We start from the raw sequence: 72,089 nt of genomic DNA, 5'->3' as shown, positions 1-72,089 counted from the left end.
CAAAAGTGGTTGAGTCACTCAAGGCTGCCCTATAAGAATGGTCAAGGCCCTAAAGGCCCAAACCTAACAAAGTGTGGTGTCCAGCTGTGATATGTTAACATTTTGACATGGAATTACAGCGGTCACACCCATTTTTTGAATGGCCATAAATTACTATTTGGTTACAAGATATTCATACTGCAAGAAACTTGACTGTGCCAATATATACTAGTGGATGGGTGTACTCTGTAGCAGGAATTTAAGACTAAGAGCGCCGAGGGGCGGCCTAAGGGAGGGTTGGTTACTGGTATTAGTAATGAGTTCTGGCAAAGAAATTGCTGATAAAAGATAACGATTCCAACATTTTGGCTGTGGAAGTACGTTTTAGGGAAAGTAGAATGTTACTAATATATGTATATGTGCCCCCTGGAGGTATGCTATGCTCTGAAATCTGTGACACCATTGGCATAATTATTGCAGAATGGAAAACAGCAACTGGCGGGTCCCTTCTGCAATGGCAGAAACTTGCTCAATAATGGGGTATTGCTTTGATCAATGGTGATCATGGGTTTAAGGGGAATACTAAACAAGCCTATAGATGGAAGGGACCTGATGGGGTCTGGCTATTCTGGACTATGGGCCTCATTACAAGTGTGCTGGTCCGGGAAGCCTACCAGCACCGTGGTTTCTGGACCGGCACACTACAACTCTGTGGTGCTCCCGTGTCCCCATTCCCATGGCGTCCTATAGGACGCCATGGAAATGGGGACTAACAAAATTTCTGGCACCTGACTCCCTGTCAGCCCGGACTTGGAATAGCCTGGTGGCACCAGGAAGTCAGGCGCTGGTAATTATTTACGGGTCTGGCGGCAACCCGCCGGTAGCCCCGGCAGGGTTATCGCGGAACCTGTAAAGAGGCCTTATGTCTTTATTAGTGATGAGGATACCGATCATATTAGAGACTGATTTTGAGTTCACTAGGTAAAGCGATCACGCCATGTTAACGCTTAGAATGAACACTGAAATGTCTTCTCCTACATACATAAAAATCGGGGATGTACAATTAAACGCAGGTGAAAAACGGATAAACTGGTTAGATAAAAATATTGAAAAAGTTAAGAGCTATATTAACACTAATGCGAGTGTCTTTTTTGTATTTTTATTTATATTTATTTATATAGCGCTTTACACCAAAGCGCTGCACATTATAACAACAGGATACATGAGAAATAACATTATAACAGTAACAGTAGAAGCAATTAACAAATTGAGAATCAGGCCAAGAAAGAAAAAAGTAGAGCAATTAGCTGGAGGAGAGAAGAAGAGGAGTGCATTAGAAATGAGAGGTAGAGGGTGGAGTGGAAGAGGGGGAAGGGAAAGGAAGGGGAGAGGGGAGAGATTGGGGGAGGGTGGAGGGTAGGGAGAAGATCAAGGAGATAAGGCAAGGAGGGAGGGGACTATGAAGGGGGAGGGGTTTCAAGGCGGGGGATGGAGGAGGAGAGATTTGAGGGAAATTCGGATTGAGGAAAAGGTGGAAATAGAGCGGAGTGAGAGAGGTAAGGAGTTCCAGTGAAGGGGGCTAGGAGATGGAAGGAGCGGAATCGGAATGAGGCGCAAGGGGAAGGAGGAACAGTGAGAAGGAAGTGGCCAGCTGAGCGAAGGGAGTGGGAGGGAGTGTAGAACGAGAGGAGGGAGGCGAGATAAGGGGGGGCAAGACGGTGGAGAGATTTAAAGATTAGGCAGAGAAATTGAAATTTGAGATGGGAGTGAAAGGGAAGCCAGCCTAGGGAAGAAAGGGAAGCAGAGATGGAGTCATGGGGGGAGAGGAGACAGAGGGTGCGAATGGCAGAGTGGTAGATAGATTTAAGGGGGGCAAGGTGAGTAGTAGGAAGTCCAAAGAGTAAGGAGGAGCAGTATAAGAAGCGAGAGAAGATAAGGGAGGAGATTTAGTAGCATGGAAAGTGAGAGAGGGGCGGACTTTGTGAATATTGAAGAGGTGGAAGCGACAGGCACGAGACGTGAGAGAGATGTGATGGGAAAAGGTGAGAGAGGAGTCAAAGTGGATGCCTAGGTTACGAGCGTGGTCAGAGATGGGGAGATTAGAAGGGGGAAAATGAATGAAAGGAGGAGGAGAGGGAGGGGGGAGAGAGTTGGAGGGGAAGAAAATAACTTCAGTTTTATCAGTGTTAAGGGAAAGGAAGCGAGAAGACATCCAATTTGTTATAGCAGTGAGACAGGAGGAGAGTTTAAGATGGAGGTCAGTAGAGAAGGAAGAGAAAGAGAGGAAGAGTTGCGTATCATGGGCATAGAAGTGGTGAGAAATGCCAAATGAGGAGATAACTGGGGCGAGGGAGGAGGTATAGAGTGAGAAAAGGAAAGAGCCAAGTACAGAGCCTTGGGGTACACCATAAACCAGAGTCTGGGAAGAAGAGGAGCGACCACCCCAGGAAACAGAAAATGAGCGGGAGGAGAGGTAAGAGGAAAGCCAGTTAAGAACAGAGCCTTTGAATCCAAAGGAAGAGAGAGTATTGAGAAGAAGGGGGTGATCGACAGTGTCAAAGGCAGCAGAGAGGTCTAGAAGAATAAGGACAGAGGATTGCTTGGAGTGTCGAGCAGAGAGGAGGGAGCTAAGGATGTAAATGAGGGCAGTTTCAGGGGAGTGTTTAGGATGGAAGCCGGATTGAGAGGGAGGAAGGAGAGAGAGATTAGTGACAAAGGTGGAGAGTTGTGAGTAGGCAAGGTGCTCGAGAAGTTTAGAGAGGAATGGAAGAAGTGAGTTAGGGCGGTAGTTGGGGGTGAGTAGGGGGTCAGCAGAGGGTTTCTTTAGAATAGGAATGATAGTGGCATGTTTAAAAGCAGAGGGGAAGATAGCGGAGGAAAGGGAGGAGTTGAAGAATGAAGTTAAGTAGGGAATAAGAGGAGGGTAGATTTTAGGTATAAGGAGGGAAGGGAAAGGGTCAGTAGGAGCAGAAGAGGGGTGGGCTTTGGAGAGGAGGGTGGAAACGTCAGAGGGGGAGACAGGAGATAAGTCAGTCATGCAGGTAGAGGGGGAAAACGGGGAGGGGGGAGTTAGAGGAGCAACACATTTATTGCCGAAGGGCAAGAATCTTGGAGGAGAAGAAGTTTTCAAAGTCAGAGGGAGAGAGGTTGGAAGAGGCAGATGGATCGGGGGTGGGAGGAGAGAGAAGACGAGAGAGAGTTTGGAAGATCCGGCGGGGGTGGGAGGCTTGAGATTGGAGAAGGTAGGAGCGTTTTGCAGAGGAGAGGCAAGAGTCATTAAGAGAGTGGTAAGAGAAATAAGAGGTTTGGTTGGAAAGTGAAGGGGATTTGAGCCATAGTCTCTCAAGACGTCAGGGAAGACGCCGCATGGAGAGAAGTTGCAGAGAGAGCCAAGGTTGAGAGGGCTTCTGGGTTGGTCGGAAGAAGGAGAGGGGGTGAAGTAGATCAAGAGAGGAGGAGATAGAAGAGGAGAGGGTAGATAGTGCATCATTGGGAGATAGTGAGGAGAAATCATGGAGAGAGGGGGGAGAAGAATAGCAAGTGTCAAGAAAAAGGGAGGTATCAAAGTTGCAAAGGTCACATTGTGAAAAAATGGAGGGGGACAGCTTGTGAGAAGAAGGGTTGGGAAGGGAGTAAGAGAGAAGGAGAGTAAAGCTTGATCGGAGAGGTAGATAGGAAGTGTGGAGACAGCGGAAGAGGGGTAGGAAGAGTTGAAGATAAGGTCAAGAGTGGAGCCAGAGGAGTGAGTAGGAGAGGAAGGAAGAGGGGAGAGAAGGTAGAAGTCAAGAATGGCTGAAAGGGGAGAGGAGTGAGGGGAGAAGGGAGGTGAAGATTAAAGTCGCCAAGTACAGTGAGAGGAGAGGGAGAGGGAGAGATGAGAGAAAGGAGATGATCAAGGTCAGCGTAGAAGGAAGAGAGAGGACCAGGGGGGCTATAAATTATTAGAAAGGAGATGGGGTGGGGAGATAAAAAGGATTTGTAAATAATTTCGAAGGAAGGGAAAGAAGGAAGAGATGGAGGGGAGGAAGAGGCAAGATATTTAGGATGGAAGAGGAGGCCAATTCCTCCAATACAACCAGAAGGGTGCCAGATGTGAGAAAAGGAGGAGGAAGAAGTGGAGAGGGAAGCAGGGACAGTAGTGTTGTGAGGAGGGATCCAGGTTTCAGTTAGACATAGAAAATGAAGGTTAAGACGAAAGAACATGTCTAAAACAGCTGCGGTCTTATTGCAGAGAGATCTGGCGTTCCGAAGAGCAATGTTGATGAGACTGGAGGGTTGGACAGAGGGGGGGTAGAGAAGATTAGGGTGGGGAGAGAGGGTATGTGGAGAACTGGTTGGGTGGAGGAGGGGATTAGGGAAAGGAATGGACATGAGGAGGAAGGAGAGGGAGAGAAGGAGATGAAGGGGAAGGCGGGGGAGGGAAAGAGGTGAGGGAAGGGGTGATGAGGGCAGAGAGAAAGGGAAATGGGAGAGCGCATAACAGAGGGAAAAAGAGAGGAGAGGTGAAAGAGAAAATTGAAAGGGGAGGCTGAGTATGGGATCTGGATGGAGAAGCTGGAGGATGGATCTCGGACTCTGGAGGAGGGGGGGGGGGAGAGACTAGAGGACCAGTGGGCCAGCTAAAGAATAGGCCTGGTAGCAACAGGGATCAGGGAACCAGAAGGGGATGGGTCAATGGAAGTCCCAGTCAGAGGAAGAGGGCGGGAGGAGATACAGTGGACTAGAGAACCTGTTGAAGAGAGGGACTGGGAGGAACAGAGGGGAGAGTATCAGAAGAGAAGAGGGGGGCAATGATTTTGAAACTGATGGCGATTGAAGAGGAGAACTGGAGGAAGTAGGGGCCTGGGGTCCTGGGGTCCTGGAGGAGGATTTGCCCGAACAGCGGACGGGGCCCAAATAGGAATGGATGTCCTGGTCCGTGATGAAAAGGAGGTCAGGTGAAGTGCAGGAGGGATTAGTGAAGGAGTCCAGGGTGAAAGCTGGGCTCGGATGAAGAGGAGCCTTCTGGGCTACAGGTAGTCGGCGGAGGAGTAGCAAATGCCAGGCATGGTGTAGGAAGTGCAGGAGGGCCAAGGGAGGAGTCCAGGGGGTCTAGCTGAGCTCAGATGTCGTAGAGCCCTCAGGGGCAACAGGAAGTCAGCGAAGTAGCTGCAGAGGCAAGGCAGGATGGGGGAGGAAGTAGCAATCCTTCCCAATGCAAAAAGACAAAGTCTAGGTCCGTGGTGGTGGGTGGGCAGAAAATGCCGTGGATATAGAGGTCTCAAGTAGGAGGCAGTTCAGCTGTAGGGCCCGGACAAGGAAGGAAGGGAGAGGCGAGACCTCTCACAGCAGAGAGCTAGCACACCAGCAGCAGATCGCAGCAGAACGCAGACACGGCGGAGGCCAGGCGACTCCTGGATGACTCAAGTAGGAGGCAGTTAGGAGGCAAGTAGGCAAGTAGGAGGCAGTTCAGCTGTAGGGCCAGGACAAGGAAGGAAGGGAGAGGCGAGACCTCTCACAGCAGAGAGCCAGCACACCAGCAGCGGATCCGCAGCAGAACGCAGGCACGGCAGAAGGCAGGCAACCCTAGGATGACTCAGGGGATAAAGATCCCCGCCGTGGCAGGCTGGAAGCCCCAGGCAGCAAGGAACAGTGAAAGGTAGGGGCTCAGCCGCAGGGACCAGGCGGCACGGGGAGCAAGATGGAGCAGCTCACCCCAATGCTCGCAGGCAGCCTCCTGCTGAGGAGGGAGGGCCGTTATAGCAGCAGACTCCGGGAGCTGCGGAACAACAGGGCTACACAGGAGGGGTGATCCGTGAACAGGAGAAGTGGGGCCAGCAATAGAGAGTAGGCTGGCAATGGGCGCCAGACTGGATCGATCAGGTCAGGGAGGGGGCCCCAAAGGCATCCGTAACAGTACACTAGTAGCCAGGCACAATGAGGAGGGCGGGCTGGGTAAGACAGATAGTCAGAGTCTATACGCACAGTAGAGCAGGAGACTCCCGCTGCAGAGGCGCCCAGAGCAGAGACCAGTCCCGCAGTGGAACACTGAAATCCAAGGGCCGTTGAAGAGGGAGGGCTAGACCGCACCAGCAACAGAGCAGGAAGATTGCGCAGGAGACATACACGCCCGCACTGGAGGGTCGATCCGGATCAGCTGAAATCCCAGGGCCGATGAGGAGGGCGGGCTGGCAGGACCAGTCGTCCAGAGACCGCGGCAGCAACAGAGCTGGAAGTTTCTGTAGGAGACACACACGCCCGCACTGAAGGGGCAATCTGGAACCGCAGAGGGGGCCCAGAGCAATCAGAAAGCGTGGGCCCAATGAGGATGTGGGGAGGCCAGCGGGCATAGAAGGCTGAGGCCCCCCCTCAGGCAGCAGAGCAGAAAGGCTTAGGAAGAGAGAAGGAGACAGGCCGTTCCGGTGGGCCAGTCAGGAGCCACCGAAGAGGAGACCGCAGAAGGGCACAGGCGGGCAACAGAGATCAGAAGGTACAGAATAGCAGGCCGACTGCAGAGCGGGAGGAGGCCGCAACAAGGAGCTGAGCCAGAAGTTAATGAAGGAGGTCTGACTTTGGAAGAAGATGGTTTCGGAGGAGTCCCCAGGCTCTTGGATCTGGAAACGGAGGTGAGTTTAAGAAGAAATTGCCATAGTTATTGATTTATTTAGTTAGATTCTGCCTGAAGTGAGGAGATGCTGGTTCAGGCGACCAAGCTTCTGCGCCCCCTGCTGGAATTTATTTTACTCCTTAAATGCTGATGCCAAAGGCGAGGACATAGTGGCGTGGTATTAAAGTATGACATATGAAGCTATTCCTGTGGGTAATAGATATGTACATAAGTGTAAGCTGGGAAAAATTCAGATGCTATGACCCAACAGTTAGGGCAGCCAAATGCAAGCTTCGACATAGCATTAGACAGGTAATAACACAGACTCCTGTCTTGCAAATGGCTGCCCAATTATAAAGAAACTGAAAAATACCCACAGGAATTGGCTGAAAAGATGTGATTCTAACATCAGGAATGCAAGAGAGCAGAACATGCTGCAAACACTGACCACTATGGATTCTAACTGAATGTGGAAAGCTTTTAACAAGGTCAGGGGTAACACAACTGAACATCTAATCAACCCTACAGATGAACAGACCCGGATTAGGTACATTTGCCAAGTTTTTGGAGCGCAAGAAGTTAGTAGTATTGAGGGGGCCCAAAATAGAAATGGTCGATTTAATGTGCCCTTTGATAAATTGTCCATTGTAATGAAAATAAAAGCTCTAAAAGATTCTCAGCCCCTGGGCCCGATGGGCTACCCAATATATATATTTTTCTAAAAACATTTTTATTATTTTATAACAACACATCAAACATTACAAAACTCGGGACGTCCACAAATAATTCATCATCATAATGTTACAAGCTGAGTTCTTGAGTCCCTTTTCCCCCCATGGCCCCAACTTGAGCCAATTTGTCCCTGTCATCAGTCTGTGATTCTTCAGGCGGGTTTACCGTCTCGTTATCTGTCTCAACATCACTGTGATCGGACTGAGGTGGGCCTTTCTTGGTGGCCACTAGCTGTCTCCATTCAATTAGGGGTCCTACCTCCTCCTCCCCTCCTCTACATACCATTTCAAACCAGACTGTCATTTCTGCCTCTGCCCATTTCAGGAGGTCAGCCCACCACAGCTCTATCCTTGGTCTCTAGGCCGCTTTCCAGCCCATTGCTATCCTTCGTTTGGCCAGGATATATGCTAGGTCTTTCATTTTGCTTATATGCCTTGAGTTACGTGGCCTGGAGAAACCCCCCAACATACACGCCCAGGTTGACTCAACCTCCATAGCGATGCTGCATCCTGCTAGGCGTGTCTTTAATTCTGACCAGAACCTTCTCACCTCCGGCAGGCCCAGAACATGTGTAGCAGTCCGGCTTCCATCTCCCCGCATCTAGGGCATTTCTGAGCCGCCTGACCACCAAACCTGGCGATCTTACTGGGGGTGAGGTATGCTCTATGCGTGACATACAGTTGAATTTGTTGGAGCCTAGCGTTCCGGGACACTTTTTTGTGATATCTCTGGGCCCTTTCCCAGAGCCCGTCTGACATGGGCTCCCCCACCTCTTCTTCCCACATTTGTCTCAGTTGAGTCAATTCCTTCCCCACCTTGGTCCCCAACAGCTCATATATACGAGAAACCTCATGCCAGCCCTCCGAGACATCATGTATCGTCTCGATAGTGGCATCCGGTTGCGCTGTGAGCACCACCGGTGGCCACCTTGCTCGCACCTTTTTCAACATTCTAATGTTAGTTATATACTGCCCCTCATGCAACCCCGTATCCTCTATCAGTTTCAGGAACTCCAACGCCTCCCCCTCTTGCCATATGTCTGGCAGGGTGGCCAGGCCTACTGGTTCCCAGTACCTGCGGACCCCCTGCATCAGCTGAGAGTCTTCCATGCATAGTGCCACCAGCGGCACCTGCATGGAGAACGGAACTGGGTGTCCTGACGTCTTCCAAGCTCTGCCATCTCCCGGACCCTTGGTTTGGACAGCCACACCACCTCTCTGAGGAAGAAGGGGGCCGGTTCCCCGCCCAGCAGTCTAGATTCAGCCGTCTCATCATCAGACAGCCACCTCGCTACATACTGCAGCTGCCCTGCCAGGTAATACAGTTCAAAGTTCGGCAAGTTTATCCACCCCCTGTCACACGAGTTTTGCAATTTCCAAAGGGCCACCCTGTTCCTGGAGTTGTTCCAAATGAAGCCTCGGCACAAACCGTGGAGACCAGCAAAAAAGCGCCTCGGGATTACGTGCGGGATGTCAACAAAAAAATGCAGCAATCTGGGTTAGACTACCATTTTGAGCAAAGCGGCTCTCCCCACCATAGCCAGGGGTAGCCTGGACCAAAATCCCATGCTATTCCTGATTCCCGCCACTGCCTTTACCGTGTTGTGTACATGTTCTTCTCCCACTGTTTGATATATGTCTATTCCGAGATATCGGAACGACTTAGTGCACCAGGGTATTGGCAATATTGGCAGGCTCTCAGGCCGGACATGCCTGTACCTCCCCAGGGGGAACACACTGGACTTTTTGGGGTTCACCGCTATGCCGGAGAGGGCAGAAAATTGCTCCATCACCTCCAGTATATACTGCATGTTCTTCTTCGGGTAGCGCAGATACAACAATATATCATCTGCATATAGGGAAACAAGATGCATGCCCCCCGCAGTACAGATGCCTATCTCCTCGTATTGTTGTCTCAGGCAGATGGCCAGTGGCTCCAGCGCCAGTATGTATAACATAAGTGACCACAGGCAACCTTGTCTGGTCCCCCTACTGAGCTGCCATTTATCCAAGATAATAGCCCCTGTTTTAACCCTAGCAATCGGGGAGCTGTATAACATTTTCACCCATCTGCGGTACCGCGGACCCACTCTATAGCCCTCTAGATCCACGGTCAGCCAGGGCCATCTAACTGTGTCAAAGGCCTTGACCGCTTCCAATGAGGCTATTGCTATTTCTCCTGGGTCTTCTCTTGTTTGGTCAATGATATGGTGCAACCTCCTGAGGTTCTCAGTTATGTTCCTGCCCGGACATAGCCTGTTTGGTCTGTGTGTATCAGTTTACCAATAATGGCCTTCAGCCTGTTCGCTAGCACAGCATTAAGGATTTTACTGTCCTGGTTAAGCATTGAGAGGGGTCTGTACGACCCGCAGTTCGTGCTAGGCTTGCCCGGCTTCAGGAGCAGAATGATCACCGACTCCCTCAGGGACTCTGGTAGTCTGCCTTGCTCGTACGACTCATTAAGCATGGCCAGCAGCGGGGGAAGCAGCTCCTGTTTGTAGGCTTTATAGAATTCGCTCGGCAGCCCGTCCGACCCAGGGGCTTTACAGGTGGGCAATTGCTGGACTACCATCTCAAATTCTTCTATTGTAATGGCGTCTAGGTCAGCGCATTCCACATCATCTAGAGTGGGAAGGTCTACGTCCTCCAGTGCCTCCTAGATTGCATGGTCTCCCGGGCCACCTGGGTCTTCATAGAGGTGTTTATAATATTTCAAGAACTCTACGTTCACCTCCTCCTGGGTGTTCCGGGTCTGCCCTCTGTCCCCTTCTATTTCCCTGATCACCGGTCGCGGCTTCTCGCTCTTGTATAGCCAGGCCAGCAGCCTGCCCGGCTTATCTACTCCCGCCTGCTGTCTTTCCACGTATTTCTTGTAGCTTATATTACATAGCCTTTCCCAGCATTCCCCGCTAGCTCGTTGTAGCTGCCTTATCTCATCTCTGTCCTCGTTAGAGGTGCCCCCTCTGCGTGCCTTCTCCTCCAGCTCTTCTTCAATTCTCCTCAACTCTTACATAGCCTGTCCCAGCATTCCCGCTAGCTCGTTGTAGCTGCCTTATCTCATCTCTGTCCTCGTTAGAGGTGCCCCCTCTGCGTGCCTTCTCCTCCAGCTCTTCTTCAATTCTCCTCAACTCTTGTTCTAAGCCTCCCTGAAGTCCCTAGGATTTCGATATGGCGAAACCCCCCCATAACCACCTTAAATGCCTCCCACACGGTCCCCATGGAGCTAACGCTGCCAGTATTGATCTCGAAGTATTCAGTGATCGCCTCTCTTAAGTCCTCCCGGAATCCCGGGTCCTGCAGGGCCTCGCCCTGAGTCTCCATGTGGGATCCGCGCCCTTGGGGGCTGGTGTCGCCACTCCAGGACCAGGGCAGAGTGGTCTGAGAGCACCCTGGCTTTGTATTCTGCGCCTTCCATCTCTTCTGCCAGCCCTGCGGAGGTGAACACGTAGTCCAACCTCGTGTGAAGGTTGTGCGGTGCCGTATAGTGCGAGTATTGCCTGTCTACGGGATGCAGCAGCCTCCAGACGTCGGTTAAGTCGAAGTCTCTCAGGAGGGCCTGTAGCACCCGCACTGCTGGGGTGGGTTTGTCTGTTTTGCCACCCGATCTATCCACCCTAGGGTTAAGTACACAGTTGAAGTCTCCGCCCCACAGGATCCCGCCCCCGAGAAGGGGGCTAATTTTGCTATACAGCGTCCTATAATAGGCTGCTGTGTCATGGTTAGGGGTGTACAGGTTTTCACAATACACACTTCCCGGTTTTCTAACATCCCTTTAACAACAAGCAGGCTGCCGTCCGGGTCCGCCACAACCTGGAGTAGCTGAAACGGTACTTGTGGTGCCACCCAAGTGATAACCCCTCTAGCATATGCTGAATATGTGGCTCCCCCCATGCACCCCTTCCATTTCTTCCTGACCAGCTCTAGTTTCGCCTTAGTGAGGTGGGTCTCCTGTAACAACGCTATATCAATCCTCATCCTTTTCAGGTACATCATCACCTTATTTAGTTTCAGGTAGCTGTTTAGGCCCCTGACGTTCCAGGTGACCACTCGTAGGCACCCTGGCGCCATAACTGCAGTGTCCCACCTTCCTCCTCCACCTATTATCCCGCTTTGAAGATTCACATTTTGGCTTGTTACCCTTTCCCTCCCATCCAACGCCCCTCCCACCCACTTCCCAACTCCCAGTTCCCCAACTTCAAACCACTGCACACCCCCACAGCCCTCCTCCCCCCCCAACCTCGGCCCCAACCCCAACAAATTCCCAGCTCCATCCCTGGATCTCAGGCCCCCCCCGTGTTTGGCTCTGCTCTAGAGCCCAGCAGGGTGTCACCGGACTACCAGTGACCTAAATAAACTACTAGGTGGGGGTTATGAGGTCAGGCTCTGTGTAGCTCCCCTATTGATATCAAGAACTTCCCAGTGCCCCCGGATCATATTTATTACTGCGGCCCCAGGCTTGTACACCCGCCAGTTATATGCAATGCTATATTCAAGTCCCAATGTCACTCGCTACAGCGCCTAGGAAGCTCCAAACACTCGCTACTTATCTTCCCCATCGTTTTCCAGGATCTCTGATTCCTGGGGGCAGCTCTGCGCATTCAGCCATCCCATAGCATCCTCAGGAGTGTGCTCTGGCTACCCAATATTGTGCTCAAGAGTGACCCGGGGATATGGGGGGATATCTTGGTTTCCATATTTAGAAGGATTTTTGAAGAGGGGAGAATTTCGTGGATTTGGCGTAAAGCCATACTAGTCCAGATTTACAAAAACGTTTTGACGCAAAGACCCATCTAACTACCGATTACTGTCCATGTTGGACTCGACATGGACATTGTTTGGGTCTTCGGTGGTAGATTGGTTAAACAAAGGGACTGAGGAAAAGCATATAACTGGCCTATTCCAGATAGGGTTTAGACCCAGATTCTGCACTGCACATGGATTGTTATTGATTAACTCTCTCATTACGAAGGCTTTCAACAAGGGCAACACTCTTTACAGTACACAAGTGCAGGTGAGATTGGATAGTATGGGCACCTGCACTGAAGAAATAACCACCACCATAGGCTTAAAGCAAGGCTGCGTGCTGGCACCCATGCTATTTAATTTACATACGGTGCACTTGCTGTCAAATCTGGCTGGTGTAAAGAACTTCCCACCTAGGATGGGTGGCACCCGGGTGGCCTGCATAATGTACTCAGATGATGCGGTCCTTTTGGACCACTCCAAAGTGGGCCTGACTCATACAGCAGAGCAGCTTTTGCGATTTGCTGTGTCAAGGACTTGGTGATAAACTATGCCAAGTCAAAGTATATGGCGATTGGGTTAAAGGCTGGAAAGAAAGTGAGTCTATATATGGTTAATACACCCATAGAAAGAGGGATGGAATATACATATCTGGGAATCTGCCTAAGTGATTAGGTAAATGCTGAAGTCCTGCTACAAGCTAAGTGCAACAAGGCCTTGGCTCTGGCAGCAATGTCAAAAAAGAAATGCAGACAACACGACAGGATCCAGCTTAAAAATGTTATGACTCTCTATGGGCAGTGTATTTTACCCACTATCACCTGTGGCCTGGAGGCATCTTATCATATAGGGTTTGATAGCCTTGATAGACTCAAGGGCATCATATGGAGGTGTATTCTGGGAATCGCACAATGTGTCCCTATACAGGTGCTATGCCTGGAGCTAGGACTAACTTCCATATTGGGTCTGGTATGTTTGAAATGTGGCCTATTATCCTATTATACATAAAGGCCATTAAGGTGCCAAAGTGTCTCCTATTAACTATCTTGGGGAACACTCTTACGGCATGATGGATATGGAGAAATGTAGTCATGCATGGGGCGCTTTCAGAATGTAAAATAGACACCGGAGTGGCATAAAGATGAGTTTACTTTGAAAAAGGAGTTTATGGACAAACTGAAGGTTTGGGACTACGGCCGGAACCATATACACCTTTCTGGTCTACAGACCTATAGGAATTATGTTGAATGTCAGACCACCTATTTAAGGCCCCAACCCTTTCTGCTAGTTTCTCCTGCCCCTGCTTTGAGAAGATGTGTCATGCTTCTTCGCTTCAACTAATTACCCACCCCTGGTGCCATAGGACCTCGGATTGATAAGAGCATAGAAGAACAGGGTTGCAGACTGTGCAAACACCAAAGCCAACTTGGGTTCCTTCGACATGTGTTAAATAGCTGCTGTCTGCTGGGTCATTTGTATGTGTCCTATTTGGGGGCTTTTGTTAGTAACGCGGACACAATTAAGAGTACATCTTTTTGGACTAAATGTATTATAGGTAGTAATAGCCATTTTAACATGGCACTGTTTAAACTCTGGTACAGATTCAAGGTGCTATTAGAAAATTAGCAAAACTCTTGTTAGACCAGAAAAGCAACCCTATTGTCGAATGATATGTATAATATGTTGGCCAGAAGCCAATCGCATCATGTGACAAACATTGCAATCCTAGAATCGTCAATTTAACCAAAGGATGTCCATTTTGTGAAATGTCAGCCATTTGCTTTTTCTTTTCTGTCAAAACGCTTTGCAAATGTATTCTATGCTTTAGTTAGAAATACTAACACAGACAGGAATGTCAAACTGCAGAAATACATTGTTTTTCTCTCTCACTAAGTCCTTGGAGTCGAGCAGAAGTAGCATCTAATCAGTAGTCCAGGTGCCGTTTGCCTTGAAAGCGCTGTTGTAAAAGGCAGTTTAACATGAATTATATTCTCCTAACGGTGCTCCTTCGCGGAGAGTGGTATTTTCTGCTTCAGAACTATCTGACTCTTAGCTCATGAGCCGAAACACACAGAAAACATAGTAAGGAATGTCTCCCTGCTAAGAACACGATATCCTTGCCGAGCCAGTGCTCCATGTTCCTTATAACAGAAAGCTGTCTCTGCTGCCTTTGCTACAAGAACTATGTTTAGGCTGAATGAAGACTTGTCATAACGTGTCATAATTGTCATAATTGTCAATCACTGAACCCTAGCCTGTATGGCATGTATGAGGGCGGGTCAAATTGCCTTAACAAAGGATATGTCTAATGTATATATATTGCTGCTTGAGCGCTATTAACTCTCACTCGCATCTCAGGGTGTTTGGGAACACACGTTGTGAGGAGTTGAGACCCAGTCGGCCGACTGAGAATACTTTGAAATAAACCAGACATGTTTGGAAAACGAACCTCACGTCTGACGTGTCATTTTAGAATATGGTTATTGTGCCTTAGTTTCTATATGCAGTCTTTATGACCTAGCAAATATGGCACCCGAATAGGGACCCTCCCACTAATGCTCCATCGTATATATTGAAGTTGAAGGAAGGCAAAAACGAGTCGAGGACAAAGCCGTTGAACCGGGATCAGAAGGTGTTCGGGCGCCCCTGTAGAAGTGATGAGAGATTCCTCCACAGATCTGTACAAAGCCAATCCCTGATCGACGAGCAGCCCCCAGCCAGAGAGCATCAAGGCGAGGGTCCTGGAACGAGGCAGATTGAGCCAGACACGCAGTCACAACGATTCTTGGTTGCGCCTGTATACGGGTGAATTGCGTCCTGAGTGATGAATTGGTTGATCAGGTGAGTCATGCCCCGATTCTTAAACGTCCTGATATTGGTAGAGAGTTGCACTTGCAAGTTCAAACGCCCAGGGTAAGAGAAGGGTAAGAATTAACCATGCCTGGGAAATTGTCTTCCTGTTTAGTGAGTTTTTTTCACTGCAGTACACAATCTTTGGAAACTGGCCAGGTCGCACCACCCCAAGGGTCACCGGCACATGAAATGTATAATATCAAGTATGGTATAGGGGCAATAGTGTTTAATGTGATTTAGCATAGGCAGACCAAACGTGTATCAGACCTTCAGTGGCCTAATAATGGGAGCTTTGAATTAGCACGTATAGAACACCTAGAATCAGTATTGCTACGCAAAAAGGCCCGACCTGCAGCGTTCAACGTTGTAAGAGACTGGAGGAAGGAAGCTAATCTCCGTTTGAGAAGTAGGGAAAAACACACGCGGAGACATAAAACAAATGTAGAGAAAGCGTTAGAGCATGATCAGCATCAGCAGACAGAAGCCATTAGGAACATGGACAGGGTTTTCCAATTAGATGTACAGAAAATATATCCCCAGCAAGATTTGCATGCATCAGATTAACTAATAAACAAAATATTAAATGAGCAAAGAAATGAACATCAAAATACTGACCCAGTTGCACCTCCTCCTTATGTACCTCCCGTTCCCGTTATTCCATCTGCACCTGTAGGAGCAGTTCCTCTCATCCTGGGCCTGTGACATCATTTCCTCCACCGCCTCCAGAGCATGAGTTAGCCGCTTTAGAGGAAGTTCTACAGAGATGGGGCCTGTGCAAGGAAGTATTACACAGACTCTGAGTATGATTAACAAAGGAAGGAAAGAAGAACTGAAAGAAAGGACTGAAACGTATATTGATGATGACAATGAAGTGGCTGTGCAAAGTTCCATATCTGATCATATAGGCCTTGGTGAACAGCAGGTATTGTTAGAATGTATGGGGAATTATCTTGTGAAAATATGGAGTGATTTGACCGATACAGTGGTATCGCAAGAGTTGCGAGATTTGGTTGTTCTTTCAAATCTGTGAGATAATGCAACAAAAGTACGAGAACACGTAGGCCGAATATTTGTGTTTAAGCGAGAACTTGATCGACTGCATAAAGAATTATTGAGAAAAGATAAACTGCATGTCATATGTCCAGCAATGGTTTTTACCACCGTTGAAACCTGTTAGTGAAGAGATGCAAATTTGTACGCGAGATGCGCTTAGATGGATTACGGATGCCGCCATCTCCCCGATTGAAGTGCATGATAAGTTTAGTCAGTATAAACCAGGAATGCAGAGAAAGGTATTACAGGTTATGGTGGAGTACCTACAGGATGAATGTATGAAGTATAAGATATGTTGCCCCGCTGATCTAATGACAATTTATGAAAGAGCATTTTTGCCTGTAACTGGAACGACTGCTTTTTCACTGGATTTAGCTTTGTTGCTTAATAGACAAACAAATGTAGAATCACCTAGTTTGCAATTACCCATGAAGGAGGTGCCTCCACGTTTGTCCCGAAAGTAGAGGTTGCTGCCGCTGGAGGAGCTACAGCGCGAACGATAGAACCTCATTGTATCGCACAGTTTGTACATGTCCATTTTTCTAGGCAAGAGGTAAATACTATAAAGCAGATGATCCCTGATATTAGGAAAAATCCGGCAGGATTCAATAAGGAAATTGAATCTGTTTTAAATTCATCTGTTTTTACATTGAGTGACATTGATTTACTTTTTCCCGTGATTCTTCCTGTAGACATATGGAAATAGGTTAGAAATATAAATGACGCGCCAATGTTAGGCGATACATGGGAGAATTGGATCAGAACTGATATTGAGAGAATGGTTGGAGAAAAGCCACTGCAAGTAATGTTGGCTTTGCCATCTCGAATAGTAGAGAAATTGAAAACTTTAGTGCCCGAAAAAAGAATAGTTTGGGATAAATTGACTGCTTGTTCATAGGGCAAAGAGGAAGGAGCGATGGATTATTTGAATTGATTTGAAGAATTATTTGCAGATTTTAGTGGTCAAGATCTAAGTACTGAACCCGGGAAGAGATTGTTGATAAGTTTGTGCGAGGGTTGTTACCGAAAATCCAAAGTTTAATAATGACATATGAAAGTGCATGGCAAGCAAAAACACAAAGTGAAGTATTACATATGGCCCAAAATTATCAGAACAAAGTAAATTCAGAAAAGGATAAGGAACTAAGGGACAAAGGGAATTTGAAAACAAGAGTATTGTTACAGCAAGTAGCTAACAATAATAGAGGTGGTGGGAACACACCGTCCAGAGTCCAATTTGCATTAACGTCCAATATGCAAGGGGGTCCAATAGGGATTCATCAATGTGCCTATTGTAGACAAGAAGGCCATTGGTGAGCACAGTGCCCGAATATACAGAATAGAAATGGGGCTTTTCCGAGAAGACAGAATAGAGGTCATCCGGGAATACAAGGACAGAATAGAAACCAAAAGGTGCCACAATTTCAGGAAAATCTGGGTAATCAGAATCAACAACGAAAGAATACAAATGGTGGGAATGTTTTTGACAATCAGTTCAATGTATATTACTCTGGAGACTTTACATCTGACGATGTACTGTTCTACTAGGACAGCCCGAGACAGGGGTTGGAACCAGTAGCTATTCCCATTGACCAGAAAGGGCCCTACATAGAAATGAAGATAGGGAATAGGGAGCACATTTTTTTAGTGGACACAGGTGCACAAAAATGTTCAATTAACCATCAGCGGGTTCCAGAAATACCACTGTCAGGGCATAAAAATGTCTCAGTAGGGTTTTCATGTTCGCCAGTAATTAGTCCAGTGTCACAACTAGTACCTACAACACTAGGTCCATTCACAGAGTCTTGTGCATTTATTTTGATGAAAAATAGCAGTGAAAATTTGTTGGGATTAAATTTGTTGAAGAAATTGAATGCGGTCATTTATTGATTTCCTGATGGAGTGTATTTGACAATTTCGCCACAAAAGACTCCTGTATCACAATATGTATCTATGCCACTACCAACCAACTTGAGTAAAGTACCGGCTTTTATATGGGCAGTGAACAACAATGATGCTGGTTGTTCGAAAGTAGAGCCAGTAAAGATTGTTCTGAAAGAAGGAATTACATTGCCGCGTATTCCGCAATATAAAATTTCGACTGAGGGATAAAAAGCATTGAAATGCATTGTATCAGATTTAATTAAAAGAAACGTAATTGAAGAAACTTCTTGTAGTATTTGTAAAAGTCTGATTCTTCCGGTTTACAAGAAAGGAGGTAATGATATACCTTACCATTTTATAATTGATTTACGCAGAGTGAATAAAGTGGTTGATCTGCAATTTTAATTAGCCCCGGATGTGACTACAATTTTGACTATGATTCCAGCCTCTGCATCATATTTTAGTGTAATTGATTTGAAAAATTCATTTTTTAGTATCCCAGTTCATCCAGATAGTAGATATTTGTTTGCTTTTACACTAGTAGGACGTTCATTTACATTCACACGAATTCCACAGGGCTACACTGAGAGTCCAAGTATTTACAGTAGAACATTGAAGGAACAGCTAGATATGCTTGAACTACCAGCAGGTTGCGTGTTACTACAGTACATAGATGACTTGATAATAGCAGCAGACACAGAAGAAATATGTAAGGAAAGCACAGTTGCATTATTGACACATTTAGCAGCGCATGAACATAAAGCTTTGCTAAATAAATTTCAGTATTGTCGAAAGAAAGTGGCCTACTAGGGCTACCTCCTTTCGGAGGAGGGAAGAAGATTGACACCAGAAAGAATAGAAAGCATGTCTGATATGCATATTCCAAATACACAGAAAGAAGTCAGGGCTTTAATTCTCATGGCTTCATATTGTAGGCCGTGGATCGCTAACTTTTCAATGATCGTGAAACCGATAGTGGCATTGACAAGGAAGGATGTTACCTTACCTTTGCAATGGAACATGCAATGTCAAGAAGCATTTGACCTGCTCAAAGCTGCATTGTGTTCATCTCCAGTTTTGGGCATGCCAAATTACGACAAGAGTTTTAAGTTATTTGTGCATGAAAACAATGTATGTGCTTTGGCTGTTTTGACTCAGGAGCATGGGAGGAGAAATAGTCCATGCAGCTACTTCTCTTCCACGTTGGATCCTGTTGCATGTGCTTTGCTGCTTTGTTTGTGAGCTGTTGCTGCAGCTGCTGCATCAGTAAAACAAACCGAAGGAATGGTTTTAGGTCACGCTTTAAATGTAATGGTACCGCATTCAGTGGACGTTCTTTTAAATAGAACGCAGAGGCAACATCTTACATCAGCCAGATTAACAAGGTATGACATTTTTCTATTTGCACCGCATATCCAAATTAAGAGATGTTGTGCTTTAAATCCGGCCGAGTTAATGCCTCCTCCAAATGAGAAAGGGGGTGGAAAATAATTCCCCCATGATTGCTTAATGGTTACTGAGCAAGAGACAAAAGGAAGAATTGACCTAACTGACACCCCACAGAAAGAGCCAGATGGAGAACTGTTTTGTGACGGTTCTTGTGTTAAATTACCAGATGGCACATCAACTGCTGCTTATGCGATCACTACACTGAAAACTATTATAGAAAGCAAACGAATCCCATATAATTTAGCACAAGCTGCAGAAATAATAGCGTTGACAAGAGCATGTGAAATTTCTGCAAACCTCAATGTAAACATATATACTGACAGTCAGAATGCCTTTGGGGTGGTACACAATTTTGGCCGATTATGGGCTGAAAGGGGTTTCCTGACATCACATGGAACCAACAACCAACATGACACTTTGATAGTGAAACTGTTGTCAGCTCTTGCGCTTCCCAAGCGCTTAGTGATAATGAAATGTGAAGCACATAAAAAAGTTACATGTAATGTAGGAAAGGGAAACGCATTTGCAGACAAAATTGCAAAACAAACTGCACTGATTTACACACAAAAATGTATGTCGAAAGAAAAGAAGAAGTACCCTGCGTGATAGAAAACGGAAACAGTTAAGGAGATCCAAGCAGAAGCTACTGTAGATGAAATAAAAAACTGGTCTGAGGGTCCAGCAGAATTAGATTCTCAGGGTTGTTGGGTGGACAAGCAAAATAACCAATGGATGTTGCCAAATGCCTACGTGATGGCCATGGCCACTATGGCTCACAGTCCGACACACATATGTGCTAGAAAAATGATTCAACACCTGGATTCTGTATGGCAGAATCCACACATTAGAAAAACTGCTGAAAGATTGGTTCAGAATTGCATGACTTGTTTACAACATAAAATTGGAAAGGGAACAGTGACACCAGTAGGTAGTTTTGGCTCATCGTCTATGCCATTTGAAGTCATCCATTTTGATTTCATAGAAATGGAGAGGTGCCAAAACTATAAGTAGGTCTTCGTAGTTGTCTGCGCATTCAGCAAATGGGTAGAGGCCTATGCCCTGAAAGATTGTACAGCTATGTCCACAGCTAAAGCCATGCTAAAAGAATATTTTCCCCGATTCTGGCTACCCCGTGTCATATGGTCAGACAAAGGCCCGCACTTTATTGCGGCCGTGATATTGCAAATTTGCGCAGGTCTCCAAACTGATAAACGATTCCATTCAGCCAGACACCTGATGAGTGCCGGTTTGGTAGAATGCCAAAACGGTGTCTTGAAAAACAAGCTGAGTAAAATGTGCGCAGGGAGCAATTTGAAATGACCCAATGCACTATCCCTAGCTTTACTTTGCATGCGAACAGCTGTGCAGGCGAGGACTGGTCTCTCCCCTTACGAGATCGTGATGGGAGACCAGCGAATGTCTGGAACGTGCCCTGACAAAAACAGTTGAGGGATATTGAATACCCATTACTTATTGATTACTGCCAACAGTTGACTCATAACTTGCATTTGATTCATCAGCAGGTGCAGGAGGCTCTTTTCTATCAGATATATAACGGCCCAGGACATTGTCTGTAGCCTGGTGACTGGACTCTGGTCAAATATTTTGAAAGAAAATCTTCCCTTGCACCGTGCTGGACGGGACCCTTCCAGGTGCTACTGGCCACGCAGACTGCAGTCCGAGTGAATGGCCACAAGCATTGGATCCACGCAACACACACAAAAAGAGTTCTGTTTCCTTTGCCACATGAGAAAGAGATTGATGATCCTGAAGTCGAAAGAAAGACAGCTGTACTTGATCATAAAGATATCATCATCAGTTCCCTGTCAGAAGTACTTCCTAAACCCGAAAAAGGGCCTGGGGAGATTGCAACGAAGATCGAAAGGCCAAAGTTGCCTCAACTTTGTCCGACTGCTGCCCTGCTGCCTTATCATCACGCAGTGCATCACAAGTTGGCACTGATCCTGCAACTGGAAATGAGAATGCATTCTTCATCGATCATACTGTACCTGGAGCTGTAAGGTACAAACTATGTTCACAAAATCGGAAGTGATCAGCTTTTGTTTCGCCTTTGTTCTTAGCTCATGGATGAAGCTGGGAACGGAGGCCTAGGGAAAAGGAGTGAATGAGCTGTATCAAGTTGAAAGCTCTGACAGGCGATTTCACGGTGCTACCATTGAAAGTGAAGGTCTTTGCAACCTGGCGTGGACAAGCGGGGGCAAATGGTAGCTACACTATAAAATTGATACTTGCTCCTGCCTTTTTGGAGCTCTGTGCAGATTAACATCAGCTTGCTATCATCTATAAGCAGGCAAGCCTGGACTGACGTGAACATTTGTTGCTAACGTGTGCTGCTGTGGAGAACTTTCCCCGACGGACACTGAAAAACTTTTCCTGAGATAAACATTACAGACAATGCCTATATTCGCTCCTGCTCCCTCCTGTACCAATGCTGTTGATGATATAGAGATAGAGATTATGCCTACTCCAAGAAAGACTTGGTTCAGAAAGAATAATATGTTAATGATTATGATACCGCTTTGCATTTTGATTACACTGATCCAAATATTTTGGTATCTAGAAACTGTGCATCCCTTAAACTCTCTCCTGACTGCTACCAATGCTGCTACCATGAGCAGTCTAGTACATGTGCTCTTTTATACTCTCCCTTCACAAAAAGTGAAAAATAGAAAAGGATATGATAATAATACATTGCTACTGATTATGAATATGACCCATGCTATCTTGAATAGGTCCAATTGTTGGGTTTGTTCCCATTTACCCCAGCACGGGGAAAGAGGAATGGGTTGGTATGTACATCCTTTGCCACTTTATACCGCCTGTTATGCATCATGAAGAGCGCTATTTTTTGGAAAATGTAATGATAGTGTCACTGCTCAGTTATATGGAACAAACATAAATGAATTTGAAAGATTGGTATTGGAACCGTTGGGTTGTTCCGTATTTACAAGCTGAAGCAAAATAAAACCGGTAACAACAAGTCCAGTTGATAGATTCTCTAGGCCTCATCCGTCCCTAATCACCTTTAAAATGGCTACGGTAGGAAATAACGATGATGTGCCTCCCTCCTATACTGTTAATCATAGTCCACGTTCTGTCCCATTTTGCTTATGGAAAAAGGGTTCCTACCCAGTGGGAACATTCGCTAGATGCATGAATATTGCTGTACTTGAACAAGAAGAAAAAACATTCTATATAGGATATTCTGTCTATTTTATATGTGGAGATCAGGCCTATCCATGGTTACCTAGAACTTGGGAAGGGACCTGTAATTTAGGTATACTTTTACCTGGTGTATTTCTTTCCAAAACTTCTGAAATAGCAAAATTATCTAGATCTCGGCCGCAATGAGATGATACATAACCAGAGTAAGGCAAAAAAGAGAGAAGAAAATACAAATATAAAGAAGGAAAATAGGTAAAGGCAAATAAACAAAAAATCATATATATGTATATGACGGGCACCATCCCATACAGGTCAAGACAATCAATGTTTCCTGTATGATAAATAGGTTGTCCCCAAACAACAAATCAATTGTATTATAGAAAGACAAACAGAATTGCATCAGTATATACCAAAGAAATGCAAAACTATGGTCAGATTGGAGACAAGTTTTGCATTTTTTTGGAAACATTGATTGTCTTGACCTGTATGGGATGGTGCCCGTCATATACATATATATGATTTTTTGTTTATTTGCCTTTACCTATTTTCCTTCTTTATATTTTTATTTTGTTCTCTCTTTTTTGCCTTACTCTGGTTATGTAATTTTGGAATTGTAATTTTGATTTTGAATATAGATTGGGCATTAATTAGAGATTCAAGCTGTCCTCTGATGCAATATGTTTTTGAATCATCTTATGCACAGTGTGTCCATTTTACACTTTAAGACGTCTACTAAACCTATATGCACTTTAATTGGATATGCGTAATATTGATTGTGTGTTTTTATGCTGCTTTTATCGTGATTTTTGTACTATGTGTAATAGAATTGAATATGTGTCTATTAAAGATTAATTGATAAATAATTTTATTCGTCTTGACCTGGTCTATCTACCCATCCAGCGCCTACTCAATGAGCATTTCATTCGGTTGATTGATTCAATGGTTTGATTCACGTGAACCACCCTCCCTTTCTTGTGTTTATAATTGTCATAATTGTCAATCACTGAACCCTAGCCTGTATGACATGTATGAGAGCGGGTCGAATTGCCTTAACAAAGGATATGTCTAATGTATATATATTGCTGCTTGAGCGCTGTTGGCTCTCTCTCGCATCTCACAGAGTTTGGGAACACACGTCGTGAGGCTTTGAGACCCAGTCGACCGACTGAGAATACTTTGAAATAAACCAGACTTGTTTGGAAAACGAACCTCGGATCTGACGTGTCATTTTAGTATATGGTTATTGTGCCTTAGTTTCCATATGAAGTCTTTATGGTTTTGCACTCTGGGGTTAAGGTCAATGTGACATGGTCTCCGGAAAGGATTGTCAGATTAAAAGGAGTTTGAATTTTATTTTTCTATCAATTATGATTAAAGATTTTATATTAATTTGAAATGAAAAAGTATTTTTTGTTGTATTTCTTTTACTAATTTTGTGAAAAGGTCTTTGAACTGAAACACACACAAACAATACAAATAAACTAAGTGTAAAGGCTCAGTCCTTGGACACAGGAGAACATAATGAAGCAGAGAGAGAGACTTTGTTTGTATCCACTGAATGTGTAAAGGAATATGAAGAGAGAGCAAAACTACTAACCACCTGGCCAATTTAGCAATGAACTTCAAATAATGTACTTCTAAGCTTCTTTTGCAACTCTTTTATTTCACTTTATAAATTATTGTTCAGGTCACCTAACTGTTTGTTCGTAAGGGGAACCTCTGATGAGTCTTTTGGTGGTCAGAATATGACCTATGCCAATCAAATTGAAACATGTGTGTTTCTTTAATACCTGGAGAAGTTATACTTAATATTCAGTGCAATAGATTAGTGTTGATGCTGAGCTAGCTGGCTGTGACTTGTGGGGCAAAGGTAGTTGGTGTTCTTCCACAGGGAGCTGATTTGCTGGCCTGCCTATAGAATGGCCTCCACAGAAAACCACCATTCCAGGAACAGCCTGTTCACCAAGTCCACATCCTCTGTGATGCTGACTGCTGCCAAGCCTAATTCCAACCAACATCCCCAAAAGCTGCTTCTCTTGTATTTCCTACAGCCCCTTTGGGCAACTAATCACCACAACAGTTTTTGTCCCCCTTAATACTGATTCATGATGTTTCTGACAATTTGAATAATAATGATATTCTGTTAGCATCCTTCTGTCATTAAAGCCCAGGCAAGCAAAGTTGCATTGCCTCTAATGATATGATATGATTGGTTATTTATAACGCGCTTCATACCCAGAGGTTTCTAAACGCGGTCGTCTTGCTCCCAAGGCGAGCACGTTGCCCCTGAGCTATCCTCCCGAGATGTTTCATTGTCTGTTGTATTTTTATCTGTCACCATTTGTTGAATCGTTTCCTGCCACACAAAAATGCTTTTATTTCAGAGATGTTCTCTGCCAAAGAGTTAACCCTGCACGTGCACAGTTGTGTTAGAACATAATATCAGAAATGCATCTGGAGGGAAGTGACATTTCCATTATTTAAAACATGGCTCCTGTCTCCACAATTATACAAATCACTTCTTTAGGTAACTACCTGCCTTTTTGGGAGCACCCGCCTTCCTGAGCGGTATGCAAATTTGTGGTGCAGTTTTTTGATTCTCCATCACTGGATGTCATAGGCATGAATTACACATCTCCAGCTGTGCAGAGGTGCATACACTCCTGTTGGAATGCACACGTTTCAGAGGAATTAATTGGCACTGGCAATCAAGGGCCTGATCCGTCCACAGCAAGTAGTCTACAGGCACGCGGATGCATCTTAAAATGTTAGCAACTTTATTACTGTGCTTTTGGCATTCTCTGTAAAGTGCAGTCTTGCCCCATAATCCACTGATAATGTTAATATCCTAAACCTAATTCATGATTGCATTGAAGCTCAATTCAATTTGGGGTAGTGTCTTTTTGTCAGGGTTAACAAGCCTGCGGCTGTGAAGTGTTTGCACCCTAATCCTCAAGCACAATTCTATTCAAGTGCAAGTCTATTTTGGGCCAGTTTCTCCTTCCCAAAGTTGATGTACTTTCCAACATACCCTTCTCCCCAGTTTTTGTGCCAACAATACATGTGATGTCTGTAGAATAATTATACTTATAATTGCTTTTCCGTAGTCAAACATCATGTATTATGTCCAGGCGTGCTCCCTTGTGGTCTGCACTAACCTCCGAACCCTATTGGTAAGCTCAACCAGTACTAATACAATCAACATGCCCACACGCAGAGTTATCAGCCCTCTTTGTGCCCACTGCAGATTCGTCAACATCCCCATATCTTCATTCGTCAATCTCACATTTTTCAATGATACCTTGTCCCTCTGAATATTTAATTTGATTATCTGAGCTCCCAAGTGTTTCAAAGATACTCATGGTCGGGGAAATTCTTACTTCTGGAAAATGGCCCCTATTTCCACCTTTCCTTCAACTTTCACACTTATATCCACAAGAATAAACCCTGTTGTGGCTAGTGGTTAGTGACGGTATCCGTAGAAATGAATGAATCCCCAACAAACAAGGAAGAAATGCCCGAATTGTTTTGGCCTAATTTTTTCGAAATGTTGCTACATTTTTTATTATAATATAGGTGTGGGGTGGGGTAACGAAGGGGGCCTAGTGGAAGTGCGGGGTTTCCTTATTTAAAAAAAAGTTTTAAAAAAACAAGTGGGAATTTTGTTTTTTTGACGGAAATAATTTGGTCATTCGGTTTTTTACATTTGGTTAATTCATGGTTAATTCATGGACAATCAAAAGTGACAGTATTTGCTAAACAAAGGGATAATTGTTCTCTTCTAACATACAGGTCTCTGAGTAGTACAAAAGAAGGACATGTGCCTCTGTGATTTATGCTGCTTGTGAAATGTCACCAGAAAAACCTCAGTGTCATTCTAATTTGTGTAGCAGATAAAATCAAACACACAAGGAAACGCAGCACTGATCAATCGTTGATCAAAATGTTTCTCCCTCTGTAAAATCACACCACAGAACAAGGGCAATGTCATTGCATTTGCCAGGCCAGCTCTTGTCAAAATACCTTTTCAAAATCACATAGATATCCATTTTATTTTGGACAAACAGGCAAATGACATATCGTGCACCTCTAAGTGATCAATGCATTTTAGTTATATGATAGGTTGCATTTTGGCTTTTAGAATATTTGCATTACATGTCTTGCCGTCTGCCAATGTTGCTATTAAGTATTAAGTATTAAGACCTGATTTACAAAACCGTTTCTCCGCTTGCCTATGCACATAGAACATGCAAATAGAGAGCACTCCCATATTCCCCATTTGCACTGATTCACAAAGGTTAATTTGCACACACACATTGCTGGCGATTCAGTGCTGTGAAGCAATGTGCCTGTCGAATGTCATATACAGAGCGGTTGCGGGGCGGCACTGGCTCAGTTGCTGGAGTCACACACAGAGCCTCTTGCAACTGTACCAGTTAATATGCTTATTTCTCGTCATATCTTACCCATTCATGCACAGGAGAATGTACAATGAGGATTATTCCAGGGGTCAGAGAACCAATTCACCTTGTGAGCAGCCTACCTGAAATGAGGACTAGCAAGGTAACACATGCAGGCTCAGAGGTGTGATGACAAAGAGCATTCACATTTCCTCTATCACAGGTGATTGTCAATTAGCATCATTTACTTCACTTTTTGCTTGTTCAATTGGTCCATTCAAAGTGGAGCATCTTCACCTACACTGTATACATTGCTAATGGTACACATTTGTAACATAGCCTTGCTTGTTTGGGTAGAGTGTCTATTTTCTTATCTTTCAGTAGTTGAGTACAATGTGAACAGAATGAGACCTCTTGGACATCAGAGAACACTTTCTCTGTGAGCTCAGCTCTAGCCTACCAGTCAGTCAAAATTTCCTCAACCTATCTGCACCCTTTGACACAGTAGATAATTCCATGCTTCTTGCGTACCTCTACGAGTGCGTTAAGACCACTCGGACAGTGCTAACATGGTTAAAGTCTTTTCACTCTGGCAGATCCCAAAAACTCAAACTGGGCTCCTAGCTCTCCTTGAATTGTTCAGCCTAGACTTACAAGTGTATGCAGATGGCACCCAAGTGGTTGCAAGAGGCAGAAACTATTATGGCCTCAACTCCATCCCACAGCACCAGTCATCAGTGTCTTTCTAAAGCAGTCACAATGTGATCCATGGTTGGATGCACTTCAGCAATCTCACCGAAAATAGAGATAAATCTGAAATCTTGATCCTGGCCGATCCTCATTCCTCTACCCTCTCACTTACCTGGCCTCCAGGACTAAGCCCAATTCCTCCCTGTGAAAATCAATCCTCAACTTAGAATTCCAATATAATGACAATCTTACTATGCAGACATGGATCATCCAGCTCATCGTATCTTGCAACCTCCAGTTTAAACGTGCACACAACATCACTTCTTTCAACTCTTCTGCCTACAGAGGCTCACTTATCAGAGCCATCATCCTCTCCAGAATGGACTATGATAACACCTTCTTCTCCTCCCCCAGTCATCCTCTGCTAAACTACTGAAAGATGTTTTAATCCGCTGCCAACTAGGGGAATTTTCCACACACCCTAAATCAGGCACACACAATATTTTTTTTATTAAACAGTGTTCTTTTTATGATAGTGGGACACACCAGGTTAGCCGTCTTTGTTCCCTACAGCCTCCCTCCCATTTGGGAACAGAAATACACAGGATTCCACAGAAGGTCTTTTTTTTATTAATAATTAGAAATAATCAAAATGATTTAAAAAATAAACAAAATATAAATTTTCATCATTCTCAATAGAATTCCAATGCCAGTGGTTACTACAATGAAGAATGATGACTATGCTGGTAATTCAATTATCACTCTTGTATTTAACTGAAACATAGGGCCTCATTACGACCCCGGCAGTAGCCGTGCTGGTAAAAACAGCCCGGCGGCCACCAGAGTTGTGTTTTTACTGGTGCCTGGCTTTGGGGAATAACCGGTGCATTACAGCCCTGGTGGGCCTGGTAATTCCCCAACGCCAAGCGGCAGTAAAAATGACTTCCCATTCCCATTCGAGTCCCTTGGGACTCAATGGGAATGGGGAGGACGGAAGCACCGGCACTGTTAACAACGGTGGCGGTGCTCCGTCAAAGTCTGCCAGCGGGTGCCGTTCCACCCGCCAGGTCAGACCTGGTGGGAGGGATGGCACCCGCCCGCAGAACTCGGAGCATGCTGGTCCGGTAACAACAGTGCTGGTAGCTTACCGGCACCGTTGTTACCAGACCAGCATACTCATAATGAGGCCCATAGACTTTTTAAAATACACATATCAATGGTTTACCCTGAGCGCACATTCACCATACATTGAAAAATTAATGAGGATTCAAAGCTCTCATTTTATAGGAAACAAAATTAAATTAGAACATACCTGCCTATCTAAATCTCTCTATTTTTTATTTATTAAAAAAAATGCCTCCCCCTTTACTCAAAAGACATGTTGGTATTTCAAACAACATTTGTGGAACTGTAAAGATTTAAAGACAGACTACAAGACATTCCTACATGCAAATAGCTTGTAAAAGGAACTAATGCATATTTGACATGTATGTTTGCTATGTTCCCTTTAATGGTGTTTCTATTGAAAAAGTGTACCTTTGTCATTTTCCAATGGGCAATTTAAGTGGTACAAACAAGTGACAGTTAAAAACCCTCTTGCCTTTTTTTCTTTGAGAGGTTCAGAATTAGTAACTGGACCCTGTTTAGGGATGTACACAGGGAATGACTTCAATTACATTACTTGTGTAGATATTTGCAAAGTGAGGTATCAAATAGTTCCCATTCTGTACTTGGCCATTACACAGAAAAGGAGTCTGGGATCTCTCAATATACACAACATTATTTCTATTTGATCAGATCCAAAGTTTCCAGAGCAGTTACACTTCTGAAATATTTACTAATTTCCCAGGTTACACAGTCAATTGATATACACCCCCACCCCCCCCAACCCCCCACCTCCCTCTACTTTCACAACAAAAGGGGCCTGGGATTTACTCCATTCCCCTTTAGAGTACACCTCTACATAGAATTATGTTTCCCCATGGAATTATATTTATATAGAAATTACATATGGGCTGCCTCACAGACATGTGGGTATCCACTAAAGGACTGTTCATTTCTCGCTCTATAGTAATAGATGGGCATGAGGATGCTAGGTGGGTTATTTTCCCACTGCAGCCTGATTCCTCTCCTTCTGCATTGGGCCTGTGTCATGGGGACCCTGAGGGCCACACCGAGAGTCACACCCAACACAGCCAGCTCAACCCTTAGCGGGCCAGGACAAAGCAGTTGGGTGGCCAGAGTGAGATTGTGGCAAGCTAATTCAGGCAATGGCTAGGCAGGTATAGGGCCAAAGGAGAGCACTTCCAAGGACATGCGTGAATCTTGCCCAAAATCTCTCAAGATTACGAACACCCACAAAATTGCCAAGAAAAGTCAATAAGACCTCTCTGTCTGGCAGCATGTACCCGACATTCCATGAAACCTACATGAATAGATCTCATCACCTGCTGCTGGTTACCCCACAGAAGAAAGAACAGGAATTCCAAGGGGAAGGAAGAAACATCCAGAGAAAGGAAAGCAGCATCCAGAGGAAGACATGAGAAGCATCCGGAGAGGAAGAAGACAGAAAACAGAAGAAGAAGGTTAGGTCAGAAGAAAAGGGTAACAAAGGAACAGACTTACCAGAAGAAGTCCTTTTCATCACTGCAGCAGCGCACCCCACCTCTGATACCTGATCCACGTCCATAGCGGCTCCTGCAAGAAAAGAAGAAAAAGACAAACAAAGTTAGTTGATGCATAGGGTCACAGCCCTGCCCACCGTCCCCTCGAGAACTACCCAACAGGGAATGAATGGAATTCCCAGGAGTCATCATGGACTTGTAAGATAAATCAAAAAGGTAAGAAAAGCATAGTGTTTGGTGACACAGACATTTTTCCAAGACATTAAAGCATGCACTACTGGGTGACAAAGCAACCACTGTAAACTTGCGCAAAGACCTGCTGAGTGAACTTTCACTTCACAATGTCCTAGCTGCCTGCGGATAGTACTCTTGGTTGTTAGTGGCATTGACTGAGATCTATGGAGTGCTCTTCTGTTGGTCTTCAACCACAAACAACAGGTACCATTTACGCAGCAAGGGGACACCAGGTGGATGCGGTGGAAACAAAGGAAGGTAGCTCAGTGATTAGTGAGCGTTCCTCTATTTTGCATCCCAGGGAGGGAGACATGATAGACAGGCTCAAGAGGGACATCACCATACCCCCACATAAGAGGCAGCCACAAGAACCCAAACCATGCCTCCTTAAAGGGCATTCCCCTTTGGCAGTAAGCAATACCAGCTATCCTGGAGTGCGGAGTCTGGATGGACAGGTGAGTGCAACAGATTTCGACCTCCATGGCATCCCTGAAAGCCAGCATCCAGGAAGGACATTAAATCCTTCCTGCTGCCCTCCTCCACAGACAAAAGCATAGGGTTCAACTTCATATAAGCCTCTCAAAATGGTCTACTAGCAATTAAAGATGTGTCCACAGTAAAGGGAGCCAATTTTCTGTCCCTCCTGTTGTTGTCAATCCTTCTTTCCAGCTCCTTCTTACGGCTAGTCTGTCAGTTAGTCTATTAGTGAGTGAGTCCTTCAATCTATGTGTTTGGATATTTATAGATTAGAAACTCCTCCTTTTAGAGGTGTGTATCATTTCTCTATTTTGACTGGACAGTGTTCCAAAAGTGGCCTCACAAACTCACAAATGGGATGCGCGTTAAAAAGCCAAGAAAAGAGGGTATTACCCATGCACCTGTTCAGAATACGCACAGGTGTAGGCGGTAATCATGGCAAGGTCATTTCTTACCCCGTCTTGATTTGTTTTGGTGTGTGCTCGCTGTGGCTTAATCCACGGCTGTCACACTAGCATTTCCATCCCCGAAATGGGGACTGAAATGCTTTGTTTTTCTCTGTCATCTAACAGGCATTGGCCATTTAAAGGCTGGTCTCAGTGAAATGTGCTCCCCGCAACCATGAATTTGCAGGGAGCCTGTCATACATTAGTGTTGGGTCGTGTTAAGGGACTGGAGAGCCCATCAGTGTACTATTGTCCAGTCCCTACTGAAATGTTCATGTCACTTTTGTGAATAAGGTGACGTTAGCGTTTTGAAAAATATCATTCTCTGCACTCCTTCCATTTGCACTATTTTTTGAGAATCTGGCCCATAGATTATTGGTGATTTGAAGTAAATATTGGGGCCTGTTAACATGCTTTCCCTGTTCAGATGAGGCATGAGTCAAAAATGGGTAAGTGACTTCTTTACTTAAGTTTCTGGTTATAGGTTACAGGTTTAAGCATCAGGTAAGCACATTGGATAAAAGGGAATACAGAGACATCCACCTGCACCCTCTCACTTAGCTCACTTCTCAACTGACATGCACAGAACAATCAATGGGAATCACATATCAACATTCCACTGCTCAACACTCCACAGGCATCCCAACAGCTCAAAGCCCCACAGCACATAAATAAGGAAAGGTGCACATTACAACAGCGCCTTGTTTGAATAGTTAGTTCCATTTGGATCAGTTTCATAATATCAGAACAGCCACACCTAGTTTGTGAAAATGTGTGGTTACTAGGCACGGGTCATGCTCAATGGCAATACCATGGGGACAAAATTCATTGGGTGTGACATTACACCATGATCAGTATATATCCCTGTGAGGTTAATGTGGTCAGGAAATGGCTAAAGGCCATCCACCAGGCCAGTTAGTCACAGTCCATGCCAAATGGGAACTTAGCTATGTGAAAACACTGTGCCTGTGACATGTTTGAAAGGCATGCTTTAGCCATTGACTTTACAACCAACTTGTCTGTGAGTCCACAGGCAAGTCCATGAACTTAGTCCGGCAATATATATTACACGGGGCGCGTTAACGGGCGTGTAGTTATGGTTAAGTTGCTAAACTCATAGGAAGAGCAGTTTTTTGGCAGCTTATAACTTTGCTCCCCCTGGAGAAATCCTCACCAAACTTTGCAACAAAAAAAAGGCATATGGCCGTCTATAAGCGGGGGTCCCAAAACAATTTTTTTTGTCATAAACTGGGAAACATTTTTGCGCATGGCTACAGCCTGAACGGCTGGATGGATTTGCACCAAATGTGCAGAAGGAGCGGGGGCTTGAGTCAGAAAACATGCTTTTGTGTGTTTGGTGGAAATCAGACCAGTACTTTTGGTGCAAAGGACTGAAATGTATGTCCCAAAAAATGTGTGATATCTGGGTTCGCTCCGCGGACTCATTTCACTGTTCACTCTGTGGACCAAAGTCTCATTGGCCTGCGGTACACTGTGCTGTCGGCGAACATTGGATGTGGCCGGTGGTTGGCTGAAGGGAAGCATGCTGTGCGTCAAAGGTTTTGGGAAATGCTTCCATGGTGTATCAGAGGAAAGTGTTGTGGTGTGTGTGCCAAGCCCATAATGGATTGTGTTCATGGCTGGGCCTCTTGTATTTAACTGTGTGGCCACTAAATGTACTCATATCTGCCTCTGCTCCAGCATGCCTTTCCCTGTTTGCTGCGCTGTGAAAAATGTGATTGCACTGCAGTGTACAGTGACGTGTTGTGCGTGATAACGCCGGCATGTTTTTTCCGAGGGCAGTGCGGTGGCGAACGGGCCTGAAAAACATAGTTTACGGCATCTGATGGTGGGAAGAAGGGATGGAAAGGGTGGGGGAGTGAGAAATGTTGCAAGTGATAGATCTCATTAGAAGAAGCCATCGGTGTGCCAGCGGTATCCATGCATAGTACACCAATTTGCGGTTATCTCAACAGGCAAAAATCTTGTGTGGTCATTGCAGGCAGCCTTCGTTATGGCATGCCAGCTGCAGCGACAATGGGCCTCATTACGACCCAGGCGGTAAGGGGTTAACGGCAGCGTTAACAGCGCCGACCCTTACCGCCTGAGTACGAGGTCCCTTAGCGCCATGGCGCTTTTAACACCTGCTTTTAGCAGGTGGTAAAATCCATGGCGCTAAGGGACCATGGAGTTAATTACGCCACCGTAATTTACGGTGGCGTAATTAACGCCTTCCCCACTCCCATTATACCCTATGGGGCAAAAATGGGAATGGGGAAGGGTAAATGGGGATTGGGGACTTACCGCCCCGCCAAGGTCGGAATGGGGCGGTAAGTCCGCCAACCACCATGGCGTAAACGTAGTTTACGCCATGGTGGTAAAGTCACGGCCCAGGCGGTAACTTACCGCCTGGGTCGTAATGAGGCCCAAAGTCTTTCTGTGATGAATGGTGGCAGGCACATTTGCAGAAGGGGAGTGCATTCCACAAGACATGCACATTTACAGATAGGGTGCACTATTTATTTATTTATTTATTTATTGAAATTTATATAGCGCGCAAGTAACCCATGGGCATTGAGGCGCTGTTACTTGCAAGAGCTTAGTTACAGGCAAAGAAGCATTCATCAGTACATTATGTATTCAACAGGCATAGATCTGCTGTTTTGGTTGGTACAGTTGGTCATTACAAACAGTTTATGCAATGGAACATAGGAGATGTATTCAGCTGGTGCGAGGAATCTTATGTGAATAAGATGGTTTTTATGGATTTGCGGAAGGTGCAAAGGGAGGCCTCACCTCGGATTATAGGAGGTAGGGCGTTCCAGTGAGTGGGTGCGAGATATGGGAAGCTGGAGCCGCCAGCTCTGGCTTTTTTTACTAATGGCACAGAAAGCATGTTAGTATATGGTGATCTGGTTGGCCTCGTAGTAGAGACGGGGTGGATCCTTTGGGAGAGGTAGTCGGGGGCAGTAAGGTGAAAGCACTTGTGAGTCAGTGTAAGAGTTTTGAAGATGATCCTTTCTTTTATTGGGAGCCAGTGTGCTCGTTTTCTGGCTTCCGAGATGTGTTCTCGTTTGGCAATGCCTTGGGCTGCCCGGAGAGCGCTATTCTGAATGATTTGTAACCTCTCTAGGTTTTTGTTGGATGTACCTAGGAAGAGTACATTACAATAGTCAAGCCTAGATCCAGTGATGGCTCTGGCTATGTTAGTGCAGTTCTCTTTGGAGAGAAAGGGCCTGACTGCGTTGATTAGTTTGGCATGATATGCAGCTGCAGAGGCTATAGCGTTGACTTGTTTAACCATGGATAGGTTGGAATCTAAGCAGACGCCAAGTGTTTTGACTGATTCTGAGACAGGTATTTTGATGGAGTCTATGGTGAAGTGACTGAACTGGGAGTCTAGATTTTTCAGCGTGTCGGGTGAGCCTACCAGGAGGAGTTCAGTCTTGTCTGAGTTGAGGCATAGTCCATTGTCTGCCATCCAGGCTTGGATGGTGTTGTAGAGGTTGTTGAGGGTCATGGAGTCAGTGTCGTAGTTGCCAGTGAGGGTGAAGAGGATCTGTGTGTCAACAGCGTAGTTGGTGTATGAAATGCCCATGGCGTCAAGGATGAGAAAAAGGGGTCGAGTGAAGATGTTGTAGAGGGTGGGTGAGAGGCAGGAGCCTTGGGGCACACCACAGAGTATGATAGTAGGTGAGGCGGATGCTAGGTCCGAGAATACTTGCATGGTTCTGTCTTGTAAGAAGGAGGTGATCCATGCTGTGGCTTCAGGGGAAAATTTGGCCGTAGAGGAGAGGTGGTGGCATAGGACGTCATGATCCACGAGGTCGAAAGCCGCGGATAGGTCAAGAAGTAGGAGAAGTGCTGGTTTGCCCATGTCTCTGGCATCGTCCATTTGGTTTTTCAGGTCAAGTAGGGCGGTTTCGGTCCCGTGTCTGGGGCGGAAGCCTGATTGTCGGAGTCCTAGGAGTTTGTTCACTTCAATGAAATGTTGAACCTGCAGGTATGCTGCTTTGTCCAGTATTTTGAGGAGGAAGGGGACAGTGGTGATGGGTCTATAGTTGTTAGGGGAGGTGGGGTCAAGGGTGGGTTTTTTTAGGAGAGGGCGGACCCAGGCTTCCTTAAGGGAGGCGGGGACTTTCCCTGTAGCAAAGGAGGCGTTTACGAAGGCTGTAAGGAAGGGAGCTAATGCTTCGGCGCAGTCTTTGATAATGGTGGCTGGGCATACATCACCTTTGCAATTGGAGGGTTTGATGTTCCTCATTATGTTGGTGATGTCTTTTTCTAGAATGGGTTTGAATGAAAAGGGTTGGGGGGTGTCCGGGGCTGGTGGTGGGACAGGGGTGTGTGTGTTGGGTAGGGCTTGCTTGGTGGCTAGTATTTTGTTTTGGAGCAGACTCAGTTTATTTTTCATGGCTGCTTGTATATCATCACACCAGGCCTTGTCTTTGGTGAAGTTCTGGGGGGCAGGCGCGGGTGTCTCTAGCTCCCTGAAAATGGCAAAGATTTCTTTAGTGCTGGATTGGGCTTCAGAGATTCTGGATTCAAAGGATTTGGCCTTAGCTAGGGTGATTGCTTTTTTATATCTAGTGGAGCATGATTTAAAAGTCATCTTGTCTTTGTCAGAGTGAGAGATTTGCCACTGAGTGAGGGCATCCTTTTTTTCAGTGCGGAGTGCGAGGAGGTCTGGGGTGAACCAGGAGTTGGAATGGGTGGTGGGTTTGTGGTGCGCAGTGTGTGGTAAGTCCGTAGCCCCTTTAATGCATGGTTGCAGCCTTTGCACAGAAAAGTATGTCCACTGGTTGAAAAGGTATGTCCACTGGTTGAAAGTCGGTGCCACATTGTCGCTTTGTGTGTGTGGTTTGGCTGCATTGCACACATTGTTGGTTGCATGGGTATGGTGATTCGTAGAACATCATACAGTTGTCGGTGTATGGGTGGAGATGCTGCAGTGACCAGTGGTGTACTGTGTCCACTGGGTGCACTAATGGAATAGTGTAAATATGGAAGAGGTTACTGTGCAACTGGTTCTTACATGTGCTTGCGTAGTGTGCATTGCACGGATTAGTAAATGTTGCAGTGCACTATGCAGTACTGCTTGTGTACACGTAGTACAGTGTGGAGAGCAGGACCAATGTTGCAACGATATTGTTGTTTGGTTGGCATTATTACAATGGTTTCTGAATGGAAGTGGGTAGCCGTGCCAAACCCTGTGGTATGTTGGTGCATTACGGTAAGTGGAACATGTGTGCATGCATTCCTGCTTTAGGGTGCAGAGGTTGGGTAGAAGTGCTGGTGCCTATGTTGCCTTTCTAATTTATGGCACATGCCTACATGTTCGCCTGCCACAACATAATGCAGTCATGCACTTGTCAGTCTGCATGCATGTCAGGTTGGTGACTTGTACGCAATGGTTGTGGAGGACATTGTAGACTTGGTAGAGGAGCAGAAGTGAGCTGCTATGCGTACATTGGATACAGTGCACATCATTGCCCCTGTTGCACAATAGGGAGCCACATGTCACCATTTGCGTTTGCTAGGGTTAGGTCCTTAGAATACACTTGCTTTAGGAAATGCTGTAAGATAAGGAAGCATGAAAGGACATGCTCAGCAGCACACATGTAAAACACGGCAAATGCACACAGCCACCTGCATACCCTTCACCACACCTGCACCCAACAGCCTAGGCCTTTATAACATCCACCACAACCTATTGCAACCATGCAGTTATCATGCATTTGAAGTTGGTGATTTTTTACACAATGGTTGTGGAGGACATTGTGCACTTGGTCGACCAGCAGAAGATAGCTGCTATGCATAAATTAGCATATGCTGTACATCATTGTCCCTGTTGTACAATAGGGCGCCACATGCCACCATGTGCATTTCATATGGTTTGCTCCTTTTAAGCCCCTTGCTTTACGGATTGCTTTAAGATATTGCAGCATGAAAGGATGTGTTCAGCAGCACACATGTAACCTTTGGCTACTATACACGGCCTCCTACATACCATTCAGCACACCCAACGGACCGTTATGCAGCCATGTATACAAATATGTGCCCAGGGAGAAAGCTGGGCACAAATTGAAGATGGGGAGTGCAGTGTACATGGCATGAGCATTTAAATAATATAGCGTGTCAGATGGTGTCTGCATACATTTGAAGTTGGTGACTTTTACACAATGGTTGTGGAGGACATTGTAGACTTGGTAAAGCAGCAGAAGTGAGCTGGTATGCATACATTAGCATACAGTGTACATCATTGTCCCTGTTGAACAATAGGGAGCCACGCGCATTTCCTATGGTTTGGCCCTTATAATCGCCTTGCTTTTGGGAGTACTGTGAGATATTGCTGCATGAAAGGCCGTGCTCAGCAGCACACATGTAAACTATGGCTAACATACACGGGATCCTACATACCGTTCAGCACACCCAATGCAATGTTATGAAGCCATGCGTGTAAATATGTGCCCAGGGTGAAAGCTGGCAGGTTAAATTGCAGATGGGGAGTGCAGTGCACATGACATGAGCATTTACCCATAGCCTGTACTATGGTGTGTTTTCTGTGGAGAGGGCCTAGCACCTTGCATGCATGGCCGAAGTGGAAAGCGATAAAAGGAGTCCTCCTGCTTTACTGCGACATGGCCCTCCTGGTACTTGGGGATGCATACGTGCCACATTCTGTGTTTCTCACCATGCTGGCCAATGGAAATGGGAGCATGTCCTTTGTTCAATCAGGTGCTCATGGTTTGCATCACAGGCAAGAGCATCAATCGGGAGAAGGACTCCTCATGCTTCACTGGGGCGCGGCCCTCGCGGTACTTGGGGAAAGGCACATGCCACATACTGCGCTTCTCACCATGCTGGCCAATGGAAATGGGACTATGGCCTTTGGTCAATCAGGTGTGCATCACAAGCAAGAGAACCAATAGGGAGAAGGACTCCTCCTGCTCCACTGGGCATGGCCGTCGCGCACCTTGGAGAAAGGCACGTGCCACATTCTGCGCTTCTCACCATGGTGGCCAATGGAAATGGGACTGCCGGGAATGTCCAATCAGGTGCGCAGGGTGTGCGTCACAGGAAAGGGCGGCAATCAGTTTTTTCCATGAGTTTGTGTAGTGAGGCTGGCAAACATGGCAAGATACACAGTTTTCGTAATGGGTGATGCCTTTGCAGGAGATCTGTTCGCGTATGCCCTCCAAGAAGGCTTTTGTGGCAATTTCGGTTTGGAGGGAGTGGACGTTTTGTGGTTCAGTGTCGAAGCGTGCTGTTTCGGTTGAGTGCTTGTAGAATGTCGACGCATGGCCTCTTCGGCAACTGTACATGTTGTGGTCGTGCACTTTGGTGCTTTCTCTTTGGTTTCCATGCCTTGTTCCTGTGTTTACCGTCAACTGAAGAAGATGATGAAAGCAGTGCAGTCATTTTTCCTGATGCCAAGGTGCCTTTGTCATGCATACCCTGAGAATAGTGTGGAAGTATTCCAATGATTCCTGTCACCAGCCAGAGGTCAGAAGGGGTCTCATCAAAAGAAGCATGTGTGACTTCTTGAGTGCTACTGAGATGTTCTCCTGTGAGAATGAGAACATTGATACTCGATAGATAAACCTTTTAAAAGGAAATGGCATGTCTTTGTCGAACAGTGGCAATGACATTTTGTTTCACAATCTACAGGCTGCACTGAAGACCCTATTGTAAGAATGTGAGCTGACGTTGAAAACACAAAATCACTTATGAAAACCGCAATAAAAGTGTTTCTATGGAAGCACCTTTATAAAACAAAAAACAACGTCCCCTACCCTGGTTGAAAGTTATTCCCACACAGCACGACAAGTCCATGAATATTGCAATATTTGCAGGGTGGCATGTGTTAGATACTCCCCTTTTGCAGATGCCGGCCATAGAAATGTGCCTGTAGAGGCTACAGGATTGGTCAATAAGGTTTCTGGGTGTGTTGTGTACGCATATACTGTGGTACATGGTGTATATTGACTGAAAGTGAATGGAAAACACTGTGCATTGGCTGCTCATTTTGGAATTGATCATGTGGATGTGTAGTGCTATGGAGCACCTACAATGAAGTGACTGATTTTGGTTTGTCTGTGTGACACTTTGGTGACACGCAATCATGCCAATTTTATTGTTGTTCATTGTGGAGGGAAAATTGCACAGCATGTTACATGAGTTTCAGTGCCGTTTGCGATGAAGGAGGCACTTGCTTAGGTCATGCGTTTCTTTCCGAACTCTTGCATAACTTTCTAGCCCATTATGCAGACACTGATGTGACTGCATCATTTTCTATTTGGTCCACAAATGGAGAATTCGCGGTACACTGCGAAGAAGTGTATTTGTGTCTTTGTACGACATGTACCAATGGCGTACTTCACACATGGGTATATGACGTTTCACAGTACAAACAGTTTTCCCCAGCTACAATGTTAATCTTACTATGCCTGCCATCCTGATTTCTACACACCCCATCCAAATTGCCTTGGTGCTCTTCTTGAAAGTAGTGAACATTTTTTGCAGTAAGTGTTGCACACTGACACTCTTCAAAACGCTGTGCAAAACATAAAGAAACCTCTTTCTACAGCATCCCCCTTTGTAACCGATTCAACTATAGTGTTTTGCACAGTGCCACGCCTCCCGCCCTGCATACGTTCATTGGCAATTCCATTGTTCATCTCTAAAAGGTACTTTCTTTATTTCCCTTTTTTCCTTTCCCAGTTAATTTCCATTTATTATGGTCTTCTGACACACGCCACAGAAGGAATGGCAGGAAAGGCCTGGTACAGAAGGGGCAGCACCTGCATGGATACCATAGGGGACATGCCAAGAGACGAATTAATGGGTGGCCCTCACCTACATAGGCGCCAGTCATTGTCATGCTCCCTCAAGGACCCTTCCCATGCACTTCCAAGTACCTTCCGTAGTAGAGTAACGCATTGCAGTACATGCACAATACAATAACCTTTGCTGGGTAAGGGTCTGTAGCATGGCATGTGGTCTGCAAGGATGTTTTAGAGCTCTGCTGCCCTACAGGAGTGCCCCTCTTTATTCCCGCAGCAGATGTGGGAAATGCTGTACATGAAATTACCCAATGTAATTGTTGGAAGGGCGGTAGACTGCCCACTGGTCCCTTATGCTTTAATTTCAGTTGTCGTCACATGCAGTACAAACACTTCATTCTAAGCCATTAGTCTTACGAGTAGCATTTACAGAGATGCATACATTCTGGAATACAAGAATGTTTACAACAAGGTGAAACACAACTTCATTACGTGGAGCAGGAAGCCATTTATTTTGTGCGACCCATGAAGCTACAGTACTTTTCTAACCACAACTAACATTGTTTGCGCTCTGCACATTCTGCTGTTTGCTTACTTGCCATTACATGCACTAGTATATGCGTGACCAAGCATTTTGCAGACTCACTACAAACTGTCCCACCTGCAGTAACATGTTTTCTTTAACTCTACGACCGGCAGGCGGCCTCTTGACACTTTCCATCACACTGCTCAGTGCAGACATAATGTGTCTGTTTCACAGGTCATGGAAAGGCAAGCAGCACATCAATCAAATTAATGCAACATTTACCATGCCCACGTTACACTGCAGGTTGCTGTTCCTTGTTTACCAGTGGGCATGATACAGTCAGGCGTGTTTTAGCTACACATTGGTAGTTTTGCAGAGCCACCCACGTAGTCAGCACGAGTACTTGAAATGCAGTAGCCTACCATATGAATCCGTAGGGCTGGAGACAGGAGCTGTGTTACCAGCACACAGCGGATGACCTATGCATGTGTATACATGTGGAACGGACACATGTGCCCTACCACAACTATTTAGCAGTGCATTAGAAGATACGGGCATGCAGCCACTAATGGAGTCCTACGGATACTTGCAGTGTGATTGTACATACGCCGACCAAGTGCAGTCTCCCTGGGAAACATCCATATTGCTCATCTGTAGTCATCTCGGCCAGTACTGTGCAGCACAGATTCACCATGCAATGTTAACACAAGAAGTGAAACTACTCAAACACTCACCAACATTTACCATGTACATCTGTAATTGCTAAAATACACCAACACTATTCGGAAAAGGAAGAGGTAGCACAAATGGATAGATACACCAGACAATTTGGCCTTTCCCCACCTTTATCATGAGGCCAGCCAAGGAATCAGTAACAAACCGTTGTCAACTGGACGTTATGGTTCAGTTGCAGTACCAAACAGCTATTATCTTTACAGAAAACACTATGCAAAAGCAACTTTCTGGTTACAGTGCCCTACTAAAAACCTATGAAATTCACTAACAAACACATTTTAAAGGGATGTTATAGTTAAGTTGCACTAGTAAAAACCTATGCAATTCAAATGACAAACATTGTTACAGGTACGTTATGGTTACAGGTAAAACTGAAAGACCCCTGAAATTCACCAGTTATGGTAAGCTAAGCAACCATATCTCACGCCACCAGTGTGCACTGCAAGGACTAACACCCATGACATCAAAGATGAAATCACATATCTCATTGAGGACACAGTGATGTGAGCAAAACTCCTCATATTGGCAACTTAGAAAAACAGTGTAAACCACAAACATTTCAACCGAATATAACAAGACTGTGGGGGACTGCAAAAAAAAATTACACCACACTTGTGATTACCACCATTAAAAAGAGTGTGTAAATTACAAATACAACTAAGTTCAAAGCCCTCCCTTAAATCGTGCAGTAATACTTGGATTACTCCATACTATTCCTCCTCTTTGTGTCATCAGTACTGAGGACATTTTATTGGTGGACCAAGTAGATCATAGTAAAATTAACATTTCCAATATTCGTTTTAAAGATAATAAGCTATTGGAGTATGTCATATCCTTTTGGGAAATAATTGCTAACATGGGATATCAGACCTCATTCATCGAGATACATATAAATAAACTTGGACAATTAGATGAAAGAATACCCAATCCAATATTCAAAACCTGTAAAATGCAAACAGTTAAATCTCCATATAGCAGAGTATTAGAAACACAAGGTACTACACATCTCCCATGCTGCCAGCAACCATGCAGTAGGTGATGCAAATGTCTTCCAAATATACAAGAGACAACACCAGTAGCAATGATATAACCATTGGGAACCAAGAAGCTCAACCTATAAAATCTAATAATGAAATTGAAGATGATGATATGGGATATTGGCAATGGCTCCCAGTAACTTTCAAATCTCACTTTTCTCAGATGTCACGATGACATCCAGATAGTGATGTCTTGAAATACACTAGGTCATACACACATCTTTAGTGACGGTGGTCTTATCACACACCTACATTTTTTCTCGATTATTGATCTACAAGAGATCTGGTTGTGCGACCCTTTCGACTTCAACGGTCGCGCAACCATCACTAAAGCAGCGACTAAAGGGCTGAAAGGCCAACCAAAAGGAGGCTTGCTTATCCCGGATACTTCACCATGGACCATGAAAAGAAATTGTAAACTCTGTTCCAAACATACTTGCAGCCGAATGGAGCTATGGCACTAGCCGTCTAGTGCTGATAAATATATATGACCCGCCCAACAATAAAGAAATTAAGGAGAACGTGGATGTGGTGAGATCTATAATTCACACACACAATCTACTGGTGCCAATAATACTAGTCAGTGATTACAATGCATACATTGAGTTTTCTGAGACAACCAATATGTAGAATTCTTAGTCACAGCCAAGCATTTCCAAGAACGCTGCTTATCGAAGAGGGAAAAAATGGAAGGCCCTATTCGATGAATATGTGATCACGCGATTGAATGGCTACTGGCCGGGGGATCTTCATATAGCATACACACGTGTAAGTGGTAAATCAGCCTCCACCATCGATTTTATATGTGTAAATGCCCTGGGCTTTAAATGGTCATAGACATGGCAATCAACACTCTGGAAGAAAGTGATCATCTACCCTTATGTTTGTTGATGGAAAGCATCGCCAATCATAATCCAAAATCAATTAAAGCTCCAAATGGTGACATCATAGTTAATGGGCAAGGCAATAGACCGATGGAATGATGCTAAGATTGAAAAGGCCAATACAGTATCAAGAAATCTTGTAACTATATTTAATGGTAGATTTGTAACCTCACAGAACGTGTATAGCAAAATAATCATCTCTGCATTCTCTAAAATGGATTCTCAGATTAAAGAATCTGTAATTGACCACCGAACATATAAAAACTTTGCTGAAAGGACAAATAGGGCAATAGACAAACGTATGACTTATGATCCTGAAATTGTAAGCGCAAAACGGGATTTACGGAAAACGATTCATAATCTAATCTGTTAGCAAATATGCCCTTCCTCTTCTAGTGATGTAAGACGACATATTAAGAGAGTGAAACAGAACTACCGTAAGTGGCTCAGAGAATACAAAGCCAATGTGAATCTCGACAAATGGAAAGAAGTAGCTTTGCTAGCTATCCAAAAGGATACTACATGCTTTTGGGCAGTGCTGCGAGATTCTTCTCCTCGCAGGTTACCCTCTATTGCTGTCACAGAGCCAGCTTGGAAAACTTACATTAAAAAGACATGAGGGTTAGATGAGTTCAAAGGTGACCCTCTGCCCCTTCCAGATGTTGAATGGCAATGTAAGACGTCTAGCAATGAAATTGCCAACATCATCCGGCACCTTAATAAATCACGAGCTGCAGGGCCCAACACAATTTTTAAGGCTTTCCTGAAGGCTGAACCAGAGAAATGGGCTGTATGCCTTTATCAGAAACTCTCTAAAATTGACAAAACTGGAATAACTCCCCCGTCCTAGACATAAGCCACATTCTACCGGTATATAAAAAGGGCTCTTGGAACCTACCGGCAAACTACGGATTACTTGCGATGCTAGATGCCCCTTCAAAAATACTTACAAAGGTGCTGTTGATGGAACTCAATAATTGGATTGATGCCAATAAGATATAACCACCTAATTAGATGGGATTTATAAAGAAATCTAACACTACCCATAATCTTTTAATATTAGTAACTTCCATTGAGTATGCATGACCAGGCAGAACTTAAAAGTGTATGCGACATTCATTGACTTTTCTGCTGCGTTTAACACAGTAATTAGAGGTCAACTATGGAGAAAACTTGTATCCTGGAACATTCCTTTGGGCCTCCTTAAAATATTGATGCTACTCCACACCGGGACCTCAGTAAGTATAAGGCTAGATGCTGAGGGCAGAGTGTCAGCAGCATTCTCAACCAGTCGCAGCGTTAAACAGGGATGTCTAGTCGCCGCCACACTTTTTAATCTTTATCTTTCTGATCTGCGTCTCAAGTTTGACAGTCCTTTACTTTGTCCTGTAAAGCTAGGTCGGCAATCTACGAGTTGGCTAGCATATGTCAAAGACCTGGTTTTACTGGACTACACCCCACGTGGCCTGAAAATCTCGATAAATGCGTTAGGCACGTTTTCTGACACTAATGGGTTACGTATAAATATTGATAAAAGTAAAACCATGACAGCTGCTAAAAAGTGTAAGCCTATTTGTTCCTTGAATGGCCTGGAATTGGAAAACGTTGACTGCTATAAGTATTTGGGTATATGTGTTCAATACAACATAAAGTGTGATACCCACTGTTCAGAGACCAAAGCAAAGTGTAACACAGCTGTAATAGATATTATCCAATTTATTGGAAAACAGAGCGCAATGTCGATTGAAACAATTTTGCTGTTGTACCACACCAAAGTACGCTCAATTATGTTATATGGGGTTGAGATATGGGGTGGCAAGATTGGCAACCTGCTCCGGCGATATGAAGCTATCACCCTGCGGTGAATCTTGTGCCACACCCCGTCACTCCCAGTTGAATATATATATTTGGAATTTCAACTTGCTGGAATAGTTCTGGATATAACAGCTAAAGCCATCCTATTGTGTGACAGAGTGTTGAAATCTGATCCTGAAAGTATGATAGGCTGCTTTGTAGATGCATTCTGCCTATTAGATAATTCTTATAAAATGGGCACCTTGGGAAACATGTTGAACCCATGTTTAAAATGGCAAGAAGGTTGCTGTGATCTTTTCCCGAATGGCGTAGTATACGTGATTAAGTCACGATTGAAAACTAAAATGCTAGAACTCAGTAAAGAACAGAACTGTGTTAATTTACTAACTGAAAATCATAGTGCCAATTTCTGTCGTTATATATCTCACCAGGACAAAAAAACATCATACATAACGGCATAACCCAAAAGCGCAATTGTTAAACAAGCCTAAGATTAAAGTTTAACATAAGTGAGGCATTGATGTCCAAAGGCGCCCAATTAGGTATAGCATGCTGTGACCGTAAATGTAGGCTATGTGGTACAAATGAAATGGAGACTACAGCACATGTATTATTATGGTGTGAAAGCTTGTGTGGTTTGCACGCCAGTTATTTGAAAGCGTATAACAACAATGTTAACATGGATGAATGACCACTCATTTGGATTAGGTTCCAAAATGGTGGTGATATCAATTTGATATTTTATATGGTTTTATTGTATTGGAAATTGGTGGAAACTTTCAATGTTTTAGCTTGACACATGATTTTATTATGCTAATGCAGTGTTTTGTGAGATTTTACTTATTCAAGTGATTATTATTGAAAGAGTATCCTACTGTGTGAACTATTGTAATCTTTTATGAACCAAATTTATTATGAGAATGTATTGGAACTTCTGGACTATCATTATGTGCACATGTTTATATTGTATGTTTGTATATACAAAGCCAGTGGCTGTTGGTATATTAAATAAATCAATAAAATGTGGGCAAAAGATGACCAAAGTGAGAGCAACGCATGCACTTACATCAAATTAAGTATAGAAAGGGATGTGACAACAGAAAGTGATAAAAGATGCACCAAAACCTGATTCACAAAACCGGACCACAGAATCTGCACTAAAATAGGCCTTTCAACATTTTGTCCATTTGAAAGTGGAGCAAGTGGCCCAGAAAAGACTTCGAGTGCAAGTGACCTATCTCACCAAAGAAGCACGCAGTGCACCACAACCAACAGCACAGTGTACAAGCACATCACACTGAGACAAGCACACATTCCTCAAATAGCCAATACAGAAGGCATCATGCTGATGCCCTGACTGATGAGTAGAGAAATGATATATGGGGGGATCACCATGTTTCAACTGACAGATAAATATGTCACCCAAAGGTACCACTTTCCACCCCATATCATATGTGAGCTGGCAAGTCAGTGAGAGGGGGCCTTACAATACCCTTGACAGCCCATGCCGTACCACTACTAGTCAATGTTCTGTCAGCCCTGTATTTCGTTTCAAAAGGCTCCTTTCAGATCACCAGTGGTGTCATGGTGGTGATGACATAATCTTCAAAGTCACAGGCCCTAGGCAAGGTTTTCAACATGATCCTTACATCTGCCAAGGTATATAAGACATGCCACATTATACGTGTACCAGGGAAGGATTAGTGAGGGCATTTTATGACATACCTGCGTAGTGTGTGTTTGTGTTGCAATGTATTGCACCCATGTGGCCCTCATTCCCCTGCAGCCATAGAGCATTTGTACAGGAGAGAGAGGACTTTAAGAAGTAGAACAATTTCCACGTGGCTATCTAGCAATCACACTGCCAGTGTGTACACAATTATGTGAATTGAATGCATTATCCTACTGTACATCAACACAATCATAGACATCGCTCTAGGACATTCCTGTTTCACATGGCAAAACTACCACCTGAGAAATTTGAATAGCATACACATGGGAAGTGATCGATTTTACAAAGTAAACTCATCACAAAGCTGAAGTTAAAAATATGTATTGTCTTGTTCTCAGACTTATTATACACATAAAACAATACAACAAAACCAAAAGAATGAACATTGATTGTGTTTTTTAGGGTAGACACACTCTTTTTTTGTGGCATCTGGTGAGATTCATATGTTTGTGGTGCAAAGTGATGCTGATGTCAACATCTGCAGAAAAAAAAGTGGGCATCTAACATATGCGTCACTAAATGCTCACTGAATTGCGCCTCTTTTGTGCAACAATTTGCGCACCTTTGCACACTAGGAATTTTGTGGTGTTTTCTTTGTGAGTCTGCATCTCCAATGAGATGCACCATAGCACATGTAATTAAGTTTCCCACTTTTTTGAGAACCTGACCCATGGGGCCTAATTAGGAGTTTGCTGGTCTGGGAAACATTCCGTTAAAACGGCCGGAACTACCGTCTCTGTCATTTTTCCCAGACTGGCATACTCTGAGTCTGCCGGTAGGAGCTGTTAAGTACCAGCACGCCTGACCTGCTGGGAGTTCAGGTCCCCACCGGCAGAGAAATCACAGAATCACTGGCACCGTTCACAGCAGTGCCGGTGATTCAGTGGTTCCATTCCATGGAATCCTATGGGACTCCATGGAATGGGAACTTACTGCCGTTCTGGCGACCTGTAATATTGTGGTAACACCGGGATATCAGGCACCGTTAATGGTATGGTGAATCTGCCGGTAAATTGCGGGTAGTACCAGCGGTTTACCGGCAGGCTCATAATGAGGGCCATGGACTTTAGTTAGATTTGTGGTATGCACAGTGGATGGCCTCCAGTTTTTCAATGTGTGCATCACTCACATGAGTAATTAGCAGAGTACATATTATGTAGCTAGACACTGTTTCTATCACTTTGTTAAATTACAACAATTATATATAAATAATTGAAAACATCAGTAAAACATATTAGACCAATAAAATGTTTGTAACGTCTTGCCCACAAAAGGAACTGTTTCAAATTCTAAAATAATTACGAAACCAACACCTACAACCTATGAATATAACCCCAAGTTTATTGTGACTCTGCCATGCTTATTATGCTTTTTATGAGATATCTGGGACCACAACTTCGACCCACCTCTCTGGGCGAGCCAACTGCATTACTTAATGTTTCCTGACTGATCTACGCAGCTGTCACCATATGAGCCAATATCTATTACCTAATCCGACATGCAAACTCTGAATGTGGTTCCTGAGGAGCCATAAGCAATCAGGGTCAGGCTAAACCACTTACCCGTTTCCCATGCAATGTTCCCCACACAGCTACCTGTCTGGGGTCTACTGGTGATTCTAGCAAGTACTTTATCCTGCACCCCCTCTATGTGCCTATTGTCATTCCCATATAACAGTCTGTACAAGTCTATCAATTAACCCTTGTTCTTATGGGAGAGTAAATGGGATACAGGTGCAATCATATATGGGTCTTGTGATCTGCCTGCATCATGGAACAGTGAAAATAGGTTGCAGGAGCATATTGACAGGTGTTTGAATAGTGTCTGGCATTCAACCCTGAATCACACTTGAGAGCCTGACGAGGAGGCTGTGGCAATTCCCTATAACTATGGAGGACCTGCTCCATTATCTTGTAGAGCCTGGGAAAAGTCCTTAAACATTGAAGACGTGGAGAATGGGCTTGATTCCTGCCTCATCTGAAGCTTTTTAAGACCCTCCCGACTATCGGTCATCTTGCAATGGTCTTTCAAAGCTGATGACAGATGAGTTCTAATAGGGTATGTACGAAGGAGCACCCACCTATTCTTCACGGAGAAAGGCCCATCTTCCTGGCCTACTAACCATGCAAGGTCAAATACACCAAGCACACTAAATATCACATACTGAAGGGAGCCCATGAGGCCGGCTGTCAATACAGACATTCGGCCCTCCACAGTAGACATTAGGAAGATGTTGGTGTTGCATCATCATGCTGAACCATATGCCTCAAGCTGACGTAATTGGCCCAAAGCCTCCTACCACCCGAATTCCCATGATCCACTGCACTCCCGAAATGGTCCTAACAATTAAGCATGAGATTGGGAAACATATAAATAGAGCAAATATAAATCCGTATTTAGCTCAGAACACACAGTGCATGACCTGGCCAGACAGCTTAACATGTGCCTTCCTATCAGGCTACTAGGCAAGAAGCAAACTCCATCAATATAATTCCTTCAGCAATGGTAACATAAACCTGTCTTGCGAGAGGTTACACATGTATTCCAAATGTATATTCATAGAAATGGCCGCTGCCTGCAGACGTTAGACTACAGTCATTAAAAATTACAGGATGTGAATCCAGAAGTGTGCTTTTAAAAGTGATGTCCTGTACAAACAGTGTTGCTGAGGAGCGTCTTTATCGCAGCATCAACTGAGAAGTACATACAAATGAAAAGGCAGAAGCACAACTTTTATTTAAGTATGATATTTTTGTGAACTTCGTTTGTATCTAAAGTACAAGTACGATTGCACTTGATAAATACTTTTAAAAAGTTCAGGAACTCTGGTCAGTCAGATTCTAGTGGATTAGTTAGTCAGAAAATGTTTATCATCAACCCTTGTACATCCTTCCAGGAGAAGTTTACTCATAGTTATGATTTATATTTAAAGTATAAATATTTGCAAAACAAAGGGCCTCATTACGACCCAGGCAGGGGACCATGGTGCTATTAGCACCATGGTCCATGCTGGTGTCCGCCATGGCGGAATGGGGAATTACCACCCCATTCCAAGGTTGGCGGGGCGGTAATTCCCCAAGCCACCATGGCCCTTCCCCATTCCCATTTTTGCCCCATAGGGCTCAATGGGAATGGGGAAGGCGCTAAGTACGGTGCCGCAAATTGCGGCACCGTACTTAGCACCAAGGTCCGTTTGCGGGTCCCTACTTTAACGGCTGGTAAAACCAGACATTAAGGTCGGGTCCCGCAAAGGGACCTCGTAATTAGGCGCTAATAGGTTAACGGCGCCGCAGCCTTTTACGGCGCTGTTAACCCATTAGCGCCTGGGTCGTAATGAGGCACAAAGTCTAGAATCATTTTAACGGATGGTTTAGCTACGTTGTCACTTTGTTGGCATGGCAGACTGGGTCAAAGGTTGAGCAAAGCTTTACTTAGAATGCATTGGCGATGGGCATATCCTTGGGGCACGATGTGAAGGGTTTTGACCCATGCTGAATCAATAGACTGGGTAGATGTGGGGATGAGCTGTCGCCGCCCATCATTCCATCCCAGAGTCCAGGAGAACCACGCAGTTGTGCGCATACCAAAAGCGCCAGGGGTGAAAGGTGGTGCCAAAGGAAAAATAGCAGCACCTGTCAGAGCAAAAGCGCTTTTAAATCACCTCTGTTTCTTTGAGGGCAAGCTCCAAATGTCAAGTTCAAAAATTGCAAGATAGCTAATACCGGAGACCTTTGTTCAAAAATCTGTTTTACTGATGTCAAAAAGTTGCTGAAATCATGGGCACAAGACCACTCTAAAGATTCAACCTTCTTGTGGGGGGGGTTCCACATAACCACTCTAATGTCAGGATGCCTATCAGAACAATAGCAAAAAATCTCCTGTCAAATTCAAGACAACTCCTAAATGGATGCAGTACTGACAAATTCCACGAGGCGGCGCTAGTGGTCTAAACTCTGACAGGGAAACTGTATTTAGGAGTTGCAAGAGGGCCAGGGACTTCAAAGCCTGTTGGCTAATTGAAAATCTTAGCCACCCGCTGTTCCCAGAGGCCAAGAGGCTGAGAACTCTTAACACCCCAGAGACTCACAACAGGAGGCAGGATATCACATGGCCCTTCTGAGTGAGAGGGAGGGGGTTTCCCCTTCAGCCTGGAGGAGAGAGACAATAGCCCCTTTCAGTTGAATGGGGTATGTTAATTTTGAGTGTTTCCTGTCAACAGCCCTTTGCCAGCAAGGAGAGACATGTGATCACTGACCCACCCAGACTACTGGAGGCGGACCCAAACACTTTGGGGAGTTGAATTGCAGCAAATATATATTTTATAGAAACATTGATAACTTATTGTAACCAAATGACAGGAATGTACAACTTTGAGATTCTTAGTATGAAAAATTCCCTCACGATTTGAGTCCAAACTCCAATTTCTATGGTGTTCTAGGACCAAACCCCGCTATTTATTGATATTACAGACACCGGGTTTATGCTAGAAACCTAGTAAATAGCTGGAATGTGTGGAGAAGGAGGGTGTACCTTTGTATAATTTTTGATGAAAAACCAATGTTGCAAAACCCACTAAAATCGAAAATAAGTTGCCATTTTTGAATGCAAGCTCCTAGAAACGCCAGAGTCGGAACAGAGACTACCTGAAGCAATGTGTAATATGTACATGTAATGTCAACCATTTGTGTACCTGGGAAATATGTATTTGGATCAGAAATAGATTTGTGTGCACATTGACCAGGGGAGTGTTATTTCTGCAGGTCATATAAATGACATCACTCTGACACACTATCCCTTCCCAAATCAGGGACCAAATAATCTATTGACCTATCAAATTAAGAGAGGGGCAGGCTTAGGGAAGCTAGCCTCTCAACCCACTTTCTAAGCACATAAAAGCAGACAGTGCAGGACAGATAGGGGATTCAATTCCATTTGCTGCGGAGCGTGCTGACCGACGACTTCACATCCAGAGATCCAACACTTAGACTTCCAAGCTAAAAGCTAAACAGAGACTACAGAACTTTGAACCAAGAAGGCCCACTGCAAGCAAAAGTATTTGTCAGCAGGCCTCAAAATCTTTTGAGCTGTCTGAATTCTTTGCCAAAAACTTTTGCCAGTACCCAGAAAGCAGTGTTACATCCAGATTCCACTTGATCCGGACTGGAATGCAGAGCAGTATCCAGAACCAGATCAGATCCGTGACGAGGCCCATTCATTTCAAAATTAGGAGTGAGTATCCGCCAGAACTGTGCAGGACCCATCTCTTAGTTAAGATAATCTAATCCAAACTATTTTAACCTAATTAGAACAGCCTCCTAGAAATCGTGTCATCTGTCATTTTCAAAGCTGCACAACTGTCACCTGTCAATTCTGCAGCTGCAAGCTGTCACCTGTCATTTTGAGTTTACTTTAAATCCGAAAAACTACCTTCACAAAATCATCCGTATCTCTGGAACCGTTTGTCCTAGGAACAAGATTTTCCTCTGAAAGCTTAGAATCTAAGCTTTCCAACAAGCGACTTCCTACTCCTTATACTTTTACCGCAATCGCGATTTACGCACTCACAAAATTTACCGCGATTTGCGATTTGGCCTGATTTCGCCATCTCTAAAAAGATAGCCGCTTTTGCCTGAACTTCTAAAATTCGTTTGCAACCTAATAACCATCCCTGAACCATTGTTAGGGCTGACCTGACCTGATTTAAAGTGTCTACCACTCACCCTGAACCTCCTATAGGGAATTAAAAGCAATTTTAGCATTTTTCACTTCCTTGCCACCACATTACAAAGCACTCTTGCCTGTGTTTTAAAAAGCATACCTGTTGTCTAAGCTTGCTGGGGGGGGAACTGAATTCCGTATTGTATTTGATTGTATTCCTGAAGACTGTGTGTGTTACTTCCATCTCCTTGCATTGCATATAGGGGGGGGGTGAATTGCCACGAGGGGAAAAGTGAACATATTATCTCTTGTGAAACCATATCAGTTTATTTTCTGTACTGCATTTATTCCACCTTGCATTTCCTTGAGACCATAAAACATTTCAGCTACCTCATCCTCTATACTACTTCTAAGTAACCAAATCAGTTTACCAGTATAACATTATCCATTGTTGATCACTGGCATATTTTAAGTGTGATATCCAATATTAATTTATTATAAAAGTGTGATAGATATATATTGTTATATTTCTCAAATAAACCTTTTACATTGCAAAACAGACCTACTTCTTGGCTCAGTGGGGTCAGGGGGTTTCTAAGAGAGGGGTGTTATATAAGGGTTGTCATCCAGAGTACATGAACTGGACCTAAAAATATATCAATAAGGGTTTCCCTCAGCATCCCAGACTAGGCATTGACTTAGCTGTAGTGTTGAAGTGAAGCCGCTTAACAACGTTAAGCCTTAAAGGAATGTTTCGGTCAGAAATTTTTATTGTCCCTACGGGTCGGACCTTTTTTGTTTTTAAGCCTAAATCACTCGATATTAGAAAAATTTCCTATGGACCTTACCCAAGTTTTCGTCCATTAAACGCACGCGAAAACAGGTGGCAGGGCGCAGCCATTTTGTGATAATCCTATCACTTGCCCCATCGCCCTGGGTGACCTGCTTTTGCGGCACTAAATCATATCCCCCACCCCTGAGTCTGACATTATCAAAACATTCATATTCCCCGCCTCTCTCCGTGACATTACTGTGCTGCGTAGGCAAACGTGCCCAGTCATCTTCTACGCGACTTCACACAGAACCCAGAAACCAACACAGATCAACTCACAACACAGCGCACCACAATTCGGAATATGAAACTGTACTTTAAAATCAAACAGCAATACAATACATTTAGTAAAGTACATTTATTTGACATTAAATGTTTAGAGAATATTCAGCAATTGGCATATTAAATCGGAATGGAATTTTTTTCTTTGCTCTCGATCCGCAAATCCTCTAAAGTTTATCGTGAGGCACGCGCTGTTCCTTTATGGTACACAGGGTGTTGGTTTTCGTTAAAAGAAGTACTTTGGTCGCAGGGTGAAGTGCAAGGCTGTTCCATCAACTAGGCACTAGGCCACCGTAAAGGTTGATATGTTTCTTCTAGCCGCTAGTACTGTGTAAGGGCATATGGGCCCTTGGTGATCGTCCCATAAAATAGTCAAAGTAGTGCAGTTGTTTACAACAAGCTGCAGCTGGCGATTGAAGAATCCGTCGGCCGGGGTCTGCAAAAGATGACGGTAGCAGTAGGGTAGGATGTACCAGTTTTGAAAACATGAAAATTGAAAGTAGTCTCACCAGCCGATCTTTATTACTATTATTCATTTTATTTATTACGGCCGAGCTGAAACTATTTGCTTGCGAGGATAGTGCAATGCAGTATGTTCGGCTCTAAAAGCAATGCGAAAACTGATGAAAGAAATTGATGTTAACACACAATGTAATGATTTATTAGCGTTGAACCACTGAGAAGCGACTGTTGGTCTACATGCGTGTCGAATGGGCACATGCATGCCCATGTGCCCGGTGGAAAGACGATCCCACAAATGTTTTACTTGCTCTTCATTGTAATATGCCACACAGAACGAACACGTACAACTTAACCTACCTTTAACGGTACGCTATTTTTATTATATTCTGGTATAAAATCGTCTAAAGAGTTACTTACATTATATTTGCCATTTCCATTGTGTCGGCGTAATGCAGTCAGTAAAGCCCACTCTGTTTGTGCAAACGATTTTTCATATACTGAACTAACATGAAACTTGGTGTAGTTTCAGAATTTTCAGCCTTATCGTCTCTTACGTTATTGCACCCCTCCTTCAAATGACGTCTTTTCGGCATGGTCTCTGTCTCTCAAGATCAAAAAACAATAGAACCTTATACTGCCAGTGCGAGTCGTGGGCCTCTTCAGATCGCGGGCAAAAAATCAAAGCCGCTGACCTTCACTCTGCATGAGCATACATTCTTACTTTGCAACATCCCGTGTAAAGCCATCTGTGAGAACTTGAATTTTCAACTACATCTTTCTACTAGGCCTCAATGTGCTAATGCAAACTGGCTTCTCTCCCATCTGCAATGCCTCGCTTGGTGCGTTCTAAGGCCCCCAATTTTGTCCTCGCCGTCCGCGAGCTTTGCAGCCCTAGAGAACCATAACTATGGAGACATTGACTTTTGGGGGGAAGGCCAGGAAAAGTATAAAGTACCCAAGGAGTTGAGTTGAAAGTGAGATTTATTGTTTGTTTTATTATTTGCAATGCGGAAGCCTCCCCTCAGTTAACAGTGCACAGCATTTACATGAGATTGCAAAGCTTAGTTACAGCAACAAAAATATATACATACACATATTGACAAGGGCAGCGATATGAGGTGAATAGAGAGAGAAGTCAAAGATGACACCCAGGTTGTTCGCCACCCAGGATGGTGAAGTGAGGGGTTAGGGTTAGCATACTTTGTATGTACACTGTACAATAACATTTTTTTCAAAAAGACAATCAGATTACAATGATTTAAACCAGGATTTGTACTTGTCAACAAGCTCTGCTTTGGGTGGACATGGCACAGTGGCAATGTTTGGTGGCAATGCATCAGTGCTCTGCACAGAATCGCTCAAAATTCCATGTCTGTGCTTCTCTAGTACATTAACAATAAGGCCTTTAACAAAGTCGAACTCCATTTCCTCATATACTGGTTTCACCACCCTTTTCTTACTTCTTTTTGCAAAGGCCGTAGTGTAGCGAAGCATCCCTACATTTCCCGTAGTCCTAGATTGTTCACGGCATACATTCTCGTTATGGGCCAAGACCGCTAGTAGAGTCCTATGTTTCATGCCCTGTATGCCGAAGTGCAATCGCTTTGGCCTGTACTTTAGGCACATATTGTGGTACACCTCCAAACCTCCTGTGTGACAGAATTCTGTTAGTCCCCTCAAATCTCTTGATAGAGTTTTATCAAAAACAATTTTCTCAATGGCTTTGTGTGTAGGTCAAGATGGAATCAACCACTTCTTCTTCCGTGCCTCCAATGTGGACAAATGGCCATGTTCACATTGGTGGAAATGTTGGTTTTCTGTCCAGCGGTGAACGTTGGTACAGTGGTGCATCAGTGACCACCATTTTTCAAGTAGGATTTCCACTGACCCTTCACACGTTTTGGAGATCCACCAAAGATGGTTGCTGATAGACTGGGACCACTGTGAAATACTTTCCAAACCTTTTTTTTCCCTGCAGCTGAGATTTTCTTATTGATTGATTTAGCAAGAGGCCATACGTCAAATTGATGTTTAATATGTTGGAACTGCTCTCTCATTGTCTTGGCTACTGAAACGTGTCTGTCCATGGCTATGAGGTCGATGTGCATTCCCCTTGATTGTAGATATTCCAATGATTTTATAAATCCTAGTTGCTCCATGGCCACTGAGGATTTACATTGGGACACCTGCACGACCACCGAACTCACAATTTTCTTACTATCCGTGTCCTGAAAGTGGTAGGTGCAGTACTTGGCAGAAAATCCAGGGCTGTCGCACTGTCCATCTCCGGCCAGCCTGAATCGTTTGCCTTCGAATGTACTTTCTAGAGACAATTGTTCAATTTTCCAAGCATCACTAATGGCCGGAAATAGATAATCATGTTGGAATTTGTAGTACTGCGTTTTAGAAATGAAATGGAGTCCCACAAACTGAAAGAAAGACTCTAACTTTCTAAAACTGGACCCACTAAAAAGTGAGGCAGCTGCACACAGTAGATTGCCTGCTGGCAGTTTCCCCAGCATCGGTTGTGCAGACCATGAGAACGTATGATGTTATGTACAGGCGCCATGTATTTTGACGTTACTGCCTTGTGTTTGACGAGTCACATGAATCAATGGCTTCCCACATTCTTCCCCTCTGACAGAATGCCCACATTTCAGCATACTTATAATATCCATTAAACAACTGTCGAATACTATGTATTTGCCCTCTTTCATTAGACTGTCATCCTGCACCACAGTTGTTTCGGACTGCATTGTTGCGGACATATCACCAGAATTGAAACTAATATTGCTGATATCAGGTTCTGATGCGTCAGTGAATAGTGCTGCTGGTTCATTGTCTATCATTTCAACATCTGTTACTTCAACATTGATGGGAGAACACAACAATGTCGACAGCTTTTTGGGTGGCATTTTTTTTGCTGGTGTAGATTGTGTGAATTGATCTGCGACTACTTCAGAGCTATCTTCAAGACATCCAGTATCATCTTCTTGTGGTGGTGCAGTCGCACTGTAGCAATGGTCCAATAAAACTTTACTGGATTCTCCGGACACATTCAATTCATGTTCTGGCCATTGGACATGAGCATCTCGAGTCTGAACACGCCGCGCCTGAATTAATAGTTCCTTCATAGTGTAAATGGTCTGGCAAGCAACATCTCTCATTTGCTTCACTGTCTGTGTATGTACACCCACGGGTAACTAGAGGACAGATCGGAAAAGGGATGTTCAGTTTAAACACAAGATAAAGTATAGTACAATTGACAGAAAAAAAACAAAATATAGTCCCCAGCACAAAACGATTTCTAAAAATATTACCTGTTTGTAATTAACCTTATTTTTGTTTCTTTTCTTTGCAACTTTCTTGACTCGAACTTCAACATCTGCATGCTGTTGCTCCGATCCGCATAGACAGCACGGAATGACGCTCCATCGACTGTCTGAAACATAGTATTTTAATTACTATGTATCACAATATTGAAAACATAAAACACACGTGAGGACGACCACACAGGTACATCTCAATAGCTAAACACAAATTAAACATTGTGTAGAACAATCAAATGACAAGTATTCGAGCTCTGATGATCTAGTTCTATGGAACTGTCACTATCCATACCTCTGGCTCTGCATAGACTGCCATGAATGATTTTATTGGAGAGGGCGCCACAGCAACTCCCTGAAGCACAGTACTTGCATTAGTATGGTTTTCAATATTGTAAACATAACACACACTTGGGGGCCGATTCATGGAACAAATATGCGCCAAAAATCCATGCGCAAGCAGGCGCAAGGGAGCGCAAGCGTGAGAAACGATTCAAGGAAGACGCTGTGCGTGTTTCCCGCTGTCCGTGCGCCCAATCCAGCCATGGCGCACGCAGGCATACACGGCGTGCGCTACGCGCACAGCAAAAGCGCACATAGCGCGGGGCACACAACCAAAGTGGGCGGAACAGTGGGCGTAACACGCGGAATGGGTAACAACGCGTGAAAAAGAAGGCGTAACTGGGGAAGTACTACAGGGAACTAAAGGGAACGCCCACACGAACGCGAACAACCCGTATTCATGGATCCGAATACGGGAAACCCGCGCTCGGCAAAAGACGCACACAGGCGTCAACGCGTCCGCCACACGAAGGCAGACGGAAGCGTCCCCGCGCACAGTACAAAAGTGCGCGCAAACAACAAACACGTATACACAGCTACGATGAATGCCCCATTTGTCGCAGCACTGATCGTGGGACACCGCAGGAGGAGGAGAATAGCCAGGGCACGCATTTTCGCACCACGGACAAGCCTTTTTGGGATGCCTGACGACCAGGTCCATGGCAGGTATAGGTTTCCACCCCACATCATCCTAGACCTGGTCAGGGAGTGGGAAGATGACCTTACATCCCCCACCCTTTGCTCCCAAGCATTGAGCCCCTTGGAGAAGCTGCTCAATGTCCTGCATTTTTTGGCCACTGGGTCATTTCAGCGGACTACTGCCATAGTGGGGGGGGTCTCACAAGCCACGCAGTCACGCTGCCTACACCAGGTACTGGCAATCATGACAGCGCGCCCCTCAGTCCGCAGGCACATATACATGCCCAGAACACCCGCAGAAAGGCAGGCCGTTGTCCTGGATTTTTTCAGGGTGGCACACTTCCCCAAAGTGCTCGGTGCCATAGATTGCACCCATGTGGCCCTACGTCCACCTAGGGCCACTGAGCACATCTACCGAAACCGCAAGCACTGGCATTCCATCAATGTACAGGTGGTATGCGATGCAAAGGGAATCATCACCTCTGTCTATGCAAACTACCCTGGCTCCACCCATGACAGTTTCATATACAGAATGTCCGCTCTGAGCCGGGCCCTGGAAGCTGGGCAGCATGGCGACACATGGCTCCTAGGTGAGTACAAATGCCCTTGCACATGCATCCAAGTCACACACAGACAAATACCCAAACCCTAATAATCTCAACTATTATCACCTCCCCAGGGGACAGTGCCTACCCTCTGAGCAACCACATGATGACGCCAATCCGGAACTCCACCACACCACCCCAGGTAAGATACAAAGCCACCCATATTGCAACCAGGGCCATAGTGGAGTGCACATTCGGAGTGCTCAAGTCATGTTTCCGCTCCCTTGACCGCTCTGGCGGGCAACTACTCTATGCACCACCAGTAGTGTGCAGGATCATTTTGTCAGCATGTGTCCTGCACAATGTTGCAACACCGCAGGGCGTCCCGGTGGACATGGTGGTGCCCCCACATCCCCAACCACAGGCACAGGCGCTGCCCATGGGAGGGGACAGGGCACATGGCGAGGAAGCCCGGACCCAGCTTGTGGCCACATTTTTCACCTAAACTCCCACCCCTGCGGAGTGCACACAGGCCTGGCACATACCAGGTGACAATCGATGATGACAAAGAGACAGTCAACTGTCACAACCCTACCACCCTGAGATAGTTGCCATGGAAGTGCCACATCGTCTGCATCCCTAGCTACTTAAACACAAGCTATCCTGTGTGACCAAAAGGCACACATATGACATATGACATGATATGGCCTATACACAAGTATTTCAAGGTGTGATGAGGCAGGGAGGGGGGAACAAGGGAAGACAGACAACGGTACAACTAGGCCAGGTGTCATTTAGATTGTGCAAGTGCAGGGGTAGGGGGAAGGGAAAAGTGCAAGGGGAAGGGGCGGGGGGGAGTGCAGTAGAGGGGAAGTAGACCAAAAAACAAATACATAGGTCAGCTGGTGGCAACTGCAAAGGTAAGTGCAGACAAGTGCTGGGAAGGGGGGGCTGTAGGGATAGAGAGACAGTACCGCAGTGCAGGGGTTGCCAGGGAGGCAGTGCAAGTGGAGAGTGGCTGGGCCAGGGACCGAGGTCGGTGAGAGTGGCCCAGTTGCAGATCCAGTGCAGTTCCAGTGAAGAATTCCGCAAGGGAGAGGCAGAGAGAAAGCAGAAGCAAAGAGGAAGGTCTTGAGGTGCTTTCCGAACCGGAGATGGTTCCCCTCAAGTTCAAGTGAGGCAGGAAGGCTGTTCCAGAGGGAGGGCCCTGCCGCGGAGAGAGATCTACCCCCAGCTAGTTGCTCTGAGAAGCGCATGACCCTGACATGCAAGGTGTGCATCACACACACCTGCAAAACAGGCCATGGCCATCACTGTTATGTCACTCAAACCCTCCCAAACCACAACATGACATGGCAAGCCAATACCCATACACCAACACAGTAACAATAAGGTACACATTGCCATGTCCAAAATGTACAGTGGCGTCAGACAATGATGCCTGACCAGGAATCAGATGAAATGACAGACCAACAACCTCCCACCCAAAATAAGTAATTTCCAAATGCATTACAAGAGTTGTAGACGTAACATAACAATGAATGCCTGTCTACATGCACATTGTGCATTGCAAAATCAACACTGCAGCTTCTGTGTGCTGTGTCCTACTCCTGCAACACACTGCTCAGTGCACAGCACAGTGAACAGCCATTGTGTGTGATGCACACCCTGAGCATCACATCTAAGCGACAGACCGCATCAAAATGCAAATTAGACATGTACAGGATCCATAATTGGTCACAGAACATGTGCTGCAGGGACACAGTGGCCACCAGAAGGCAAACAGTGTACACGTGGATATGCAAGGGTGGGAGTACATGTAGTGCATCACAGTGCAAGTGTGTGGGTCTGCAAGGACATGCACTCAACATATGCATGTGCACTCAAGTGACCATCAGTGTTCTCTACACATCACATGTGAACATTCACCATGTGTACACCCCAGCATGCCAAACCACAACTATCCCCTCGCACCTGAAAGGTAAACACAACACATGAACAGGCATTGATCAGCAGAACACAACATTTACATAGGATACCACCATTACAATGTCAGAGTTCCCATCACACTGCAGGGCAAGGCAACTATCAACAACAACCCCCCCCTCCCTCACAAAAGACCATGACCCACTGAACATCTGCACCTTGGTCATTGAGCCTACAACCCTCAATTCCACCTGGCCACAGGATCACATTTACCCTTCGTCACCATCTCCCACCTTGTGTGGAAAAAGGTGCCTGCACCCTCAGAATCCACACTCATTTCCAAAATCACAAAATCCAAGGCATAAAAACGAACCCGAACACCCTCCAGTAGATGACTTGACGTAGCAGTACCTCACAAAGGCCAAGTACTACCACAATGATGCAACAACCAAGGTAGCACAGTAAAACAATGTCACAACAGGATGTGAACCATGTGTGGTACATAACATAGGATGATGCACCATGAACGGATGTGTATTAGCACAGGTCCCGTGTACAGGCGCGGGAGTGTCACGAAACAACCACCCACACCTTGTCCCGGGTGCCTGGAAGGTCAAACTCACACAGGCCCCTGAGACCCTGGTGGGGAAGGATGTTCAGGGATATGCAGTCGGGACAGGTGTTGGCACACTGGATAACTGGAATGAGTGGCAGGAGAGGGGAGGAGGAATGACACATGAAAGTAGGGAATGCACGAAAATGTACTACCTGCATGAACACATACACAATCCAAACAAACTTGGACATCATTGTCATGGCCTTCTGTAGTCCAGGCTCAGGAGTGGTACGAAGCAACCACCCCCTCTAGGGTTTTGACGCCTGCAAGTTCGGGGCTTACACAGGCATCCGCAACCCCAGCGGGGAAAGAGGTTTAGGGAACTTTTCTTGGATAGTTAGAGAAGCAGGAACACCGGGTAGAGGGTACAGGGTTCAAAATTGCATAGGATTCCGGGTGATTAGCGGGAAAAAAACATACCAAATTGAATCACACATACATCCATGCATTAGTGCACCCCCCAGCAAGCCTATGCAGAGCAGTTTGAAAGAAAAACAACAAGACACTTAGCTCTGGTTTTGAGTGCTGGCCTCCTGCCTGCGCACTCTCAGGTCCGGTTACAGGAGCACTGCAATGCTGCAAAGAGAGCCACAGTCAACAACCTGTACGTGCCAATTCCACAAAAACACACCACCAAACATGCACCATAGCAACAAACTACTCTACAAACAGACAATCTGGTGTAGATGCTTCGTACCCATATATAACATTACCCCTGTGACGGGTCATACACAGTCAATGCAGTAAGTCAGCCGCCGGTGGGTGCGTGGCAAATGGAACACCAATGTGTCACAATTCACACAACATGCAATGTTCCCTGGGTAAGCAGACAGACCCATATAGCAAGCCATGACTTCAGAGCAAGTTGCGTACCACCATGACTGAAACAAAGTTGGCAGTGCATGTATCAAAATGTACATGGAAATGAAATGCACTGCACCCGAGTATGTCCCTTGCTGTATGTCCCTGTGAGCTGCCCCTTTTCATATCTCGGAAGGCTACATGGTTGATACAAGTGCCTCAATGGACCTTGGTGTACCGGAGGGTATGTGCCAGTGCCCCTGCAGGTGTCCCAGACAACCTTACAATCAACAGCCATCAGTCCACCAACACATCTGAGCTGCATTGTGTGCTTCAACACCAATATTCGTCCAAGCTCACTCTCAGTGCTGTGACTAAGCCTGCATGTGCAACTCGCCTGGTGCAAGCTTTGCTGTGTTGTGGCCCCCCTGTGCTGCTCACCTGGCCTGGAGTTCCTTGGAACATGTCAGCAGTTCTAGGATGTAGGTCTGCAATCCCTGTGCCTCTGCTTGTGCACACATGTGCATGTGGGCACCAACAAACGTGTCCAGAATTCAGACGTCCAATGGGCCATGTCTGCTGGCAAAGGTGCTCTGGAGGCTCATCCCCCTGCAGAAAGGGCATGAAACACATGATTAATGCTTCAAAGTCATCTGTGTGTGTCTCTTCAGGCATCCCATTACTTGACCATGTCAGAGAGTCACATCATAAATCACACCATCAGTCCGTCTTTCACATCCAAAGTGTGGAACACTATCTACAGCATGAATTGCAACAAGCACGTGTACAGTAAAGATAAGAAACATACTACACAATGCATAGCAATTAATTTACACATTAATCATGAAACACCCCATCTAGCAAAAGCTGAACAGTGGACAATAACACCAAAATCATCCCCACTAGGGGTGTAAACACAAGTCACACAGCACCAGACATGCCACAGATATGACAGTCCAAAGCCCTTGTGTAAATGTTTGTGACACCGAACCATCCTTGTGAGCCCATGGATAAGGGAGGCAGGAGTGGCATATGTGAGTCAAGGACCCCAAGCAGCAAACACACACACAAGACAAGCCTGAAGGGCCCAGCTGGAACAGACAGTGGATGCCTTCAAAAGCCACAAAGCACCGCACCGTCACATGAAAGCACAATAGACAAGCAATTTTAAACTATATTAACTATTAACTAATTACACTAACTATGGAAAACCTACATTACCTAATTAAACTAACTATCAAACAGAAACTTAACTAACTAAACTAAAAGAAAAATCAAAAATGGCCACATATGACCCGGGGGGGGAGGGGAGGCACCCAGTAGGGGGGAGGTACAGGGTGCTGCTCAACATCCACATGCGATGATGCTGAGCCAAAAAAAAAACCTCCATGGGCTCAACGCCTGCACAGCCCGACCTATGTGGGAGATAGATGGTCGTCCGAGTCTGGCTCATCCTGGAAAGGAGGACGTGGCACAGTAGCCTGGCCATGCCTAGCCGCAGCTTGCCCCTCGTCGGCAGCAAGTCTGCCGGACGGGTGAGCCTGGTTCTGTGTGGCGATGTGACGTAGTTCTGCATGCAGAACCTCACGTGATACACGTGCTTCCTCTTGCAAGGTAGCACGTGTAACACAGAGTTCCTCCTGCAAGGCCTGGCTGGACAACCGCTGCACCTCCCGGCAAGCCTGTAGCTCAGCCGAGATGGTACGCTCAAGCTGTGCAAACCTCTCCTCTGCCTGCTGCCTCTGGGACATCATAAGGACACTCAGAGTGGATCTGAGGGAAGCATACTCCTCCCTCAGGGCATCCATGTGCGCCTCTGTGTGAGCAGCAATTGCTTGACACAGAGACGACATTTCAGCCTGGCGTGCCCTGTCTGAGGCCGCCATGCCCAGCCTGAGCGAGCGGGCCGTGGACTGTGCAGCCTGCTGCTGGAGAACCACCTGCCTCACAGGGGGGAGCACAGATCGGGCCACACGCTCCATGCTCTGAGCGATGTTCTCCATTGCTGCCCCCTGCCGTTCTGAATTGGCAGTCATGTCCTGCTCCCACTCAGTATACTGCGGTTGCGCGCGGCGACCGCGTTGCCGGGCTTGACCCCTGCGGGACCCAAGGACCGGGGGTCCTCGCTGTGTTGGCACCGCCCGCGGCTGCACGACTACATGCCCCCGTCGAAGTGATGCCCCATGCACATCAGTGACTGGTGTGGAGGGTTACCCTGCGTCCCGATCCACCACGGGCGGAGGAACCAAGACTGTCTGATCCCTCAGTGCAGGTGTCGCAGACAGAGGAGTGTCCACATCAGAATCACTCACCCCTGACACATGGACTTGATGCTCATCCAACTCAACATGGACGTCAGAGTCGTCATCAAGGCTGGACTCATAGGCAGCCAGAGACAAGATGGAGTGTAGCACTTGGGGGTTTTCGTGGCCTACCACCCCACGACCCCCACTAGTGCCGGGTTGATGTAGTGGTAACAACCCTGTGTCTGGCATGACAACACCATCCTCCGCCTCCATTGCGGCATCACCTGAAAAATAGGGAGAAAAAAGGCCACTACACATGTCAGAAGCACACAACACACACACACACCGACAGCAAATGCATCAGGCAGACATGTGACACACAACATATAACCTGCCATGCATGCTTGGTCAACTTTGAATTGCTTCTGTGATCAGACCTGTTGAAAGGTGGCAGTTTCCATGGAAGTGGGTCTATGCAGTGCAGAAAATGTGTACGCCACTCACTACCTACATGTACAAGGACTCCATGGTGTGTGCCAGGAAATGTGAAGGCAGTGCAATGTCAAATTCAGACATCACGTGCATTGTGCATTCAATGTGTACCATATCTAGATGCCAAGCACCCATCCACCCCAGTACCAAAGCAGGGATGCCTAGCATGGTATCAAAAGGCTGACCATACACATGTGTATTGACAGGCAGTGTTGACTGGCATCAACAGCTGAATGTGATTCAAGTGACAACACTGAAAATGATGCTGGGACAGTAAGCAGGACACATGATGAAAACTCTGGATTCCGCCCATGTGTGAAGAAGACACAACAACAGTTGGACAGAGTCATTGGCCATTGAACAGGCTGAGGCCTGTGAGCCACACAGATTGTCAGACCCTAAACATGTGTGCAACGCAGGACTGAGCCACAGTTGACATGGGAAGGCTGATGAGATGGCAGGCAATGTATGTAACCAAGGACTTGTATTACAGTGATCATCCAGTCAAGGACACATAGGGGCATGCGTGCAATGCACATGGAGCATGACTGGGCACTCATGTCCCTGCGGGACATCTGACCTATGCACAGTACAAGTGAGATACCCTGCATCAAGTACTAAGGCTGTACCACACGGCATATGTTTGGAAGATTCTACGCTGGAAGTTAGCATCTACACAGGACGCATGAACAAGAAAGTACACATTGACAAGATTGAAGAACACCAGTGCAAAGGTGGAACTGGGGTGCAGAGTGGCAGAGTGGCGGAGGAGGGAGCATGCCTACATGGAGTCCCTGCATGAAGGCAGAGGAGACATGCATGATGGAAGCATTGCATTACTTACACATCAGAACCATGTACACGTCACATGTAGCCGCAATCATGCACAACACATCCCACAAGTGAAACACACACGTCCTCAACAAACACGCATCAACACTCACTGGACTGGGCATCAAAGTCCAGCATCTATCCCACTCCTTCGACCAATTCAGGTGGTATGAACTCCGCAACGAGTGCCTCATGCGGAGTGAGCTCTTCCTCCTCTGGTGCAGGCCCACCGCCAGTCACCAGTGTCAAGTTGTAATTAGAGGCACGCTTAGCCTTAGTGCTGCGTTTGTTGTCATTCCAACGCTTTTTGCACTCTTGCGCCGTACGCACCTCATGGCCGAATGAACTGACATGTTCCGCAACATGCTTCCAGTGGGTGTCACGTTGGGCAGCCGTAGTATGACTATTGGCACCCACTAGCATGTCACGGCACATGGCCCCCTCTTCTGTTTGCCAAAACCTATTGTGTCTGTGCCACCTATTTTATCTCAACGGAAGATTATGGCATGGTATTGTCTGTCTGCATTTATATGTTTTCAGTGTAGAAGTAATTCCATTGATTATATCTGCCCCAACATTTGTAACACGTGTATAACCTGTCTAGTAAGCCTCATTAAGGGCGCTCATGGAAGGATTTTTGGTTCGCACTTCAAAGCGTAAATCTACCAGCTGCACATACATTTAAAAAGGAGCAACGCTAATGATTTGCTTCTTTAATATGAAATATATATAGGGGTCATTACGAGTTTGGAGGTAGACATGGTGCTATTAGCACCATGGCTGCCTCCAAACCCGGGTCCGGGTCTGGTTGAATGGGGACTTACCGGGACATTCCAACCTGTACAGACCCGGTAAGTCCCCATTCAACCAACCATTCCCCATTCCCATTTGAGCCCCAATAGGGCTCAATGGGAATGGGGGAGTCGCTAATTACGGGCCCGCAAATAGCAGGCCCGTTATTAGCGCCCTGGTCCCTTAGCGGGACCCGCAAAGGACGTGTGGTCAGACCACACGTCCTTTGCGGGTCCCGCTAAGGGAACTCAGAATTGGGCGGTAAGGGTTTACCGGCACCGGGTTCCTTAACGGTGACCGTTAACCCTTACCGCCCAACTAGGATGAGGCCCTATAGTCTTGGGGTACTGTAATTCCACTACACACCATTAAAGAGAATCCATGCAGACAAAATGAATGTTGTCACATCAAGGTCACACGATCTGTGACATTACTATGGGATGCATTTTGTGCACACTCTGAGGAATGTCAACTATCCTCTTTTTGCTGACAGATACAAATTGTATTGAAAGTCATAAACATGACACAATCTCTTAAACGCCTGCCTATAAGACCAACAATGGAGCAGCATTTACATAGAATGGATTGTAGGTAGCCAAGATCCTACGGGAGAACATCGGACCTGAGATGAGTTTTAAGAATACATGGAGGATTGCTCAGGGGCAACGTGCTCGCCTTAGAAGCAAGACGACACGGAGCACCAAAGGTTCGATTCCTGGGTCCACGCTTAGAAACCTCTGGGTATTTAGCGTGTTATAAATAACCAATCATATCAGTGACCTCCCCCGCTGTTTCATCATAACTGTAAGTAGGGTGGCACCATTATCCCATTGGTTGTATTTGGATTTCCATTCTCATAATTAATGTTTTGGATTTTATGGGACACACATTGCCACAATGCCTTTGGGCTGTTGCGCTCTCTATAAATGTGAATGAATAAATAAATAAATAAACATCTTTGGCGTCAGCCTGAAATCCCTTAGCTCCATACTGAAAGCCTTATTTTTGTTTTCAAACATTTCCTTGAATAGAATAGAAACGTACTTTTTAACCTTCGATATTTACAGAACACACGCCATGACTAAAGGAAATCGCAGGTCTTCGTGGATTCAGAAGTCAATCTTAACTCCCAACCCGAGACAGTGGTCAAGTCATCCCTTTTACAACTGAAGCTCCAGAAACAAATCCTTCCTTACCTCTTGTCTCCAGAATCATCAACGATCTGTGAGCATTCAATTTAATGTGTGACTTTCCTAAAGAAGGCATGTGAAAATATAATTTGCTGAAAAGGCATCTGTTTACTTGCACCATAGAGATGTGTGGCACAGTGCAGATTGGGCCATCCAGAAACTATTTCAAAGTTCCATGCGTACCTATAAATGACTTAAAGGTACTGGACATCATCAGCCCAACACAACGAATAAACAGATGTTTTGCCTGTATTGCCCTGCAGCTGGTAAACAGTCTTCCCTCGTTTATACTCAATGGCACTTCTGATAGATTCTAGGGCCACCATCTATAACCATCTTTCCTGATGAACAATCTAATGTTATCTCTACTCATCTTTTGAGTATTGCTGCTTACCCACGCTACCCGTGGTCCCTGCCTACTATAACGTACATTATGCTGCATTGTTGCTATGTTATCACTCATTCATGAGTGTACTATCATTTCATTAACAAATGTAACCTGCCATCAAGATTTATTGCTGTTCTGGCACCATGAAAACATTAAACCTCTCTGCTATGGCATCAGTGATAAGCCATATGCTGGCTGCAAACTGACTGTTAGCTTATTGCTACTGTCCCAAAGATGATGTATGTGTGTTATGTAACCTGCAAACAAGCTCCTCACTGCAGCAGCAGTGCATACAACCAATAAAGGTTGCAGGCAAATACCATAATAGCAAAATGAAACATAAATAGACCAGATTCCTTCATTTCACACTTAGATCCTGTGTGGTGCTTGAGTTTCTGCTATACTGACCACTGCTTCAAAAGCTGCACCAGTGAATGATCATGATTCATTGTTAGAGTTGTATGTTATGTTATGTTATGTTATTTTGCATTTATATAGCGCCTTATATACCATTGGTATGGTCTGAAGTCGCTGGTAGGTTGAGCGCCCTTGCGAACCGAAGTGCAGATCAGTAGAGAGAGTAGAGAGAGTCAAAAGGTGTGTGTGAGCACCGGGTATGTGTGCAGCTTGTGCGGTATTCGTGTAATAGCTGCTTTCTAGCGGTAGGTGTGGTGGTTGAGAGATCAGGAGTATGTGTTCGTTCTGGCAGGATTTATCCAGACCGGATGTGGCTGCGTTAGGTCTGAGGAGAACGCCTGGCTGGGGGGGGGGGGTGTAACCAGCAGTGTTTACTTAGAATGATGTGGAGTGAGCGGCGGATGTTGGTATGAGAACAGTTATACCGAATGTATCTCTGTGTTCTAGTTGAGTGGTGATGTAAAGAGAGAGTAAGAGTCGTGGTGTGATATGATGGGTTATGTTCACTTTCAAACGTTCTCTGCATTCCAAACCATACTATATACATCACGCAATTCTATGTGCTCCAGTCCGTTCTATGCACTCCTATCCACTCCATGCACCCCAGTCTGCTCCATACACTCCGGTCCGCTCCACGCACTCATACATTCCAGCCCGCCCCACGTGCTCCAGTCCACCCCGCGTGCTCCAGTCCGCCCTGCGTACTCCAGTCTGCCCCACGCATGCATTCTTGTCTGCTCCACGCATGTACTCTTGTCTGCCCCACGCATGCACTCTTGTCTGCCCCACACATAGACTCTTGTCTGCCCCACGCATGGACTCCTGTCTGCCCCATGCTCTACGCATTCAGCACTTCTATGTACTCATCTATTCTATGCACTCATCAGTACTGGATGCAATCTGTGCTCGTTCGTTCTACGTACTCGTCCGCTCTACACAACACGTCCGTTCACTCTGGGCACTCGTTCGCTCCAGGCACTCGTTCCCTCCATGCTCCTCACACGTACTACACACTCACCCCCTCTATGCACTCACCCCCTCTACGCACTCATCCCCTCTACGCAGTCATCCCCTCTACGCAGTCATCCCCTCTACGGGCTCATCCCCTGTACGCGCTCATCCCCTCTACGCGCTCATCCCCTCTACGCACTCATCCCCTCTATGCACTCATCCCCTCTACGCACTCATCCCCTCTACGCACTCATCCCCTCTATGCACTCATCCCCTCTACACACTCATCCCCTCTACACTCATCCGCTCTATACACTCCTCCGCTCTATCCACTCATCCGCTCTATACACTCATCTGCTCTATCCACTGATCCGCTCTATCCACTCGTCCGCTCTATACACTCATCCGCTCTATACACTCATCCGTTCTATACACTCATCCGCTCTATACTGTAAGTGACTTCAATCCAGCACTCCAACTAAATCAATGCTTAGTATGGGATGCCCAATGGAAGCCCTTATTTATATATTTGTATGTCAAAGTTCTTTAAATCTGGATGATGAACCCTTATATAACACCCCTCTCTTTGGATCTCCCCGACCTCACTGAGCCAAGAAGTAGGTTTGTTTTGCAAATTAAAAGGTTTATTTGAAGAATTGAACAATATATATATCACACTTTTATGAATTGAAACAATATCTGAATAGCACACTTATGAATATGAACAGTGATCAGTACTGGGTAATATTACAATATCAACAACTCTTTAATCACTTAGGAGTAGGAACAGAAAGGATAAGGTAGCAGAGAATACTTTTATGCTTCAAGGAAATGCAAGATAGGAAAATGCAACACAGAAATAAAACTAGATATGGGTTCAATCAAAAGACAATGTGATCACTCTTTCCCATGTGACTACTCACTCCCCCCTATGAGATAGAAATGAGAGCACACAGGTTTCAAGAATATAATCAATAATGCAGTTCAATCCCAGTTCCCCAGCAAGCTTAGAGAAAACAGGTATGATTTTAAACACAGGCAAAAATACTTTTAAATGTGATTGTCATGAAAGGGAAAATATGCTAAAATGATTTTAATTCACTAAAGGAGATTCAGGATACGTGATAGTTACTTTGGATTGGTTCAGGTCAACACTAGCAATGATTCATGAATGATTATCAGATGGAAAACGAATCTCAGCAGTTGCAAACAAGAAACAGCTATTTTGGCATGTGTTGAAATGGAGCTAAATGGCAATTCGCGGCAACTTTTCTGCGTGCGTGAATCGCGAATACGGAAAAACTATAAGGAATTGGAATGTCGTTTTGGGTTTGTTAGAAAGCTTAGGATCTTAGCATCAAAATGACAGTTAAGTTTAGTTTCTAGGACGTGTGGTTCAAAGGTTACAGTGGTTTTTGTGGAGGTAGATTTTTCAGAAATAAAGTTAAGATTTCAAAAATTACAGCTTGCGCTTTAAAGAGTAGGAATCAATATGGACTTATACTAAGGAGCTATGAAGAAGCAAGACAATCAATGGGCAGCCACCAGAACCGCGGCGCCACCGCTCTGATCTCTGTCTGTCAAAACACCTGTCCCTCTTCAGAAAATATCAGCGCAAAAATGATTATTGCTACAATTATCAAGAATTATGTGGAGGAGAGAAGAATTTAGGATAGACAGAAGATCCTATAAGGCAGTTCTGGACAGGTTGAAATGGATTGAATATGATTACTTTAAACTAAGAGATGACTATGTACAGTTCTAGGCTAAATACTCACTCCTGGGTTTTGGGATGGAATGGAATGGGCCTCGTCAAAGATCTGATCAAGGGTTTGGCTGGGTTCTCTCGCCACCGGACAGGTCTCAGGCACTCTGGGTTCTGCTCTCAGCACTGCACGGCGGTCTGGGTGGCCTCTTGAACTGGATCTGATGGGTTCTGGGTTACAGCACTGCTCTCTCTGGGTCTGGATCTTGGTTCTAGCACAGGGTTCTTAGCTAGAAGCAACACAGCTCAGCCAGGTTGTTGAATGGTTTGGTTAGGCCCCGTGGAAGTTTAGGGGTTAGAATCAGGTTTGCAAAAGATTCTGAAGCCTGCTGAAAAGGGTTCAGCTTGTGGGTTAGCTCTCTGCTTCAAGGTTCTAGAGTTTGGGTTCTAGAGTTTGGTTCTGGAGTCAGGAGTCTGGATCTATCTTGATTCTGGAGTCCTGCAGGGCGCTTAGCCAAGAAATCGGATGATGAGTGGAAAAAAAGTGTGTCTCTGGGTCTCAGCAGTCCCTATTTATGTATTTCCAAAGTGGGTCGGGAAGCTGACTCTCTATGCCCAACCCTCTAAGGATCCTGATAGGTCAGAGAATTTCCTGTCCCCTGATTTGAGACAGGAGCAGTGTGTCATATGTGTCAGTGTGATGCTGTGTTTTATGACTTAACTGAAATCCCTCCCCTTTGCTTTTACATAGAAAATCCATTTTTCCCAAAAACATATTTCCCAGATACACAAGTTGTT

The sequence above is a fragment of the Ambystoma mexicanum genome, chromosome 4p (assembly GCF_040938575.1).
Source record: "Ambystoma mexicanum isolate Mex_15411 chromosome 4p, UKY_AmexF1_1, whole genome shotgun sequence".
Taxonomy (NCBI): domain Eukaryota; kingdom Metazoa; phylum Chordata; class Amphibia; order Caudata; family Ambystomatidae; genus Ambystoma; species Ambystoma mexicanum.
The sequence above is the reverse complement of the archived record's forward strand: the minus strand, read 5'-3'. Positions refer to the sequence as shown.